The sequence below is a fragment of the Neoarius graeffei genome, chromosome 9 (genome assembly GCF_027579695.1).
Source record: "Neoarius graeffei isolate fNeoGra1 chromosome 9, fNeoGra1.pri, whole genome shotgun sequence".
NCBI lineage: Eukaryota > Metazoa > Chordata > Actinopteri > Siluriformes > Ariidae > Neoarius > Neoarius graeffei.
In genome coordinates this window covers 28,471,849-28,543,937 of record NC_083577.1, presented here as the reverse complement: position 1 = coordinate 28,543,937, position 72,089 = coordinate 28,471,849, and positions in this window count along the sequence as shown.

Here is a 72,089-nt window from a genome sequence, read left to right as displayed (position 1 = left end):
GTAAACAGAGGGCCATCTAGGCCTTCAGAGAAGGCCCAAACGCATCATCATTCTCAAAGGCCAATGCGAGCTTAACACTCAGTGCGTTTACATGCACATAGAGAAAATCGAATTTCTGCCGTTGCTCGACTGAAATCGAAGTTCTAAATGCCATGGAAACAACTTAGCTCGGCTGAAATTGAACCGAACTTGATTTCTCGTAATCGAGCTACATGACCTAGATTATGCGATTTTTGCTGAGCTACTTAGTGCATGTATACCCTATTGAGCTACGTAGTTGAGCTACTTACTTCAGCACTGCCCCTTCCGGAAGTGACGAGTGACGAGACCACAAGCGGGAAACACAACAGCCTCGGTCGGCATGACAACAGTAGTAGCGAGCAGCAGAAGAGGTCAGGAGGAACAAATGAAGAAGAGAAAATGGCGAGCAGAAACGTGCACTTCTGGAGCAATGAGGAGACAGAGTTCATGCTCATTCAGCTTAAGGAGTTGAATATATTAAAATTCATGGACGGGAGAAAAACGCGCAATGGAGAACACAGAACTGATAACTTTGTTTACACTCTTGAATAGCTCTTCTTCATGACGACAACCGGAAGTGTACCAACACGATGGGGCATGTAGCGCCACCTGTGGCTCGGGTGCACAATGTACCTCACACAATAGCTTGATTTCCTTGTGTGCATGTAGGATTGGATTTCTCTGGCACCCTGCTGGGACCTTCAGCTCGATTACCGACAGCAGCTCGATTTGGATGTGCATGTAAACGTACTGAGTGAAGTCACCTTCCAACCGGTGTAGTGTTCATCAGTAGTGTTAGCGAATGCTAATAAAGTAGTCAAGCCACTGCTACTGAGAGCTCCTAGCACAGGCTAACGACTGAGAAACTAAGATTTCTGTCTCCAGACTCTTCTTCCATGCTGCACGCTCACTACAATATTTTTCACTCATACTTAAGTATTCATTTCCCTGTGTAATTTACTTAGTTACTTTTAAAATCAACATCGACAACTACACACGACAGAGCGACCTGGCAGCCTGCCGCTAATCCCTTACAAAATCCTTTGCCTTGTTGCTTTTTTGGTGTCTGGCTAAGTTTTGGCTGAGCTCAAGTCCCAGCTCTAATAGTAACCGTTCACCACTGCTTGTAAATATGCGTGAAGAATATCTAATGAAGTTTTGGTAGCCTTTTGGATGTTCAACGCGTCTTTCTCTTTCCCAGCGAACAAAGAAATGCTTCTGTGCATGCTCAGCAGAAAACTTTCTCATTGAATATTCACGTCAGCTCCAATGTGTGACGTCATGCTGTCTTGACAACCATGCAATATCGTAAACCATACCCAACGCTCATTGGGTAGAGTGATGTAATACATGTAAGATAAGCGATATGATAACCATATTGCATGCTGACAAACCAAATGAATGAAACTCGCCAGAAGGGAATTGAATTCATGTTTTTATTCCATTGAAAAAGTGTCCTGTATGTATAATCATACTGTAGATACTATGATGAAAGTTTTGGGTGCATTTGATGGAGTTGAAAAGCTCCAACACGATGCAATATTCAAAACCGCTAAACTGTCAGTTCTATAGCAACACTGTCTGATTTGATTAGGCAAAGTTGAATGTATTCTGGCAGAATGAATATTCAGTAGTTTTGCAATGCTATTGCTTTAAAATTGGACGTCTAAATACGGTGCTGTCTTGAAAATAATAATAATAATAATAATAAAAAAGCTCGGGCGGCATGGTGGTGTAGTGGTTAGCGCTGTCGCCTCACAGCAAGAAGGTCCGGGTTCGAGCCCCGTGGCCGGCGAGGGCCTTTCTGTGTGGAGTTTGCATGTTCTCCTCGTGTGGGTTTCCTCCGGGTGCTCCGGTTTCCCCCACAGTCCAAAGACATGCAGGTTAGGTTAACTGGTGACTCTAAATTGACCGTAGGTGTGAATGTGAGTGTGAATGGTTGTCTGTGTCTATGTGTCAGCCCTGTGATGACCTGGCGACTTGTCCAGGGTGTACCCCGCCTTTCGCCCGTAGTCAGCTGGGATAGGCTCCAGCTCGCCTGCGACCCTGTAGAAGGATAAAGCGGCTAGAGATAATGATATGAGATGAAAAAAAGCTCGAATTTTAATTGCTTATCTGCCTGGTAGTTAGTTTTGGATAATGAGTTGCAAGTTCTGAATAATGTGCTTTGCCTAGGGACACGAATGCAAAGTTCACAGCCAAGAATGAAAATTTCAGGCGTCAAATTAATCAGTGTTGCATTTTGTTTCACAGCAAGGGAACAAGTGTTTTGATAAGCTGGTCAGAACACAATGAAAGTCTGCCATACTGTTGTGACTGTAAAAGTAGTTGCTAGGAGAAATTTGGGCTGAATTGTTCGAAATACTTTTCCAGCTTTATACTGACAGCTATGTGACATGAGCCCAAGAGAAAACTTTAGTTTTCAATTGCTTTTTAAGAGCCTGGTCTTTTTTTTTTTTTTTTTTAACCTTAAATGTCTAATTCAGCTGTCATAGCTACACTATGCCTTTAATCTATCAATCTTATTAAGAAGCAGGAACATGTTTTGTCAAGCCAGCACCTCTCTCATCTCCTGTAAAATAACACACAGTGGCACAGATCAAGTGGAGCAGCTCATACCCTGCAGTATCGACAGCCAAGATCAAGACCTTAAAATCTCTGCAGCGTTTTATCCTGCATGCTGACAACTCAGCCCGTCGCATGCAAACATCCTTGCCCCAGCAGGCCTTTCTTTTCATGCCTGTCTCTATTTCTTTTCTTTTTACGAGGGACCCCCTATCAGATTCTGCCCGTGCCCTGAGATCAAACATAGCCGCTCGGGAAACGATGTGACGTCTGCAAATTATTATGTGATAAGATCATGATCAGAAATGCAAATGAAACCTGAAGCAAGAGCCTGGGGTTCAATGAGCAGTCCACCTTGAAATATCATGTACCATGTATTTTGAGACCTAGGTCTCGAAATACAGCATGGGGAAGAGCTTGCACACGTCGGCAAGACGAACACGACAACGCTAAATCTAGTTTGCTTTGGACAGCTTGAAAGGAAAATTCAAAGGAAAATCCAGTACAGCAGCGAAACGCTGTTTTGCTTTTCATGATCCTTTGTCTTGTCGTTGAAAAGTGTATTAAAGCTCGTTAATTGTTTTGCAGTCTTCGAAATTCTTCCCCTTATATTAAATCTATCTCTCTTCCTTCCACGAATGCTCCTTGTTACCAAGGATACGGTATTTCTTCACACCTCGAGCTCCCCTCCTCACTTTTTTGTCTCAATATCTCTCCAAGATCAGCCCTGTGAAAACACACACCGAGGCTAATCTTCACAAAAACCATTCAAAACAGTCAGCTGTTGTTGTGGCTGTTGTTGGAAGGAACTTCATGGCTACAGCTGCCACTGAAGCCGCGATGTAGCCCCTGTGATGGACGGGCTGCTTTATTTCTTATCGACAGGAAGCCTTTTCAGGCCACAAGGTTGAGAGTCACACTGTTAAAGCCGTGCCAGGTCTCTCGCATGCACCCGACTCACTGCACCAAGCCGCTAATCTACAGGCTGCGTGCTAACCAGCCCCAGCTTTCTCTTAGCCGTCCCTCGCTGCGCTTTTGTCCTAAGTTGTTGTGCTGGCGTCCAAAATCTAAAGATGTAAACAAAAGCCTGCCTTTTCACAAGTGGTCCGACGGCCACTCATTATGCATGTGTGTTAAATTTGTGTTTTAAATGTCGGGTCACGTTTCATTGTGGTTGCCTGATGTGTAGCTTCGGTTGCAGATCTGCCTCATGCTGGAAGACTTTGAGAATGAAGGAAACTTGGCACTGTCTTTTTTAAAAAATATCCATTTTATGGTCGATGTCATGAGTGGCACCATCTGAAGACAGAGCAGGGAATGAAATATGACTGCATGCAACACCAGTACACAGAATTACTCTGAACAAATGACCATGACCACTTTTTGGATTCTGGTGCTGGTTTTTTTTTTTTTGTGCCCTCCTTCTTCATACTGAAGTTGCTGTCTTGGTGCGCAAGCTGAAGGCTGAGCAGATGGAGCTATTGCTTGTGAATCAGTATTCCCAGGCGTATTCTCCACAAGAGTAAAAAGGGAATATATCAGTGTGAGGTCAGGACAGGAACCAAGAGGAAGTGAAGTGTGGGAGTGAAAGGAAGAAAAAAAAACGAGATTTTTTTTTTTTTTTATATATACAATGGATTTTAGTGACTTGCTATGAAAAACACAAGAAAATAGACCAACCACAAATGCTTTTCTACGGTATGTTAAACTCTTACTTAGCTGTTGAACTCATCTCATCTCATCATCTCTAGCCGCTTTATCCTGTTCTACAGGGTCGCAGGCAAGCTGGAGCCTATCCCAGCTGACTACGGGCGAAAGGCGGGGTACACCCTGGACAAGTCGCCAGGTCATCACAGGGCTGACACATAGACACAGACAACCATTCACACTCACATTCACACCTACGGTCAATTTAGAGTCACCAGTTAACCTAACCTGCATGTCTTTGGACTGTGGGGGAAACCGGAGCACCCGGAGGAAACCCACGCGGACAACATGCAAACTCCGCACAGAAAGGCCCTCGCCAGCCACGGGGCTCGAACCCGGACCTTCTTGCTGTGAGGCGACAGCACTAACCACTACACCACCGTGCTGCCGCCGTTGAACTTTGGACTCTAATATGACTTGCTTGATTGCATGCTTGATTGCATAAAGTCGAGAATAAGTTGGAAGTTCTTGAGTCATACTTGCAGGCCACTTTAAAAGGAACACCTGTAGTCCTGATCGTTCATGCGATTTTTCAATCAGCCAATCATGTAGCAGCAAATCAGAACAGGAGATGACGTACAAGGTACGATTAATGGAGTTGGTCTTCAAATACATAAAAGGTTTTACTGTTACAGAATTCAAGGATTTATTTACAGAGTCGAAAAAAAAATGGGGACATCATTTTTCGAAGTCCAGAAACGAACTATACTATGAACGCCATTCGATACACAGGAGCAATAGTGTGGAATTAGCAAGGAATCAGCGGCCAGTAACTAAAGCGGATTCGAGTTATCTAAATTGAACATTAGCAGAATAAACTTTGATCCTATTGTAGCCGTAACTCAACACAAAGACAACAGTTATGCATACTATTAATTGATTTAAAGGGCATATCACAGGTAAATTCAGGAGCGAGATCAATGCAATTCTCCTATTTTATATTAAATTTTGGTCAAATATCTGTAACATTCTGCATTCTCTGCAATTTTTTTACCTTGCGCAATACCAGAAAAATTCAGTTGAAATCAAGCCATTTGAGGCGAATTGGTCCGCCTCTGAAAAAACTTGGCGTTTGGATTTCCCGGCAAACACTGATTTTTGTGACGTCGCGTGCGGGACGCCTCCCTCTGAATCCTACGTCAGCGCTGGTTTGTTTCTGAGAAAACGACCTGGTGGTTTTCTGCAAATTTCTTCAACGTTATCGTGTAATTATTAAAATGGTTAACAGATGTATCGTAGGAGGGTGTAGCAACACCAATCATGATGGGATTAGTACTGATCGTTTCCCAAAAGACCGTACAATGAGAGAGAAATGGGAGCGCTTGGTCTACACAGGCTGTGCACTGAAACCGTGCAAAGTTCTCACAGCCTGCTGGCGCTTCCGCAGGTGACGTCACGAATCTGGCTCCAGACTCGCTTGGGATTTTTCCAGATGCGTTTTGTTGTTTTATTTTTTTCTGCTGTAGACAGACGGCCTTGTGCAAAATTACCCTTCTGGATGAGTGTGTAAAGGGACGTTCTTTCATAGAAAAAAAAAAGAAATTGGTCCAGGATATGCCCTTTAATGTGAAGATAATTAACATAATTTAAGGTTTTTTTAAAAAAAGTATAAATTAAGTTATTCGTTCATTCATTCAGCAGCAGTACAATCCATGCACTCATCCAGACACACGCCAACAGCTTCACTTAATATTCACTTGGTGGTGTTTTTTTGAGCCTGTTCTCACCATAGCCGTAGCTTTCTGTTCTTGTGCATTCTGAGATGCTTTTCTGCTTACCATGGTGGTAAAGAGTGATTACTTAAGTCACTATTGCTTTCCTGTCAGCCTTGAACCAGTCTGGCATTTATCCTTTGACCACTCTTATCAACAAGGCATTTCAGCCCACAGAAAACAAAAAAGAAGACTTTTTTTTGTTTTTCACACCAGTTTGTGGAAAATCTATAGACTACAGTCAACAATACCAGGTCATCTGGCACTAAGAACAAATTACTGATCACATTTTTTCCTCATTTTGATGTTTGATGTGAACATGAACGGAAGATCTTGATGTGTATCTGCATGGGATTGGACCATATGAGCTCGCCTTCGTGCCCCATGTGAATCAGTGAGCCTTCGACACCCATGATCCTGTCAGTGGTTCACCGGTTGTCCTTCCTTGGACCACTTTTGTTCGGTACTAACCACTGCATACCTGGAACACCCTACAAGATGTGCTATTTTGGAGACGCTCAGACCCAGTCATCTCGCCATCACAATTTGGCCCTTGTCAAAGTCTACTCAGATCTTTACACTTGCTCATTTTTTCTGCTTCCAACACGTCAGCTTCAAGAACTGACTGTTCTCTTGCTGCATAATATATTCCACCGCTTGACAGATGCCACTGTAATGAGATAATCAATGTTATTCACTTCACCCATCAGTGGTCATAATGTGAGGGCTGATCGGTGTGTATATACACTCACTGGCCACTTTATAAGGTACACCCACACACCTGCTGTCTGTTTGATGCGGTTCTCTAACCAGCTGATCCCTTGACAGCAGGACAATGCATCAAATCATGCAGATACAAATCAAGAGCTTCAGTTAAATTAATGTTCACAGTGTTTAAACATCAGAATGGGAAAAATTGTGATCTCAAAGTGTGACTTTCTTTCACTGTGGCACTGTGGGTGTTGGTTTGAGCCAGATGGACTGGTTGGAGTATTTCAGAAACTGTTGATCTCCTGGGGTTTTCACACACAACAGTCTCTAGAGTTTACACAGAATGGTGTGAAAAACAAAAAACATTGAGTTGAGTGAGGGACAGTTCTGTGGGTGGAAACAAATACGTTGTTGATAAGAGACGTCAGAGGGAAATGCAGGCCTCGACATTAGCACTTGCCCGATGGCCCGGCGGTGTTTTTTATGTCTTTCGGGCCAGTTCGGGCCACTAAATTTGGCCAAACAGTGGCCCGGGCGGGCCAGTATGTTTTCAATACAAATTAACAAATTTTATTACTCATATTTTACCCAGAATTGTGAAGAAATTGTTCGTAAAATGCACCTTTTCGATACGAGGTTCACCATCTTTGTTTTCGTCACCCTCCGCTCTGCGGCAGGAGTGTGTCGTCTTCGTGCATCTTTGGAGATGTTCGGCGCTGTTTGGAAGCGTCATTTTGACACCATGGCAGCAGGATGTGCACGCATTTTAGATGAGTGTGTGGAAGAGGAAAGCTATTGCACTAAACTATAAACCTTAAATTGACTTTATTGCTATTTCAGTGCAGTGCACATTTTCAGAAGCAAAATATTTTATATATTTGAGTCCATTGCTGGTAATTTGGACTGAGTTACTGTCTTTTGTCAGTATTGTTTTCAGGTACAAAATCAAAATATAAGTTGTGATAATCTTGAGAAGGATCTTTTTAATTTTAGGGGGTGGTCATTATTTATGGGGGGGGGTATGAATTTATGGGGGGGTCATGAAAAAGTGACACTACTTGATGGGGGGGGGGGGGTCATGAAAATGTGACCCTACTTTGTATGGAGATGAGGAGATTATTGCCTCCTACAATGATGTAGCTTGGGGATATTCTGCAAAAATTTTCAGCCTCGCTGCGCTCGGCATCAACATATACCCCTGAAGTTTACTTTTCTAGCCAAAAATCAATGATCATAGTGTATTATGAACTGTATGAAATGTGGTGGCCTGAATGTGGGTACCGCGTGCATTCGGGCCACCACGTTTTCCATTTCAGCCAGTAACTTTTCAATTCCACTGGCCCAATGGGCCACCAGTGGTAAATGCTTAATGTCTAGGCCTGAAATGGCCAGACTGGTTCGAGCTTTTTTGCCAGGAAGGATATAATAACTCATATAATCACTCTTTGCAACCATGGTGAGCAGAAAAGCATCTCGGCATGCAACAGCAGAACAGAAGACCACACTGCGTTCCACTCCTGCAGCCAAGAACAGGGATTTTAGAATCAACAACAAGTTCCTGGCGGCACGGTGGTGTAGTGGTTAGCGCTGTCGCCTCACAGCAAGAAGGTCCTGGGTTCGAGCCCCGGGGCTGCTCATGTTGAGTTTGCATGTTCTCCCCGTGTCCGCGTGGGTTTCCTCCGGGTGCTCCGGTTTCCCCCACAGTCCAAAGACATGCAGGTTAGGTTAACTGGTGACTCTAAATTGACCGTAGGTGTGAATGTGAGTGTGAATGGTTGTCTGTGTCAGCCCTGTGATGACCTGGCGACTTGTCCAGGGTGTACCCCGCCTTTCGCCCATAGTCAGCTGGGATAGGCTCCAGCTTGCCTGCGACCCTGTAGAAGGATAAAGCGGCTAGAGATAATGAGATGAGATGAGATGAGATGAGAACAAGTTCCTATTAAAGTGGCCGGTGAGTGTGTGTGTGTATATTAAAATAGCACCTTTAAAAAAAAAAAATCCAAACCTGTACAACACTTCATGTCTTTGAATTTAAATGCAGTTTGATTGAATAGTTTGAAATTCTGAATCAAGAATGCAACATGAAAGCACTACTGCCTTTCAGAAAGCACAATACACTTACGTTTTACTTTATTTTCAGGGGTTTTTTTTGGGCCTCAGCCAACTCCATCTGCGATCTCTTCTTCTAAAAGGAAAGATTTTCCTGCTCGCACTTTCCAGCTCCTGCACACTGTGCACTTACTTCATAAATGCATTATCACCTTCATACATCTTTACAATCTTGCAATGCACATTGTGAGAGTTCACTGCACTGGGTTATTAAGTGCAATCCTATATCCATGTCTCTAAGGCAATGCTAATAGGATTAACTGAGACGCTGTTCTCTTAATGCGGGGGAGGTCGGCTTATGTTCGCATTCTTGCATGATGGGGTTGCAGTGTGGCATTATAGGAGAAGATTAGCATAGTTCATAGAAGGCCTACTTCAGGTAGAATGGGTCATATTTGCACAGATCAATCACTCAGCTTTATTTGTTTGCAGTGAGACGACAGGATTTAGCCTGGTTGCTTGCTGAAAAATAAGCCCAAATGGCAGAGGAAAAGGCTACTGATAAATTATAAACAGATTAGCTTGATGGGTGTTGCAACATTAGTGGTGCCAGATGTTGCCTTCTGAAAGTTTGAGACAAATTGTACACACCAGCTTGAGTACGCTCTGCAGGGCATATTAATTTTAGCATATGTGGCCCCGTGTTGTCCATGTGAAGGGTTTGTAAGGCACATGCATCACATGTGATTTTGTTCGGGGTTCACGCATGAATGTAATTATACTCCGAGGTTGTGGGGGAAGGCCTCTCCCAGTGCAGCCCATTGTTGTCTGGTTGTAATTAAGAAGCAATTTATGCAGAGATAACATTAATTAGGTGATTAGCTGATAATTTGTGTGTTGTTTCCAATTAAAAAAAAAAAATCTCAGTTCCTCCCTTGAGGCTGAGGGGCTTTATGATCAAGCCAGAGTTTGGGTGTCTCACTTGCATCCTTATCACAACATCCAGCTGAATGTGACCTTGATAGGAAAGGAAAAGTTCAATTACCTGACTTTGAAGGTTCAGGGGCTGGGAGCTGGTGCTGCATGTTTATCACTATAATTCCATTCATCGTTCCAATTATTAAAATTGTTCAAATACGTGTTCTACCCTTTTTGTCATTTCATTGTATTCCAACTTGCTATGTCAGTTGGTGAATGATGACTCAACCTTTAATTGATCAAGATTATCATAGTCCAGCCATTATCTGTAGCCACTTATCCTGTGCAGGGTCGTGGGCAAGCTGGAGCCTATCCCAGATGACGATGGGTAAGAGGTGGGGTACACACTGGACAAGACAAAATACTTTACAGATAAAGACTAAATATCAAGCTAATGTGGGGAAGCCATGATCTAATGGTTAGCGAAGCAGCTTTGGGACCAAAAGGTTGCTGGTTCAACTCCCTGGTCCAGCAGGAGTGGCTGAAGTGCCCTTGAGCAAAGTACCTAAGCCTAGGCTGCTCTGGGTATATTGTACATAACTCTGGATAAGACTGTCAGCTACATCCCTGTAACATAAAATAAGCTGTTTATGAAAAACAACCTGAAACACTATGAAATAGTGTTGTAGTACTTGGTCTCAAGAACACCTTTTGAAGGTCTTGTCTCAGAATCCAATGCATTTTATTATCGAATGCATCTTGTCTTGGCTTCAGACATGGAGGACTCTGGATTTTATTTCAAGACCACAAGTGTAGAGATATCGTTAAATTACCTATGCATTGTCTGATTTATTTGTTAACCTCATTACTAAGGGTAGCCCTGTGATGACCTGGCGACTTGTCCAGGGTGTACCCCGCCTTTCGCCCGTAGTCAGCTGGGATAGGCTCCAGCTTGCCTGCGACCCTGTAGAACAGGATAAAGCGGCTAGAGATAATGAATGAATGAGATTACTAAGGGTGACACGGTGGTGTAGTGGTTAGCACTGTTGCCTCACAGCAAGAATATTCTGGGTTTGAGCCCAATGGCCAATGGTGGGCCTTTCTGTGTGGAGTTTGTATGTTCTCCCCGTGTCTGTGTGGGTTTCCTCCAGGTGCTCCAGTTTCCCCCAAAGACATGCAGGTTAGGCGAATTGGTGGCTCTAAATTGACCATAGGTGTGAATGTGAGTATGAATGGTTGTGTGTCTCTATGCATCAGCCCTCTGATGACCTGGTGACTTGTCCAGGGTGTACCCCGCCTTTCACCCGTAGTCAGCTGGGATAGGCTCCAACTTGCCCGCGACCCTGCACAGGATAAGTGGTTACGGATAATGGATGGATGGATGGATGGATCATTAATGAGACTGGATGTAAAATGTCCTGCTTCAAATGCAACCAATAACATGATGTTGCTAATTTGAAATTTTAGTTATCGTTAATGGCTGTCACCCCTCTACTCCATTTCACACATACTGGTCTGGTCCTGGTCTTGACTTGGCCTTGCCTCGCCTTGCCTTGCCTTTGGTCTTGGTCTTGAGCTAGTTTCAACCTTTCAAAACAAATACTCTGGTCTTGGTCATGACTTGGTCTCGGTTTAGGTCTTCACTTCAACACTACTATGAACCATGAACATTTTTAAAAAACTTTATTAAACAAATTAATTCCCAAAACAAGTGTGCTTTTACACTCTTTTACTCTGCTTCTACTCCGAGTTTAGGTGTAACATAAGAAATCATCTTCCACTAGCTAAGCTTTGAGTAATCCTCAGGATTAACAGCAAGCCTGTCTAAACTGAGCAAAGTGCTTGGGCTATACTGCTTAAGAGATCAGCGAGATACACCAGAACTAAACCTTTCAGGGTTTGTAGTCAATGTGGAACTTAATAGGCATTCAGTGTACTGATTGAGACAAGACAAGTAAAATCTCATTATCTCTAGCCGCTTTATCCTGTTCTACAGGGTCGCAGGCAAGCTGGAGCCTATCCCAGCTGACTATGGGCGAAAGGCAGGGTACACCCTGGACAAGTTGCCAGGTCATCACAGGGCTGACACATAGACACAGACAACCATTCACACTCACATTCGCACCTACGGTCAATTTAGAGTCACCAGTTAGCCTAACCTGCATGTCTTTGGACTGTGGGGGAAACCGGAGCACCCGGAGGAAACCCACGCGGACACGGGGAGAACGTGCAAACTCCGCACAGAAAGGCCCTCGCCGGCCACGGGGCTCAAACCCGGACCTTCTTGCTGTGAGGTGACAGCCCTAACCACTACACCACCGTGCCGCCCGACAAGTAAAATAAGATTGTTAAAACTGTTTTTGCTATACCTATGTCAAGGATTTCTCCTTAGGAATACACTTGGCATATATGAACAGATTTTGATTGATAGGCAATATGTGCAGTCATGATAGCTGTACTGCCAACAATGCACGCAAAAGACAACATATCCAGCTAGACAGATACCAACTGTGATTACAATTGCTAATCAGTGCCTGAATCTGACATAAGGTAAGACTGAGATGTGGATCGTCAGAAGAGATGACTGTTTTCAGATGCTTGTTTTACTGTATCATGTAGCATCTCTTTGAAAAGAAAAAGAATCAGAAGATAGTTGGTATCATTTTGACAAGAAGCTGGGGAAGCCAGAAATACTGAAAACTCAAAAGCTAATCAAGCAGTTGTAGTGAGTTTAATTAAACCCTCAGGACAGTAACACAGCAGCTATCACAAACTATCAAAGGCTTCTTCACCAAAGAAATTCCAATTTAACTCCTGCGCCTAGCCACTAGGTAATCACAGAATCAGCTCCTCTCTTGATATTAACTTTGTTCGTTGACTGGCGTCAACAAATGCCAGTCAACGAACAAATTATGATATCATAACTTGTTGTTATGATAATGATAACAACAAGCTAAAAAAAGATTGCATCTTAAAATTCTGTCTTAATATTGGACAGTTTTAATCCCAGGTGTACACCGAGTGAGGGCAACGAAACTCTGGGCTCTCCTGAGAGAATCAGGAAGGCTGGCAAATATGCTCATTTTTAGTTTTATCACTCGCATGATGTTCTGGTTAAAGATGTAGCTGGCTGAAGCTGGCTGGAACTAATCTACAGAGTGGCAGTTTCCATGCAAAATTTAAACTATATTAAGAATTCAAGACAAAATGGCACCAAGATTATTCAAGAGGACATAGCAGGATACAAAGCCTATGATTCTAATTATCTCCCTCTCACAAACACAGCAGTTGTCCTTCACATCAGCCTAAACCTGGCAAGGCTTTGCATGGGCATGGATTGAAAGGATTCCCTTTCAAATCTCTCCCAACATATACTCACTGTCCACTTTAATATTAAGAGGAACACCTGTACATCTGCTCATTTACGCAGTAGTTGTCCAATCAGCCAATCATGTGGCAGCAGCACAAAGCAAAAATCACATAGGTACAGATTAAGCGGACTGTGAGTTGGCCTAGTGGTTAGCGCCACTAGGTCTCTCGACCGGGAGATTGCGAGTTCTACTTGCGGTCGGGTTATACCAATGACCATCATAAAAATGGTACCTTCTACTGTCTGGCAAGGCACGCTGCAATACAGATGTGAGCAGGGAAGTCGAACTCTTGTGGTTACCAGAGGACTTGCCCCCCCACTGTAACCCTAGCTGTATAGGCAAGAGGCTGAGGGCTATCAAAATGGAGATTGGTGCTGCACCCATACACCTTAAAGAGTTGGTTAGTACTGGGACAGGAGACTGCCTGGGAAGACCAGATTCTGACTTGTTTGACAGGTCAAGAGGTTCAGTTAATGTTGACTTAAAAATAAAGTGTGATGTTTGTGATTTTAACCGTGGTTTGAGTATTTCAGAAACTGCTGATCTCCTGGTGTTTTCATACACAACAGTCTCTAGAGTTTACACAGAATGATGAAAAAAAAACCCTCACAATAAAATATCCTATGTGCGGAGGGTTTGCAGGCTGAACCACTTTACTGATGAGAGAGATCAGAGGAGAATCACCAGACACCAGACTGGTCTGAACTGACAGGAAGTCTATAGTCACTCAAATAATCACTCTTTACAACCATGGTGAGCAGAAAAGCATCTCAGAACACACACCACATCAAATCTTGAGGTGGATTGGATACAACAGCAGAAGAACACATCAGGTTCCAGACTTGTCAGCCAAGAACAGGAACCTGAGACTATCACGAGGACAGTCTCATTATAATCGGGCATTGAACCGAACACTGGAAAAAAAAACAACTAGGTGATTGCTTTTTTCTAATCTTAAACTGTCTGGTTTGCGTAAGTCTGCGCCCATGATAGTCTCAGATGGCTGTCAGGGCTGGAACCTGATGTGGTGTTCTGTTATTGTCGCTTATCCACCTCAAGGTAAAGATGTTGTGTGCTTTTCTGCTCACCACGGTTGTAAAGAGTGATTATGTCACCTCAGTCTTGCTCATTAGGGATACATTTATTATTTCATACGTACATTTAAAATCTTTATTTTTCTGTAAAGCTGCTTTGAGACAATGTCTATTCTTAAAAGTGCTATACTAATAAATTGACTTGACTTGCAGTACTGTGCAAAAGGCTTAGGCACCCTGTTTTTTTTTCTTTCTTTTTTTTGTTATAGATTTCCATTTTATGACTTCTACATTATCGAGTCGGTACAAAAACATTTTAGGGTCCAAACGTTCATTCATTTTCCAGCACAAAATGTTACAGGAAAAAAAAAAGTTTCTATCTGAGCAGCATATTACATAAGAGAACACTTTTCAGATGAAAAAAGAAATCATAATGAAGGCTGCTGGGTTTTGGTGCAAAATGAAGACGCGAGTGGGCGGCACGGTGGTGTAGTGGTTAGCGCTGTCGCCTCACAGCAAGAAGGTCCGGGTTCGAGCCCCGTGGCCGGCGAGGGCCTTTCTGTGTGGAGTTTGCATGTTCTCCCCGTGTCCGCGTGGGTTTCCTCCAGGTGCTCCGGTTTCCCCCACAGTCCAAAGACATGCAGGTTAGGTTAACTGGTGACTCTAAATTGACCGTAGGTGTGAATGTGAGTGTGAATGGTTGTTTGTCTGTGTCTATGTGTCAGCCCTGTGATGACCTGGCGACTTGTCCAGGGTGTACCCCGCCTTTCGCCCGTAGTCAGCTGGGATAGGCTCCAGCTTGCCTGCGACCCTGTAGAACAGAATAAAGCGGCTAGAGATAATGAGATGAGATGAGATGAGATGAAGACGCGAGTGTGAGAGTCAAAGAGTCCAGAAGAACTGTGGCTGGTTCTGTAAGATGCTCAGTAAAACCTACAGCTCATTTCCGCGTAAAACTGCACTCACTGCACCGGAGACCACTATTTTTTTTTTTTTTTAAAGCAAAGGGTCGTCTCATACCAAATACTGACTTTGTTTCATTGATTATGGCTTACTGTTTATGGTATTTTTTAATATTGAAACATTTCATTTCGTTATTTTTAAGCCATTTTTGGTCTCCATCATTTCTTTACATGTGACACATGATCGGCTGCATAAACATGCAGGTTTCCAGGTGTTCCTATTCAAGTGGATGGTGAATGTATATCGTCTTTTTTAACCAGAGACCTCTCAGTAGCAAAATCATCATGGATCGAAGCCTGTAAGCTCTGAGGGTCAAATTAAGTGAGCTAAGCAGTGGCTCCATGCCTGTAAGATTGATGATCCTCCCGCTGCCCTCCGTGTTACAGATTAAGAAGAAAATGGCAAGGACTCAGCCTGATGAGGGCATCTAAGGACACAGCACAAGAATAAAGGAGCCCATGGGACGAAGGATTGTCTGGCTGTGTACTTTTTTCAGACAATAAATAATTTGGAGTAAATAGCACAGCATTGTAAAGGTGTACAGGAATTTGGTCATGTAGGCATTTTTCACCACCTGGGTCCTTTGCAAGCTTTGGTTATACCTAGCTTTAGCAGCTGCACCATTAACAGATTGTCCCTCCGTTAAAGGCAAGTGGGCAGAAATGAATGTGCCAGCAGTCTTTTTTTTTTCTTTTTTGCAAGTAATGATTTATAATGAAGCGGAACAACTGAACAGGTGATTAGAAGCACAAATATCATCACTAGATGAAAATGTGAATTTAATTGCATTTAATCTAAACCTTATAGGAGCCTTAAAATTAATCGTGTATTTAAGTTACCTTTAAGACCAGCCCTTAAATTTAGTAGTAAATTCAAATCCCTTTACTGAACTTTTTAAACTCATTAAATACACTAGTGGTGTAGTGGTTAGCATGGTCGCCTCACAGCAAGAAGGTTCTGGGTTCGAACCCAGTGGCTGGCGAGGGCCTTTCTGTGTGGAGTTTGCGTGGGTTTCCTCCGGGTGCTCCGGTTTCCCCCAAAGACATGCAGTTAGGATAACGTGGGGTGGCCTTGGGCTGAGGTGCCCTTGAGCAAGGTACCTAACCCCTGACTGCTCCCCGGGCGCTCTAGTGTGGCTGCCCACTGCTCTGTGTGCGCGTGTGTTCACTGTTGTGCACGTGATGAATAAAGATTTCTTCTTCAGTAACGTTAAGACCCTTTATTGATATTCTTAAAAGTAGCAGTGATTTGAAGTATATCTCATCTCATCTCATTATCTCTAGCCGCTTTATCCTTCTACAGGGTCGCAGGCAAGCTGGAGCCTATCCCAGCTGACTACGGGTGAAAGGCGGGGTACACCCTGGACAAGTCGCCAGGTCATCACAGGGCTGACACATAGACACAGACAACCATTCACACTCACATTCACACCTACGGTCAATTTAGAGTCACCAGTTAACCTAACCTGCATGTCTTTGGACTGTGGGGGAAACCGGAGCACCCGGAGGAAACCCACACGGACACGGGGAGAACATGCAAACTCCACACAGAAAGGCCCTCGCCGGCCACGGGGCTCGAACCCAGGACCTTCTTGCTGTGAGGCGACAGCGCTAACCACTACACCACCGTGCCGCCGATTTGAAGTATATTTAAATGTTAAATTTAGTCACTCGAAGTGACATCTTAAATGTTCTTTTTAACAGCATTTTGTTATTCTTAAGAAGTCATGGAAGTCACTTAAAGTTACAGTATAATAGCGCGATGGCTACAATTATCGACGCATTAACGATCTTTTGGCCGTTGCAAAAGTAGAAAAGACTTTCAATATGTAAATTGTGCATGAATAATTACTCAAACTTCCACTGGAAAAAAAAAAAGAGTTGATTCCTGATTACTTAGCGTATCAGATGACGTTCCACAATTATCGACACCATTGTCTACAGTTATCGACACCGTTCCACAATTATCGACATCCAGATGATTATTTATTTTTAAAAAAATATCGGTATGTGGTATTAAGTTAATAAAATATAGTTTTTATTTAAAATTAGTTTTACACAGACTTATATTTAGTACAACATATATTTTATATAAATATATTGATGTTGGTGTTTATGTAAATGAGGAATTAATTCTAATGTTTGTAAACAAATAAACTGATAATGTTTAACCTGGCGGCATGGTGGTGTAGTGGTTAGCGCTGTCGCCTCACAGCAAGAAGGTCCAGGTTCGAGCCCCGTGGCCGGCGAGGGCCTTTCTGTGCGGAGTTTGCATGTTCTCCCCGTGTCCGCGTGGGTTTCCTCCGGGTGCTCCGGTTTCCCCCACAGTCCAAAGACATGCAGGTTAGGTTAACTGGTGACTCTAAATTGACCGTAGGTGTGAATGTGAGTGTGAATGGTTGTCTGTGTCTATGTGTCAGCCCTGTGATGACCTGGCGACTTGTCCAGGGTGTACCCCGCCTCTCGCCCGTAGTCAGCTGGGATAGGCTCCAGCTTGCCTGCGACCCTGTAGAACAGGATAAAGCGGCTAGAGATAATGAGATGAGATGAGATGTTTAACTTGAGTCAGAAAATCTTTTTGTTCCACTTTCTAAGTATTTTCCTAAATTGCATTTTGTTAATCATTTGTTGTTGTTTGTATTAATTTCTAGTTTTGTCGTTTACCAATAAATGCCAACAGGTGATTGACACTGTAACCGCGTGAAACTCCAGGTCAAAGGTCGCATGTCATTCCTCGAACCAAAATATAAAACGTCTACTGATATTGTAATATGTGGTAGATATTTACAACAAGCTGCAAATATATATATTATATATTTTTTCTGAATGGAATAGAAAAATCTGAATATTTCAAGCATGTAATTTTTTATATGCCGGGAGTTTAATTCTGGTCTAATTCTATTTATTGCAAGCGGATTCCAAATACAACCCTGATTCCAAAAAAGTTGGGACAAAGTACAAATTGTAAATAAAAATGGAATGCAATGATGTGGAAGTTTCAAAATTCCATATTTTATTCAGAATAGAACATAGATGACATATCAAATGTTTAAACTGAGAAAATGTATCATTTAAAGAGAAAAATTAGGTGATTTTAAATTTCATGACAACACATCTCAAAAAAGTTGGGACAAGGCCATGTTTACCACTGTGAGACATCCCCTTTTCTCTTTACAACAGTCTGTAAACGTCTGGGGAGACAAGTTGCTCAAGTTTAGGGATAGGAATGTTAACCCATTCTTGTCTAATGTAGGATTCTAGTTGCTCAACTGTCTTAGGTCTTTTTTGTCGTATCTTCCATTTTATGATGCGCCAAATGTTTTCTATGGGTGAAAGATCTGGACTGCAGGCTGGCCAGTTCAGTACCCGGACCCTTCTTCTACACAGCCATGATGCTGTAATTGATGCAGTATGTGGTTTGGCATTGTCATGTTGGAAAATGCAAGGTCTTCCCTGAAAGAGACGTCGCCTGGATGGGAGCATATGTTGCTCTAGAACCTGGATATACCTTTCAGCATTGATGGTGTCTTTCCAGATGTGTAAGCTGCCCATGCCACACGCACTAATGCAACCCCATACCATCAGAGATGCAGGCTTCTGAACTGAGCGCTGATAACAACTTGGGTCGTCCTTCTCCTCTTTAGTCCGAATGACACGGCGTCCCTGATTTCCATAAAGAACTTCAAATTTTGATTCGTCTGACCGCAGAACAGTTTTCCACTTTGCCACAGTCCATTTTAAATGAGCCTTGGCCCAGAGAAGACGTCTGCGCTTCTGGATCATGTTTAGATGCGGCTTCTTCTTTGAACTATAGAGTTTTAGCTGGCAACGGCGGATGGCACGGTGAATTGTGTTCACAGATAATGTTCTCTGGAAATATTCCTGAGCCCATTTTGTGATTTCCAATACAGAAGCATGCCTGCATGTGATGCAGTGCCGTCTAAGGGCCCGAAGATCACGGGCACCCAGTATGGTTTTCCGGCCTTGACCCTTACGCACAGAGATTCTTCCAGATTCTCTGAATCTTTTGATGATATTATGCACTGTAGATGATGATATGTTCAAACTCTTTGCAATTTTACACTGTCGAACTCCTTTCTGATATTGCTCCACTATTTGTCGGCGCAGAATTAGGGGGATTGGTGATCCTCTTCCCATCTTTACTTCTGAGAGCCGCTGCCACTCCAAGATACTCTTTTTATACCCAGTCATGTTAATGACCTATTGCCAATTGACCTAATGAGTTGCAATTTGGTCGTACAGCTGTTCCTTTTTTGTACCTTTAACTTTTCCAGCCTCTTATTGCCCCTGTCCCAACTTTTTTGAGATGTGTTGCTGTCATGAAATTTCAAATGAGCCAATATTTGGCATGAAATTTCAAAATGTCTCACTTTCGACATTTGATATGTTGTCTATGTTCTATTGTGAATACAATATCAGTTTTTGAGATTTGTAAATTATTGCATTCCGTTTTTATTTACAATTTGTACTTTGTCCCAACTTTTTTGGAATTGGGGTTGTACTCTATAAACATTCCATTCTGTTATCAATCAGAAAAAAATTATTATAAATCACAGCACTTTTATTTTTTTAAAGTACTTCATCTACTTCAACAGGCGGCACGGTGGTGTAGTGGTTAGCGCTGTCGCCTCACAGCAAGAAGGTCCTGGGTTCGAGCCCCGAGGCCGGCGAGGGCCTTTCTGTGTGGAGTTTGCATGTTCTCCCCGTGTCCGCGTGGGTTTCCTCCGGGTGCTCCGGTTTCCCCCACAGTCCAAAGACATGCAGGTTAGGTTAACTGGTGACTTTAAATTGACCGTAGGTGTGAATGTGAGTGTGAATGGTTGTCTGTGTCTATGTGTCAGCCCTGTGATGACCTGGCGACTTGTCCAGGGTGTACCCCGCCTTTCGCCCGTAGTCAGCTGGGATAGGCTCCAGCTTGCCTGCGACCCTGTAGAAGGATAAAGCGGCTAGAGATAATGAGATGAGATGAGATCTACTTCAACAATGTTACACAAAGATCGATCCATAACAGTTGTAAATGTCCCTTAATTCCACAGGGTGTTGATAATGGTGGACGCCGGTGAAAGTGATCACTATTATCGACACCTTACGTGACTTCTCAAACGTGCATTTAGATACAAAATGGTGACTGTCAAATGAAAGAGTAAAAAACAAAGTAGGTTTCGACGAGGAGATCATGAAATATCGGTGAATTTGATCAGTAAAAACATGTCCATGATTTTCCACCATGCTTACCTGCGACGATAACGTTCGGGTTTTCCTCAAATTGCTGATCATGCTAAAAAAATTCCATCTCTGGTCACGAGCTGCGTCATCAGACGACAAGATCAAAGGGCGTGTGTGTGTGTGTGTGTGTGTGTGTGTGTGTGTGTCCTTCCGGTTGATTAATTAACCAATAATAACAACTGTTGTAACTGAAACTCACCTTTGTAAGATTGTTTTTTATTGGTGAGTCTGAAAAATAATTATGGACCGTCGATAATTGTAGCCACTGCTCTAGAATAATTTTTAAAGTTATAAGTAAATACAATGAAATTTAGCATTTCATAAACTTTTATGCTCATTAAAGAATATCTTAAAGCTGTTTATTCGCCTAGTGCATCCATTAATTGATTGAAACCCTTGGGATTGTATTTATCAGTGTAGGTACAGAGTTTCCGAAAGCAAGAAGTATCAGTTTTCTTGCTTGTTGAATGATCCAGGAGGAGAAGAAAAGACAGGAAGGGTTGTGAGTTACTGTCCCATGATGTGATAATTCTGGATTAATATTTACTCGAATCTTATAAAATAGTGAAAATAAAATATACCAAGTCAAGGTTCCTCCAGTACCAGGATCTGGTCTTCCCAGGCAGTCTCCTGTCCCAGGACTAACCAACTCTTGAAGCACATCTACTTGCCAGATGACAGTAGCTACCATTAAAGGTCTTTGATACAACCTGACCATGAATAGAACTCACAATCTTCTGGTCGAGAAACGAACACACTAACCACTAGGCCAATTTGTGGCACACTGAGTACACTGTAGAGAAATTCACATTCACATCACACATCTCATTATCTCTAGCCGCTTTATCCTTCTACAGGGTCGCAGGCAAGCTGGAGCCTATCCCAGCTGACTATGGGTGAAAGGCGGGGTACACCCTGGACAAGTCGCCAGGTCATCACAGGGCTGACACATAGACACAGACAACCATTCACACTCACATTCACACCTACGCTCAATTTAGAGTCACCAGTTAACCTAACCTGCATGTCTTTGGACTGTGGGGGAAACCGGAGCACCCGGAGGAAACCCACGCGGACACGGGGAGAACATGCAAACTCCACACAGAAAGGCCCTCGCCGGCCCCGGGGCTCGAACCCAGGACCTTCTTGCTGTGAGGCGACAGCGCTAACCACTTCACCACCGTGCCGCCGTAGAGAAATTCATTCTCAATCAATGGTTTTTCATTTTACAATTTAACCAAGAAACATGGATAAGTAAATTGTTTAAAGTTTATTATTCAATGTTTAATGAATAAAAAAACAATAGAAATGATTTTATTTCTTTGCAACAACCCATCACACTAATTTGGCACACACAGCACATCACATATTTACATCTCACAATTAACACGAGCGCTGTCTGTGAGTCTGATCTACATGTTTATTCCCTCCAAGTGCATCTGCCTTTAATAAAACACTGATTTAATCAAAATCCTGTTAGGATGTTGGGCAGTTAATAAGTCCCACAAAGAATTAGTTTTCCTGATTTAATTGTTATTCTGTATCACTTTGTTTGTTAAACTGTAATGCGACATAAGAAACTCCAGACTGAAAAACTTTTGACTGGCAGTGTAATTACAATGGCGCTAAAAATATATTAATCTCAAAGGCTTGTAGGGAAATTTTAATATATGATTATGTCTGATTATACTTTAATACAATCACAACACAGTATACATGCCATAAATACCATCCATACATTATCTGTAGCTGCTTATCCTGTCCTACAGGGTTGCAGGCAAGCTGGAGCCTATCCCAGCTGACTACGGGCGAAAGGCGGGGTACACCCTGGACAAGTCGCCAGGTCATCACAGGGCTGACACATAGACACAGACAACCATTCACACTCACGGTCAATTTAGAGCCACTAATTAGCCTAACCTGCATGTCTTTGGACTGTGGGGGAAACCGGAGCACCCGGAGGAAACCCACTCAGACAACATACAAACTCCACACAGAAAGGCCCGTCAGCCGCTGGGCTCGAACCCAGGACCTTCTTGCTGTGAGGTGACAGTGCTAACCGCTACACCACTATGCCGTTCTGTCATAAATACAGTACATTACCGTGAAATATAATTTTCATTCATATTTAGTTAAATTTCATAAAATAGGCTACACTTCAGGCGGCACGGTGGTGTAGTGGTTAGTGCTGTCACCTCACAGCAAGAAGGTCCGGGTTCGAGCCCCATGGCTGATGAGGGCCTTTCTGTGTGGAATTTGCACGTTCTCCCCATGTCCGCATGGGTTTCCTCCGGGTGCTCCGGTTTCCTCCACAGTCCAAAGACATGCAGGTTAGGTTAACTGGTGACTCTAAATTGACCGTAGGTGTGAATGTGAGTGTGAATGGTTGTCTGTGTCTATGTGTCAGCCCTGCGATGACCTGGCGACTTGTCCAGGGTGTACCCCGCCTTTCGCCCGTAGTCAGCTGGGATAGGCTCCAGCTTGCCTGCGACCCTGTAGAAGGATAAAGCGGCTAGAGATAATGAGATGAGATGAGGCTACACTTCAGTATTATAAGGGTCTGTTTAGCAAGTGTGGTGTTTATGGCCACTTTAAACATCACCGCTGAGGGACTTTTCTTTTTCCAGTGGGACTGTTTTTTATTAATTTGGTATTTGAAATAAGAAGAAACAAAATGCTTCAAGCTCAAAATACACCAGGTTTTTGGGTTCAGGTTCCATCTGCTATCCAATGATCATTCAGAATGAAGACCAAATGTTTCCATATGATGAGCTGGAGGAGAAAAACACTCAGAGGTTTTATATCCAGTATATGCTCAGTGAATTATATAAACTTGATATTGGTCTTCTGGTCTTACTGTTCTAATGATGTGTAAACATTCTGACACTTTAAAAAGTTTTTTTCTGTAGCAGACCTCTAACTTTGTATCTTATAATAAATAATGCGAAATAACAGATAATAAATAACTCAAATGAACCTTCGAGTGGAGCTCAGGGGGTACACTTCACAAAATAAACCTTATTTAAAAGCAAATCTATTAGTAATGTGACCTTAAGAGGTGTATTCTGCTGGGTTTGATGATTTATTCATTATTTAATTTAAATTGGATACACTCGAACACTCAGGTGTCGTCAACTGACCAACCAGGAAAGGATTTCAGCCAGTGTTGGTATAATTCATTCATAGGCCCAGGAAAACATTAAGGTTCCCAACCCTTCCAAATACCACCACCAGCACACATACAGTACCAGTGAAAAGTTCTGATGCACCTTCAAATTCAATGCTTTTTCTTTATTTTTATTAATTAAAAGTCACTTCATGGTTTAAAGTAATAATGGATGTTGTTTCTCTTTACTTAGTTGAGTGGTTCTTGATATAATATGGATTACTACAGTTGGGCTATAATAGGGTTATTTATTGTATTTTTATTATTTACTATTTACTGTTTGATCTAAAACTCATTAAGAAGGCAAGACATTAATCCACTAATTAACTTTTGGCAAGACACACCTGTTAATTGAAAAGCATTCCAGGTGACGACCTCATGAAGCTGGTTAAGATAATGCCAAAAGTGTATAAAGCATCATCAAGGTAAACACTGGCTACTTTAAAGAATCTAAACTATGAAACAGATTTTGTTTTTCATAACACTTTTTGTTTACCACATAATTCCATATTTGTTATTTTATAGTTTTGAATGTCTTCAATGGGCAGCATGGTGGTGTAGTGGTTAGCGCTGTCGCCTCACAGCACGAAGGTCTGGGTTCGAGCCCCGTGGCTGATGAGGGCCTTTCTGTGTGGAGTTTGCATGTTCTCCCCGTGTCCACGTGGGTTTCCTCCGGGTGCTCCGGTTTCCTCCACAGTCCAAAGACATGCAGGTTAGTTTAACTGGTGACTCTAAATTGACCGTAGGTGTGAATGTGAATGGTCGTCTGTGTCTATGTGTCAGCCCTGTGATGACCTGGCGACTTGTCCAGGGTGTACCCCGCCTTTCGCCCATAGTCAGCTGGGATAGGCTCCAGCTTGCCTGCGACCCTGTAGAACAGGATAAAGCGGCTAGAGGTAATGAGATGAGATGTCTTCAGTATTGTTCTACAGTGGAGAAAATAGTCACCCATGAATGAGTAGGTGTGTACAAACTTTTGACTGGTACTGTAAGTATTCTTTAGTAAAGACAATTCATTCTTTAAGGAAAGAAAACATGTGTCTACCATAAAATTGGAGTCACTTGGATTTTTTTCTCTTGCAGAAAGAAACCATACAGCCTACAGCTGCTTGACACCCCTCTCATCAGCCGCCAACCAGGGATGAATACACAGTTTCGGTGGCTAAGATGGTACTGCCATCCCTGGTGCCACCAGCAGCAAAAAGCCACTGGGGGTGTCTTATAAATTGGGTCATCACGTTGACAAGTTATGTGCTACGTGCTTTGAACCAGATCCACCTTGATGATGTTTCAGCTGCTGCATGAAGCTGCTTGGAGGCAGATGTTATGGCACATGTGCCAAGTCCAAGTTTGGATAAGAAGGCTGTCATGGACCTCCCCAGGAATTCACGACAGCCAATCTCTACTGGCCATACTGAGCATGCCCACACATTGTCCTCACAACTAATACCCAACTGCTAATACCATCTTCTTTTACGTTTGAATGCCTCCTCCATATTGTCCTCCCAGGGGAGTCAGTTTTATGAGATGTACACATCTTACCGATTCGGACCACACGATCACATCTGGTCGCTCATTAGTTACAGCAATAATGTGTTGGAAAGATTAGGTTCTCACCCAAATCGACAGCGACTTGCCAGTCCTGAGCACCCACAAGTAACCTTGATTGTCTAGTTGGTTTCCCACAACTGGCTCGATGCTCACCTTCTCGGCAGAACGTCATTTTAAGAGATGTTTTCTGCATAGGATTCTCATTGATGTATATGCATTGCTTTTTCACTGTGTCCACTAACACTACCAACACCTGGTTGTGGTGCCAAATGTAGAAACATAAAAGTTATTTACATGCCGACAGCACATGACTAAGTGTGTCTTGTTTCACACCACAACAAAGGCATACTTCAGACTGAGAATAACCCCACAACATAAGGTTAACTGGTGATGGTAGGAGATCATACACCGATCACAGAAGGAATGATATTGCAGGTTGGTCCATCGACCAAAGTTCTGGCCAGGAAACAGATCTAGACTCGACTTCATCCCATCTGATCTGGGCACCCTGTTTTCCATGCCCTGCAGCAGTTGTGAGACATAATTCTTCCTCAAGAGAACGGAGCTTACTCAACACCATCTTGGTGCCCTAATGTTTTCTCACAAAAGAACCACCTATGGTGTACATTTTCAACTCCAACCCTTGCTATCTGTACAGCGCCGACAACATCTTTTGTTTGCAGACTTGCTTCGGCCACTTCCACAGCATCCTTAGCTGCCCATTTCCTAGCAGTCCGCACCTCTGGCTGGACATCCTATATAACTGGATCAGGGGAATCCCGCAGCATCAAATGTAGTCAAGCTTTGCTAATTTTGAATTCTTCGATGAGTGAAGGAAAAGGTAAGTTTAATTGACCTTTCTTCAAGTACAGCCCTGCAGAAAAACACAGAGGGACTCCTAGCCAGATGCGCAGGTGCTTGCTAATCTGACGCTGAATGATTTCCACTCAAGAAAGAGATGCTTCATACACTTGTAAAGGCCATATATTCCATGGGAGAAGACCAAACTGGAAGCACCAGGCTTTCAGCTTACCTGGTAAAAGGGTATTGTCTATCACTTTTAGACCTATCCTTGTCTGTTTCTCTAATTCCACTCAATGATGGCGATCTGCCAATGGGATAGAATACCACCAGCCTAGGCTCTTTACTGGTTCCTCTCTAATGGTGGGAAGCTTGTCGTAGCCAATGTAAAAATGGATATCCTTTACCTTACCACGCGCCAAAGAAAGACTCTGGCTTTTCTTTGCCTTCAGTTTCAACCTGGCCCATGTGAACAGCTGTGCAAATTTTTGTAGCAGCTCTTGAACCATGGTTTCATCTTGGACAATCCCTGTGATGTCATCCATGAATGCCTGGTTAGGAGGAAGAATTGAACCATTTTCAAGCACTTCTCCATGTGCAACTGACTCGGCCCCTTTTAAAATAAGCTCCATTGCCATCGCGAACAACAGTGGAGAAATAGCGCAACCCATCATCATCACTCTTGCAAATATAATCTATATAATAAGTGGCAAAGTTTGTTTGTTTGTTTGTCTTGAGCTAACGTTGCCATTTCTCGACAGATTTTCATCAAATTTGTCAAGTAGGTCCAGGGATGACCCAGAATTTTGCAGATATAAACAGTAGAATACCACCAGCCTAGGCTCTTTACTGGTTCCTCTCTAATGGTGGGAAGCTTGTCATAGCCAATGTAAAAACAGATATCCTTTACCTTACCACGCGCCAAAGAAAGACTCTGGCTTTTCTTTGCCTTCAGTTTCAACCTGGCCCATGTGAACAGCTGTGCAAATTTTTGTACCAGCTCTTGAACCATGGTTTCATCTTGGACAATCACTGTGATGTCATCCATGAATGCCTGGTTAAGAGGAAGAATTGAACCATTTTCAAGCACTTCTCCATGTGCAACTGACTTGGCCCCTTTTAAAATAAGCTCCATTGCCATCGCGAACAACAGTGAAGAAATAGCGCAACCCATCATCATCACTCTTGTAAATATAATCTATATAATAAGTGGCAAAGTTTGTTTGTCTTGAGCTAACGTTGCCATTTCTCGACAGATTTTCATCAAATTTGTCAAGTAGGTCCAGGGATGACCCAGAATTTTGCAGATATAAACAGTAGAATACCACCAGCCTAGGCTCTTTACTGGTTCCTCTCTAATGGTGGGAAGCTTGTCATAGCCAATGTAAAAACAGATATCCTTTACCTTACCACGCGCCAAAGAAAGACTCTGGCTTTTCTTTGCCTTCAGTTTCAACCTGGCCCATGTGAACAGCTGTGCAAATTTTTGTACCAGCTCTTGAACCATGGTTTCATCTTGGACAATCACTGTGATGTCATCCATGAATGCCTGGTTAAGAGGAAGAATTGAACCATTTTCAAGCACTTCTCCATGTGCAACTGACTTGGCCCCTTTTAAAATAAGCTCCATTGCCATCGCGAACAACAGTGAAGAAATAGCGCAACCCATCATCATCACTCTTGTAAATATAATCTATATAATAAGTGGCAAAGTTTGTTTGTCTTGAGCTAACGTTGCCATTTCTCGACAGATTTTCATCAAATTTGGCAAGTAGGTCCAGGGATGACCCAGAATTATGCAGATATAAACAAAATTCATGTACGGGCCCCAGGGAAGTCCCTGGGGGACACAACATCCACCCACCCCCTCCCTTGATGCCTTTCACATTACGTTTATCAACACAAACTCTAGACAGATCTTCACTAAACTTGGCATGTAGGTACAGGAGATAGCCACAATTTGGCAGAACTTAGAAATTCCATACTTGTGCCCCAGGGGGTCCCCATGAGCCCCTGGGTGGTGGAAGTTTGGATTTTTGTTTGTCTTGGGTTAACATTACCATTTCTCGATGGATCTTCACCAAATTTGACATGGAAGTCTGGGGGCAACCCAGAATTTTGCAAAACCCGGGCAATGCTGGGTAACCTGCTAGTGACTATATAATTGAAATCCACCTGTCTTGGGTCATTGACATTGCCATGAAGCACACGGTCAGATGTCCTGGTGTCCTTTTGTCAGTGTTGTCATAAGTATGGGCAGGATCTGTAGAGCTCTAGGGGTCAGCATTGTCACCATAACAAGCCATAATGGTTGCTGTAACATGACGCTTAATGTTACCAAAAAATTAGATTTTTGTGCTGATTTCCAGATAACTGATGTTGACACTCAGCAGTACAGGGAGCTAGATACTGTACAATCCTCTAACAGTTTCTGCCCTTTTTAATATTTTCTATGATTCTGTTTGTTTTTTAATGACAATATTTGTATTTGGACATCTTTTTTTGCATTTTAGTACACCTTGCTGAAGTAATTGGTTTAGGTCTACATGGTGACGTGATTTTGTTATCCAATAGCAGCTAAAACAAGGGCATGATCAGACAATCAAAAGAATCAGATAATTTTTAAAGTTATTGCTCCTGGAAGATATGTACAAGGCATGCCCCTCTCTGGACATTCATATTTACAACCTCAAATCAGAAAAGGTTGGGAAGTTATGTTGAAATTGAAATTAATACTGAAAACAATGATTTGTAAATAATCTTTGACCTGTATTGCACTCAAAACAATATAACAGCACATTATTTGATGTTTTACCTCATGAATATTATTGTTTTTTCAAAATAAACACATTTTAATTTTGATTCTTGCAACGCATTTCAAAAATTGTTGGGACAGTAAAGCATTTACCACTTTATAATGCTGCCATTCCTTCTCACAACACTTAAAAGATGTTTAGGGACTGAAGACACCAAGTGATGAAACGTTTCAGGTGTTATTTTTGTCCCATCCTTCCTGTAAACAGGTCTTAAGGTGTGCAACACTACAGGGTCGTCACTGTCATATTTTTCATTTCAAACTTCTCCACACATTCTCTATTGGGGACAGAGGGGACCGGCGCCCTCTTCTTCCACAGCCATGCCTTTGTAATGTGTGCAGAATGTGGTTTTGCATTGTCTTGTTGAAATCTCCCTGGAAAAGATGTTGTCTTGAAGGCAACATATGTTGCTCCAAAATCTCAATGTACTTTTCTGCATTAAGGCTGCATTACCGAAGTGTAAGTTAACTTTGCCAAGGGAACTGACACAACCCTATACCATGACACACCCTGAATTTTAGACTTGTTGCTCTTAACAGTCTGGATGGTCCTTTTCATCTTTCGTCCAGAGCACATGGTGACTATTTCTTACAAAAAAGACCTGGAATACTGATTCGTCTGACCACAATACACATTTACACTGTGTGATGGTCCATCCCAGATACCTCCGAGTCCAGAGAAGTCGACGGCGCTTCTGGACACAGTTAACATAAGGAGTCCTTTTTGCACAGTCAAGTTTACCTGGCATTTGTGGCTATAATTCTGTATTGTAGAGCTTGACAAAGGTTTGCTAAAGCAATCCTGAGCCCATGTGGTTATATCAGCTATAGATGAATGACGGTTCTTGATGCAGTGCTGTCTGAGGGATCAGAGTTGATGAGTGTTCAACTTAGGCTTGTGCCCTTGCCCTTTATGCACTGAAATTCCTCCAGATTCCTTGAATAGTTTAAATGATATTATGCACTATAGAGGGTGAAATATTCAAATCCCTTCTAATTTTTCTTTAAGGAACATTGTTTTTAAACATTTCAATTATTTTCTCATGCATCTGTTGACAAACTGGAGGTTCTTGGCCCATCTTTGCTCTTCAAAGACTAGGACTTTCATGGAAACTGATTTTGTACCAAATCATGATTACAGTCACATGTTGACATCACCTGATTCAAATCACATCATTATTTAATCGTTTTACCTCATTACTAGCCCTAAATTGCCCCCATCCAAACTTTTTCTGGAATGTGGTGCAGCGCTGAAACACAGGAATGAATGTATATTCACAAATGCAATGAAGTTGACCAGACAAAACATGAAATATTTTGAGTTCATAGTTTCTCCAATGAAATAGAAGTCAAAGTCAATTTTGAAATTACTGCTTTCTTTTTTATTTGCATTTTCCATACCATCCCAACTTTTTCTAATTTGGGGTTGTACATTACTTATTTTTTTTCAATTTTAATCACATAAACTTTCACATTTATTTCACAAATTGCCTTCATAAATTTTTTTATTTTAGTCCTGTAGCAACGGGTCTCCTTCTGGTCTGGTCCTGGTTGCAATTGCCCCCCTTGCACTGGCTTTGAATATCAGTGGACTAAAATGAGGATTTGAAAAATTGTCGTCATCGGCTGTCCATTGCTAGCGATGATGACTGCTTCATTAGGATGCGCAGAAACGCAGATGGGCCGTGAGGCCCGCACCATAGCGACAGAATCGCCTGCAGCGGTGGCACGAATGGCCTGGCCAAGCTGCCACAGGATATCTGGCCTCATGAGCTCTCGCATGCTATTCTCCTCTCCTAATGAAGCACCTTGCATGGTAAGGTAAGACAAACAATGTCGTGCCTCCATCATGTTGTCTCTCTGGACCTCCAGACCTGATGTCAAGTGGTGCACAAAAGTGCCACAGACCTGACAGATATGGAAGTTGCCCTGCAGTGAAAACTGACTTGCTGAGTGATGCCATCCGTTGCCATTTGCATGGCTCTTCCACATGCCATCTGGTGGTGTGCCATTGACCCTGTTGGGTTCATCTGCCACATTACACCGAAAAGTGCCCTGCTGCCAGCGCCTTATTGGTGATGTACTATTTAACCCATAGCTGGAACCCAGGCAGGTGCTACTACTGTGGGGCAGAGTGGACCTGGGAGCAATGGTGATTAAGGGGTAACTCCACTTTCCTCAATACTCAAGTCCTCCCGGACCTCAGACTCACCATCGGTTGCAGTTTAAAGTCATACCCAAGACTCTTCCTCTGCATGATGCCTCTATATGATGCCTCTGTATCTTGGCATTGGAATATAATTCATATTTGAAAAATACCGTATATGGGGCAATAAATGTATGAACAACTGGGCATATTTCAGCGACTCTAGTTTTCTAAACATGACCCAGGTCAGCTTCTGTCGGAAATCCTGTGCCGCAGTTTATTCAATCTCATATATTTATATATAAAAACATTATTTTGCTAAAACAGGGAATATTTCACAGATTTTTTAAATTTTATTTACCTTCACTCATCTGATTAGTGAACTGATCACATTGCTTGTTCGAAAAAAACAAAAACTAATGATGGAAACAGAAAACTGTGGCTCTGGTCGAAAGCAAAACAAAACGTAACCACTTCAGTTGTCTTATTTATAGCTGTAAACAAATCACTGATTAATTTTGTATTAATTTGGTTAAGTTTGTTGCTTATCTGGACCTTTTTAAACAAGACATTTTATGCACTTGGGCTTTGATAAATTTTAGTTGAATACTCCTGATCTATCTGTTTGATTAGGATAAAAACCAAACCTATCTACTTTTATATCCAGGTTTTGTTGCACTGTAAATGTTCAGTACTTTATAATTTTTCCAGCTGGAACATCAAAATTGTGACCTCAAAATGCTTCTTCATCCAGATAGAATAATATGCTTATTACATAATATGCTTATTACATCTTTTTCAATACATATCTTGTACTGCATATTTTTGCAGACTGCATTTACCTACTGAAGTCATGCATTTAAGCACACTTGATGGAAAGTTTATGATATTCACATTTTAAAAATGTTTGCTTCTATGTAGTATATAAAAACACAATTTATTTTTTTAAACACTTAAAACATTTATGCTACCATCCTCACAGATTAGATTAGATTAGATTAGATTAGATTAGATTAGATTAGATTAGTAAACACATAAGATGCATTCTTAACACATGAGATAATTTGTGCAGTTGCTTGCCCCTTGGGTTAGTCCTAGGCCTGAGAAATGCACCGTATCATTTCACTACTACCCTAGTACTTGTATGGTATACTGCATGTAACTGAGCATGAATCCTTAATTTGTAAACATGAAAACGCTGCCAGAAATGGACGCTGTGGACAAATGGTGGCCTCTTGAGGAAGAAAATATTTATCTGATCTCTGATGAGCAAATATTTCAGCTTTGCAGTCACTCTTTTGTATTTGGGTGGCTGAATAAATGGACTGTAGAGATGTTGTGTTGGCACTGTGGAGGAAATCAATATCAGTAACTGAACACATGGTCCATGAGAATGGATCAGATTTTTGCACATTTAATACAATTCTGTCTTTCCTATGCCTTTTAAAAGCTCCGACCTCTGCCTTGCACCTTTTGGATCCTCGGTAATATATGGCTGTGGATGATGACATGGCATGAAATTCTTGCTTGCGGTTCTTTCTGTTGATTTTTCATCATGCTTTGGATTGTTTTTGTTTTAGATCAGTTGTACAATGTATAATGTCAAATGTACATTTCTCTTTTTGCATTCAAATGCAGATGCAAATTTCATACTTTTGCACCCAAACCTTTTCTGAGAGCAAACAGACATGTTTAAAATAAGATTAGACATATTTGCTGAAGTGCACTTTTATAATACAGTGTATTCTTCTTTAGATTTCCTCTTTACACTTTTCTATCCCCCACTGGCTGAAAGGCCTGAAAGTATGGAATCAATTTTGTGCCAAAATGTTCATACAATACTTTTGAAATATCAAACAAAAACGACAAATCAAAATACAAAAAAACAAAAAAAGTCAATTTTTTTTAGACTGGCAAACAAATTATTCGTGTAATCGTGCAAAATATCAGTCTATTACTCTTCAGAAACCTTTTATTTTTGTTCCGTGTCTTTCTCAGTTTTGTTTGGCGTAATTTATTTTGGTTGCGATTCCAGCTTTCTCGTTTGCGCTCCCTGACTTTTTGCTTGCAGTTTTGGCACAAACTTCACGTGTGGGTGGGCTGTCCAGGAATGCATTCCCATTGGCTAACTTGTGTTTGACTGACAGCTGCGCTCAGCCATTCCCTACTCGGATTCTGGCGGACTGTTTGACGAGTGACCGATCCATTGACGGTAAACAAGGATCGAGTGGACTTCAGTGGCGACTATGATATTGAATTTACACTTTGTTGAATTAATTCAATATCATAGTTGCCACTAAAGTCCTTGTTTACTGTCAGTGGATCCGTCACTCGTCAAACAGTCCGCCAGAATCCGAGTAGGGAATGGCTGAGCGCAGCTGTCAGTCAAACACAAGTTAGCCAATGGGAATGCATTCCTGGACAGCCCACCCACATGTGAAGTTTGTGCCAAAACTGCAAGCAAAAAGTCAGGGAGCGCAAACGAGAAAGCTGGAATCGCAACCAAAATAAATTACGCCAAACAAAACTGAGAAAGATGCGGAACAAAAATAAAAGGTTTCTGAAGAGTAATAGACTGATATTTTGCACGATTACACGAATAATTTGTTTGCCAGTCTAAAAAAATTGACTTTTTTTGTTTTTTTGTATTTTGATTTGTCGTTTTTGTTTGATATTTCAAAAGTATTGTATGAACATTTTGGCACAAAATTGATTCCATATGAAAGAGGATTATGTCGTGGCGATTTCCATCCATCCATTCTTCCGTCCCGGGAAGGGTGCTCACCTTGTGAAATCAACTCCTCTCACAATTTTTGGAGAAATTTCATGAAACTTGGCAGCATTCTTTGTTATATACCAGTAATATGCATATTCTAATTTCGTTAAATTGGGTCACATTTTACCAGAGTTACAGCTCTTGATTAACAAAATTATACTTTGACAATTTCATGAGAGTATGCTTTCCTTCTGAAATCAACTCCTCTCACAATTTTTGCAGGAATTTCACCAAACTTGGCAAGAGGCATTGTTATATATCAATAGTATGCATATTATAACTTCGTTAAATTCGGTCACATTTCACCAGAGTTACAGCCCTTGATTAACAGCGTTGTACTTTCACAATTTCACGAAGGTGTGCTTGCCTTCTGAAATCAACTCCTCTCATAATTTTTGGATGAATTTCTCGAAGCTTGGCAAAAGGCCTTGTTATATGATAATAATACACATATTGCGATTTAATTTCGTTTGTGAAAATTTGACCAGAGTTTTGACCCTTAATTATATAACTTGTACTTTGACAGTTTCATGAGAGTCTACGTTCTTCTGAAATCAACTCCGCTCACAATTTGTGGAGGAATTTCACCAAACTTGGCAAAACACTTTTTTATATGACGGCTATACCCATATTAAAATTTCGCTTAATTTGGGCAAATTTTCCCAGAGTTATGCCCTCGATTATTAACAAACTTGTACTTTGGAAATTTCATCAAGGTGTGCTTGCTTTCTGAAATCAACTTCCCTCACCATTTTTATTATCCCCCGCTGGCCAAAAGGTCCGAAGGGGGATTATGTCGTGGCGATGTCCATCTGTCCCAGGAAGGGTACTCACCTTCTGAAATCAACTCCTCTCACAATTTTTGGAGGAATTTCACAAAACTTGACAGAATTCTTTGTTATATGTCAGTAATACACATATTACAATTTCGTTCAATTCAGTCGCATATTACCAGAGTTATGGTATAGTTGCCAGCAGGGGATATTGTGCTCTCAGAGCACTCTTGTTTCTTGTTGCATTTTGTCAGCAAAATAATTAAAATAAAGATTTCTTGTATGACACTTTAGGCACTGATTTTTTTTTGGCATAGAAAACAGGAAATCCATGCAGATGATACCTGCAGTGTCTGTAAATAATGGCTAATTACCTCTGTCAAGGAGCTTATGTTTTCAGTGCAGTTTGTTTGTCTTTCTGTTCATCTATCTGACTCTAAGCAAGATTACACAAAACCTAATCATTCAATTTCCATAAAAATTGGTGGAAGGGTGTAACAAGGGCCAAGGAAGAACCCATTAAATTTTGGAGTTACAGTACAGGGTGGATCCATGTATTTATTTTCCCCAAAATATAACCAGTGTAGAAATACAACGACACCATATCACAATCCACATTCACAGGTGCCAGTAATCTTCTGGGATACACATGTAGGCACATAATTCTAATAAATTTGGAAATATATCCAGACATAAAAAGTGGTTGCTGTTGAAATTGCAGATTTGCATATCATAGAAGACTTGACTATTGTCCTACAGTACCTACCAAAAGTGGTCCAGGGAAGGACAACCGGTGAACCAGTGACAAGGTCATGGGCTGCCAAGGCTCATTAATTCGCATGGGGCATGAAGGCTAGTCCATATGGTCTAATCCCCCAAAAGAGCTACTGTAGCACAAACTGCTGAAAAACTTAATGCTGGCTAAAACAGAAAGCTGTTAGCATCAACTTTTTCAGTAGTCTGTGCTACAGTAGCTCTTCTGTGGGATTGGACCATATGAGCTCGCCTTCATGCCCCATGTGAATCAGTGAGCCTTCGACACCCATGACCCTGTCACCGGTTCACTGGTTGTCCTTCCTTGGACCACTTTTGGTAGGTACTGCATACCAGGAACACCCTACAAGATGTGCCATTTTGGAGATGCTCAGACCCAGTCATCTCGCCATCACAATTTGGCCCTTGTCAAAGTTGCTCCTTGTGCTTTCCCATTTTACCTGCTTCAAACACATCAATTTCAAGAACTGACAGTTCACTTGCTGCCTAATATATCCCACCCCTTGACAGGTGCCATTGGAATGAGATAATCAAAGTTATTCATGTCACCTGTCAGTGGTCATAATGTGATGGCTGATTGGTGTATATGGTTAAGGCATTTTTGAGCAATTATGTTAACTTACCAAGTGAGCTATGAAATAAACACCACCTCTATTATCAACAGTATACCTGGAAAGGTAATGTTATCTGGCTAGTTAACTTAACCCAATATGGTTGGTTTCAGTAGCTTGCTTGGTTCAGTAGCGAGCTAGTTGGCTCAAGCGAATTGACACATATTTATAGCAGCATATTTATCTACTGAGTAAAGATACTCCTTACACATTACCCTGAGTCTGTTGCAACACTTTTTAATACAGGGCTTTTTTATACTCATCATTCATCTCATTATCTGTAGCCGCTTTATCCTGTTCTACAGGGTCGCAGGCAAGCTGGAGCCTATCCCAGCTGACTACGGGCGAAAGGCGGGGTACACCCTGGACAAGTTGCCAGGTCATCACAGGCCTGACACATAGACACAGACAACCATTCACACCTACGGTCAATTTAGAGTCACCAGTTAACCTAACCTGCATGTCTTTGGACTGTGGGGGAAACCGGAGCACCCGGAGGAAACCCACGCGGACACGGGGAGAACATGCAAACTCCACACAGAAAGGCCCTCGCCGGCCACGGGGCTCGAACCGGGACCTTCTTGCTGTGAGGCAACAGCGCTAACCACTACACCACCGTGCCGCCCGCCCTTTTTTTATACTCAAAAAAAAAAAATCACCAAGACATGGCTAGCTAGTCTAGCTCATTCAGCTAGCTAATGGTTTATCAGTACAAGTTTCCACAGGTTGGATGTTGTGCTGCAAAATGCTGAAATCTCCACAGGTTTTAGCTCACATAATTTACAGATTGTTATTACATATTTTTCTTTGAAGCATTTCAAAATGAATGAATTATATCGAATAAACTGGGCCAGGGTTGCTTATCTGTCTCCACTGTCTCAGACATTGCTGCTGATGACTGAACATTTGGCACCTGAATTGTAGGCTATTAGCGGAAAACTGGCAAAACAGAATAAAATAAAATAAAAAATAAAACTTGCACATACTGTCTTTTGATTTGTTTACAGTCTTCTGGACTTAAATGCACTATTTAAAATAAACACATGACTTTTGCATTAAATGCATTACATTTTTACTTTGTGGTGGTGATCAAAAGTAAAAGTAGGCAAAAAAACTCCCCCTCAGGTTAAAGTACTATGATTTAATCATACTCAGAAAATAACTGTTACAATAAAGTACTATCAGAAGAGTATGTGTAGTTTGTTACTTTCCATTTAACAGTGAAATTTTCATATTTAACAACACTGCTTGATGACGTACAGTCCTGTGCAAAAGTCTTAGGCGCATGTAAAGAAATGCTGGAGACCAAAAATGGCTTAAAAATAATGAAATGAAATGTTTCAACATAAAAAAAAGTACTATAAACAGTAATCAGTAAGCCACAATCAGTGAAACAAAGTCAGTGTTTGGTGTGAGACGACCCTTTGCTTTAAAAAAATAATAGTCTCAGGTGCAGTGAGTGCAGTTTTATGCGGAAATGATCTGTAGGTTTTACTGAGCATCTTACAGAACCAGCCGCAGTTCTTCCGGACTCTTTGACTCTCACACTCGCGTCTTCATTTTGCACCAAAACCCAGCAGCCTTCATTATGTTTTCTTTTTTTAATCTGAAAAGTGCTCTCTTATGTAATATGCTGCTCAGATACAAACTTTTTTTTTCTGTAACATTTAATTTTGTGCTGGAAAATGAACGTTTGGACTCTAAAATGTTTTTGTACTGACTCGATAATGTAGAAGTCACAAAATGGAAATCTATAACAAAGTTTGTATGAAAAAAAAGTGTTGCCAGGCAAAACAAACCTCACCCGGCAGCACTTATTTTATACCTATATGCTGATAATGGTAACATTTCTCAATCATCAGCTGTCAGGTTCTAGTCCTATGATAATCCATGACCTTGAGTTTGACATTTCAAAGCCATTCAAGGTCAAAGGATCATGGTGGCAACTGAAAACCCATATGTTGATAATCTGGCTATCGTGAACCATTTTAAAGTTATAGCCCTTTGAAAACCCATAACCTTCAGTTTGACCTTTCAAGGTCACGCAAGGTCAAAGGTCATGGCGCCAAATGAAAGCCCGTATGGCACTTCCTGTAAGTTGATAATGGTAAATATCTGTCGACCATCAACCGTTTTCAAGTTACAGCCCTCTGAAAATCCATGACTTTGAGTTTGACCTTTCAAGGTCACTCAAGGTCAAAGATCATGGTGCCAAATGAAAGGCCATATGGGAGTTTCTATATGCTCATAATAGTAAACGTGTCTATTGGCAACCGTTTTCGAGTTATAATGGAAAATATGTTATTTTGACTGAAAGGTTGACCTTTCCGGTGACCTTGACCGTGACCCGATTACTGCCAAAATTTAATCAGGTAATTTACGGACCATTGCCCGCCTAGCCTGAGAATTTGAAGTCAATCGGTCTAGACGCTAGATTGTTAAAAGACACACACACACAAACAAACCGCGCTGATTACTCCGTCGCGGGTGAGGTTACAACACACTGTAAAACCCGATAAGGTCACTGAGCTCAAACATTTTATTGAAACCGATTATGTAAAAATTTTTGAGGTAAGTAACTTAAATTTTTTAAGGTAAGATTTCTTAAAGGTCCCATGGCATGGTGGTTTGTTGGTGCTTTAAACGGGCTCGTGGAGGTTTCCGGATGTTATATCCGCAGCCTTTCTCGAAATGAACCCTCGGCATGTAGATATAGCCTCCTGGGAGAAAGCCCCATTTCAGCGCTTTTCCCAGTGCGTCGTTTTGCTAATGAGAAGCAGGAGGCGGGGAAGAGTAGAGGGTGGGGGCGGGCCATGGGGGGAGGGGGAGGGGCTTGACCAAGCTGCGCACACACATACTCGCTGCTATCAGTGCCTGTAGCCACGCTGCTAAGACAAAACCCCGTTCTCCCTCGGACTCCTTTCATAAACTCAACGTGACACAGAGAACAGAGAGTGAGAGTGTTCGGAGTGGTAGTTTACGAACGTATAATACCCTAGGCTTGAACACGCACTCCATAACCAAAGAGGATAGAAGCAGCAACTACAGCAACATAGCACTTATCTAACAGAAGACATGCATTGCGGAGCAACAGTCAAACATAAGCTCATAAGTTACAGTCAATTTCCAGACTAAACTCAGTTTAACAGAGCATGCTGCATGCTCTTTAGTTTTGTAGCGCAGATTACCTGGCTAACTGCAGGAAGCGGTTAGCTGCACAGCTAATGTAGCCATTGCTAGGCTAACGCACCGATTTTAAAACACGGCAAAACGACTTAACAGTTATACACTTACTTGTTCGGTGTTTGTGGCTGATGCGGCAGGGATGCTTGGTACGGACCCAGGCTTCAGTGACAGTTGATGTGCAAAACCTGCCCTGTACTGTCCCAAGTTGTGGAAACATTCCTCAGGAAAATGCTTCCGACAAACATACACCGTCTTAGGTAGACTCGACGGCGTATTATTGGAGTAAATAAAATTAAGCCACTGCGTCTTCAGGGGCTCTCCCGTCGGCAGTAAAAACAGACTCCTTTCTGTGTTGTCACATCCATGTACAGCGCAATTTCCATGTTTCGCTCGCTTAGGTGATGCCATGTTGTGTCCTCTATGGTCTCCTCACTACAACTGGGCGGGCAATCCATACAGTGGGTGGGAATCCAGAGGGGGGGCGTGGGGATCATCTCCCTTGCTGACGTCGTAAAGGGAAGAGCTTATCAACGCGCCATTTTGACGCGCCATTCTCAAATGTTGGGCATAGTTTGGTTTACACATTATGAAATTTCTAGCCACTGGGGTGACTTAAGAAGGTCAGAGGAACTCATTTTAACGTTAAAAAACCTCAGAAAGTGAAAATTTCATGCCATGGGACCTTTAAAAATTACAATTAAGTGTAACTATAGTGTAATTTTTAAGAAATCTTACCTTAAAAAATTTAAGTTACTTACCTCAAAAATTTTTACGTAATCGGTTCCAATAACATTTTTGAGCTCAGTGACCTTATCGGGTTTTAAGTTTCAAGTTTATTGTAGCCATATCAACAGTATAAAAATACAGTTGCTAGGAATATACTTTGGTGTGCTCACAGGGGGTCGAAGACTTTTGCACAGTACTGTATATGAATTGAATAGTATTCGAGCACCAAATTGTGAATTGTGGATTACAGGATGATCAGTACTGCACACTTTCTGGTTAGTTGAAAGCATGCTTCATAGCACATTCTCACTTTACACTACAGCCTTTAACCATCTGAATATGTTGTCGTGCTTAATGCCAGTTAAATTTCTTGCTGTGAAAGCAGCTCGACTGACTCTGAAACCAGTTTTGCTTTTGTAGATGTAATGTTTAAAAGGTTGTTTAGCCTTAGGGAGCTTTTAATCAGGTTTTTTTTTTTTTTGTGATAGGGCTTGTGCTAGTTCTTCAGGCTTTTATGAGGAATTTAGGTCACAGATACAGCAATAACCCCCTTGTGAGCAACAAAGGTTCAAATGTATGTGTACCAGTGGCTAATGTTAAAAAAGTAATGGTGCGGCTGACTGATAATCATTCTTATATCTAACATAGCCACAAGCAATATCGACTTTATAAGACCATCGAGCATCATAACCCTGCTTTAAATAGCTGAAGTAAAGCAACACAATCACTGTGGCCAGAAATACAAGCTAAATATAAATCTACGTTCAAGTCTAATGCAAATTTTTAATGCAACAGCAATCTGTAAGAGTAAGAAATGAAAAATATTTCCCTTCGCTAATACTGTAGTCATTTAGCTATCTGTTTGGCTAACACCTCGTTTTCAGAATCAGTTCAGAATCCATCCCATTTTCCAGCTTTTCTTGTTAAAATGTTAAAGGCCAGGCACAGAGTTTTACTCAGTTCAGAAGTTGGACGTAACAAAGCACAATTACTTTTATTGCTGAACTTATGTATTTGTTCACTACCGTTCAAAAGTTTGGGGTCACTTTGAAATGTCCTTATTTTTGAAAGTGAGCACCCGGAGGAAACTCACACAGACACGGGGAGAACATGCAAACTCCACACAGAAAGGCCCTCATCGGCCACTGGGCTCGAACCCAGGACCTTCTTGCTGTGAGGCAACAGCGCTAACCACTACACCATCGTACCACCCTCATAAATGACCATAAACAGATAAACAGATTTGTCCATAAGTAGATTTGGCATTTTGTCTGTTCTGCAGATGACAATGTCTTCCCATTTAAAGTTCAACCGCAATCACATCACATGGTGCCTACGACCAGGAAGTAAATCACATTCTAACAGTCTTCAGGTGAACCAGAGAACATAAACCGGTTTTGTTGGACTACAAATTATTTATAGACTTTTGTTGGTCTATAATATCAGAAATATTCTCTCATGAAGATGGGTTAAAGATACTGGATGTTTCAAACATATATCATCAAGCGATGTACAACAAGTGCAAAAGTCAGGTACAAAAAGTGCTGAACTTCTAGATAAGAAAGTTCTAGTGCCAAATGTACAAGTGACCGAATAACACTTAGTGTAATATTCTGTTGAAGTAACAACAGTCAGTCAAGGAAGACAAACCAAGCATACAAATAAGCCGACAAAGCACAACTAAATAGAGGGGAAAAAAACCCCCTGACAACTAACACTAAGGCATCATGACCAGGCTAGACAGCACACAGCCTGAGTTGGTCAAGACAACTAAGGCAGCTACGTGATTACACAGTGGGCAGGGAAGAAGGGGAGAGGTGCAGCTTGAAGAGGTGAGTCTTTAGTCTGCGCTTGAAGGTGGTCAGGGAGTCAGCAGTTCTGACCTCAATGAAGGTCATTCCACCAACGAGGAACCAGGACAGACAGCAGGCTTGAGCGGGCTGGGCAAGAGCAGAGAGGAGGAGGGGCAGGGTCACCAGTAGCAGCGGAGCATAGGGATCTGGTTGGCATGTAGGGGCGGCTCAGACTCTAGCGGTATGCTATCACCAATGGCGAAGATCTTTCTGTAGGTATATACAACCCCGATTCCAAAAAAGTTGGGACAAAGTACAAATTGTAAATAAAAACGGAATGCAATAATTTACAAATCTCAAAAACTGATATTGTATTCATAATAGAACATAGACAACATATCAAATGTTGAAAGTGAGACATTTTGAAATTTCATGCCAAATATTGGCTCATTTGAAATTTCATGACAGCAACACATCTCAAAAAAGTTGGGACAGGGGCAATAAAAGGCTGGAAAAGTTAAAGGTACAAAAAAGGAACAGCTGGAGGACCAAATTGCAACTCATTAGGTCAACTGGCAACAGGTCATTAACATGACTGGGTATAAAAAGAGCATCTTGGAGTGGCAGCGGCTCTCAGAAGTAAAGATGGGAAGAGGATCACCAATCCCCCTAATTCTGCGCCGACAAATAGTGGAGCAACATCAGAAAGGAGTTCGACAGTGTAAAATTGCAAAGAGTTTGAACATATCATCTACAGTGCATAATATCATCAAAAGATTCAGAGAATCTGGAAGAATCTCTGTGCGTAAGGGTCAAGGCCGGAAAACCATACTGGGTGCCCGTGATCTTCAGGCCCTTAGACGGCACTGCATCACATACAGGCATGCTTCTGTATTGGAAATCACAAAATGGGCTCAAGAATATTTCCAGAGAACATTATCTGTGAACACAATTCACCGTGCCATCCACCGTTGCCAGCTAAAACTCTATAGTTCAAAGAAGAAGCCGTATCTAAACATGATCCAGAAGTGCAGACGTCTTCTCTGGGCCAAGGCTCATTTAAAATGGACTGTGGCAAAGTGGAAAACTGTTCTGTGGTCAGACGAATCAAAATTTGAAGTTCTTTATGGAAATCAGGGACGCAGTATCATTCGGACTAAAGAGGAGAAGGATGACCCAGCGCTCAGTTCAGAAGCCTGCATCTCTGATGGTATGGGGTTGCATTAGTGCGTGTGGCATGGGCAGCTTACACATCTGGAAAGACACCATCAATGCTGAAAGGTATATCCAGGTTCTAAAGCAGCATATGCTCCCATCCAGACGACGTCTCTTTCAGGGAAGACCTTGCATTTTCCAACATGACAATGCCAAACCACATACTGCATCAATTACAGCATCATGGCTGCGTAGAAGAAGGGTCCGGGTACTGAACTGGCCAGCCTGCAGTCCAGATCTTTCACCCATAGAAAACATTTGGCGCATCATAAAACGGAAGATACGACAAAAAAGACCTAAGACAGTTGAGCAACTAGAATCCTACATTAGACAAGAATGGGTTAACATTCCTATCCCTAAACTTGAGCAACTTGTCTCCTCAGTCCCCAGACGTTTACAGACTGTTGTAAAGAGAAAAGGGGATGTCTCACAGTGGGAAACATGGCCTTGTCCCAACTTTTTTGAGATGTGTTGTTGTCATGAAATTTAAAATCACCTAATTTTTCTCTTTAAATGATACATTTTCTCAGTGTAAACATTTGATATGTCATCTATGTTCTATTCTGAATAAAATATGGAATTTTGAAACTTCCACATCATTGCATTCTGTTTTTATTTACAATTTGTACTTTGTCCCAACTTTTTTGGAATCAGGGTTGTAGTTTATAATAAATGTATGATGTTGCCTCATGATTCTCTTTGCTACTCTGTATTATGTACATGGATTTAAAAATGCTATTTTTTTATACTTGCCTACTGGAGGGTGGCATGGTGGTGTAGTGGTTAGCACTGTTGCCTCACAGCAAGAAGGTTCTGGGTTCAAGCCCAGTGGCTGGCAGGGGCCTTTCTGTGTGGAGTTTGCATGTTCTCCCAGTGTCTGCATGGGTTTCCTCCGGGTGCTCCGGTTTCCCCCACAGTCCAAAGACATGCAGGTTAGGTTAATTGATGGCTCTAAATTGACTGTAGATGTGAATGTGAGTGTGAATGGTTGTTTGTCTCTATGTGTCAGCCCTGCGATGATCTGGCGACTTGTCCAGGGTGTACCTCACCCATAGTCAGCTGGGATAGGCTCCAGCTTGCCTGCAACCCTGTATGATGGCCTTCTGGATGATTAATTCATGCTCAATAACTGCATCACCAAACCATTTAATTAACTATCATAGCAAATAATGTATTTAATAGTCAATTTTCACACAACAGATCACTAACTACAAACAAATACACATGCTTTTGAATACGGTCTAGTTCTTAGTGAATAAAATGTTTATCAGTGTCTAATTTAGGTTTTATTGAGCAAAGATCAAGACCCGAATTAACTCCTAATAAGTGTTCCTTCAAATAAAGTGTTACCTCTTCTCACTACACTGCCACACACAATCCCATATGTTTTTTCCATCATCAAATATTATAATCAGAAGACATCATATAAAGTCATAAAGTGACATTTTAGCATTAGACAGCTAAATTTCTCATTCTCATCTCATTATCTCTAGCCGCTTTATCCTGTTCTACAGGGTCGCAGGCAAGCTGGAGCCTATCCCAGCTGACTATGGGCGAAAGGCGGGGTACACCCTGGACAAGTCGCCAGGTCATCACAGGGCTGACACATAGACACAGACAACCATTCGCACTCACATTCACACCTACGGTCAATTTAGAGTCACCAGTTAACCTAACCTGCATGTCTTTGGACTGTGGGGGAAACCGGAGCACCCGGAGGAAACCCACGCGGACACGGGGAGAACATGCAAACTCCACACAGAAAGGCCCTCGCCGGCCACGGGGCTCGAACCCGGACCTTCTTGCTGTGAGGTGACAGTGCTAATCACTACACCACCATGCCATGCCAGCTAAATTTCTAATAAATGTAAATTTGACAGGAATTAGATCTCATTCTCATCATCTTCACCACCATCGCCCATCCATCTATCCATCCATTTTCCATAACCACACATCCTGTGCAGGGTCGCGGGCAAGCTGGAGCCTATCCCAGCTGACTACGGGCGAAAGGCGGGGTACACCCTGGACAAGTCGCCAGGTCATCACAGGGCTGACACATAGACACAGACAACCATTCACACTCACATTCACACCTACGCTCAATTTAGAGTCACCAGTTAACCTAACCTGCATGTCTTTGGACTGTGGGGGAAACCGGAGCACCCAGTTGTGCTGTGTCATTTGGGAACCCTTCACACTACTCTAATTTGAGACACAGAATTTCCATTCAATCAGTCCATAAAGGACCAAAGGGAGACAGAGGCACTAAAACATAGACAGTTTGTGTGGGATTTCTAGCCTTGTTCATTTTGTGCAAACATGATTTAAAACAGTGCAGTGAGATTTGTTTTCATTTCTGCTGTTTGCATCTGAAAATGAGGAGCACAAACGGTTTATGAAGAACACACACAGACACACACAGTTTAGTTCGAACAAGGTCTCCAGCTCTAAACCAAGACACTCTTTTCACATGACCAGTCTTTGTTCAGGAGAAGTCCTGCATGCTCCTGCATGTCTTATTCACTAATTTTACAGCACAAGCTGATATTTTGGTTACATATAGTAGTGCTTGAAAGTTTGTGAACCCTTTATAATTTTTTATATTTCTGCATAAATATGACCTAAAACATCATCAGATTTTCACACAAGTCCTAAAAGTAGATAAAGAGAACCCAGTTAAACAAATGAGACAAAAATATTACACTTGGTCATTTATTTATCAAGGAAAATGATCCAATATTACATATCTGTGAATGGCAAAAGTATGTGAACCTCTAGGATTAGCAGTTAATTTGAAAGTGAAATTAGAGTCAGGTGTTTTCAGTCAATGGGATGACAATCAGGTGTGAGTGGGCACCCTGTTTTATTTAAAGAACAGGGATCTATCAAAGTCTGATCTTCACAACACATGTTTGTGGAAGTGTATCATGGCATGAACAAAGGAGATTTCTGAGGACCTCAGAAAAAGCGTTGTTGATGCTCATCAGGCTGGAAAAGGTTACAAAACCATCTCTAAAGAGTTTGGACTCCACCAATCCACAGTCAGACAGATTGTGTACAAATGGAGGAAATTCAAGACCATTGTTACCCTCCCCAGGAGTGGCAGACCAACAAAGATCATTCCAAGAGCAAGGCGTGTAATAGTCAGCAAAGTCACAAAGGACCCCAGGGTAACTTCTGAGCAACTGAAGGCTTCTCTCACACTGGCTAATGTTAATGTTCATGAGTCCACCATCAGGAGAACACTGAACAACAATGGTGTGCATGGCAGGGTTGCAAGGAGAAAGCCACTGCTCTCCAAAAAGAACATTGCTGCTTGTCTGCACTTTGCTAACGATCATGTGGACAAGCCAGAAGGCTGTTGGAAAAATGGTTTGTGGAAAGATGAGACCAAAATAGAATTTTTTTGTTTAAATGAGAAGCATTCTGTTTGGAGAAAGGAAAACACTGCATCTCAACATAAAAACCTTATCCCATCTGTGAAACATGGTGGTGGTAGTATCATGGTTTGGGCCTGTTTTGCTGCATCTGGGCCAGGACGGCTTGCCATCATTGATGGAACAATGAATTCTGAATTATACCAGCGAATTCTAAAGGAAAATGTCAGGACATCTGTCCATGAACTGGATCTCAAGAGAAGGTGGGTCATGCAGCAAGACAACGACCCTAAGCACACAAGTCGTTCTACCAAAGAATGGTTAAAGCAGAATAAAGTTAATGTATTGGAATGGCCAAGTCAAAGTCCTGATCTTAATCCAATGGAAATGTTGTGGAAGGACCTGAAGCAAGCAGTTAATGTGAGGAAACCCACCAACATCCCAGAGTTGAAGCTGTTCTGTACGGAGGAATGGGCTAAAATTCCTCCAAGCCGGTGTGCAGGACTGATCAACAGTTACCAGAAACGTTTAGTTGCAGTTATTGCTGCACAAGGGGGTCACACCAGATACTGAAAGCAAAGGTTCACATACTTTTGCCACTCACAAATATGTAATATTGGGTCATTTTCCTCAATAAATAAAATGACCAAGTATAATATTTTTGTCTCATTTGTTTAACTGGGTTCTCTTTATCTACTTTTAGGACTTGTGTGAAAATCTGATGATGCTTTAGGTCATATTTATGCAGAAATATCGAAAATTCTAAAGGGTTCACAAACTTTCAAGCACCACTGTAAAATGCACTGCAGTGTTATGGACAGTTGTAAAGGGCTTAACATGCTCGTTTTGTACTGACTGGTCCACTGTGGAGAAGGTGGATAGCACTGGTTGTTATAAAGTCATGTAGACCAGTGTTGTAGTTGAGCCACTAAACCTCAAGTCCGAGTCCAGTTCTGAGTCCCCAGTGTTCAAGCTCAAGTCATTTGAGTACGAGTCGAGTCCACTATTGATCTGAGTCGAGTCCGAGAACAAGACTCCAACCGCACCATTTGACGGTGGCTGTTGCTGCCTTTATGTGAAAGCTTCTCTGCTACTGTGATGGACTAACGTTCCTGCTCAACTGCCCCATTTTAGTCAACAGGCTACAGATAAAAAGCTTGTTCATCACTCAGCAAGCCCCGCCCACTATCAACAGAGCAAATAACATGAGAGAGGGTTAACACTAGCTAGTTCATCGCTCAGCAAGCCCCGCTATCAACAGAGCAATGAACATACAGTAGCGTGTCACTTCCTTCTCTGGGTGGAGTCTTGCCAAATGACGATTGAAGTTCGAGGGTGTCCCTGTCGTCTCTTCGATAGTTCTTCTACATATGGAACACATAGCAGTGCATTTTTTCCCACTGCACAAGAAGTCTGAATAAGCAAAGCGGACGATCCTAGGGGCGTCTCTCCAGGCATTTTAGCACCATTAACGTTAGTTTGTTCCTGAACATGACGTATGAACAGGCGAATGTGCATTCTCTTGGACAAAATTAGCATAAAAATTAATGTAGATATAAATATCTTATGCCAAATTATTATGACATGCTACAAAAATAAAGAAAAATTCAGAGTCCTCGTCTCCAATTTACGAGTCCGAATGCAGTTAATGCACGAGTCCGAGTCATCAGTGCTCAAGTCCAAGTCGAGTCACGAGTCCTTAAAATTAAGGCATGAGTCGGACTCGAGTACTACAAGCCTGATATAGACAAAGCAATAATCTCGCTTGAGCTCTTTGCATGGCCAGATTTTTTCTTCATGCATCCATGTTTTAATCGACAAAACATCCAGTCCATTAATAATGTATTTTAGCATTTTTGGCATGGAAGCAAACTGGATCAGGGAAAAATTCAGTGAAACTTACACATGATTAAGTCTGTCATTCCATCACCCTCCACTACCATTCAAAAGTTTGGGGTCACCCAGACAATTTTGTGTTTTCCATGAAAAGTCACACTTTTATTTCCCACCATAAGTTGTAAAATGAATAGAAAATATCGTCAAGACATTTTTCTGGCCATTTTGAGCATTTAATCGACCCCACAAATGTGATGCTCCAGAAACTCAATCTGCTCAAAGGAAGGTCAGTTTTATAGCTTCTCTAAAGAGCTCAACTGTTTTCAGCTGTGCTAACATGATTGTACAAGGGTTTTCTAATCATCCATTAGCCTTCTGAGGCAATGAGCAAACACATTGTACCATTAGAACACTGGAGTGAGAGTTGCTGGAAATGGGCCTCTATACACCTATGGAGATATTGCACCAAAAACCAGACATTTGCAGCTAGAATAGTCATTTACCACATTAGCAATGTATAGAGTGTATTTCTGATTAGTTTAAAGTGATCTTCGTTGAAAAGAACAGTGCTTTTCTTTCAAAAATAAGGACATTTCAAAGTGACCCCAAACTTTTGAACGGTAGTGTATATCCAGAGATTGCGTTACTTCATCCATGACTTGATGTAAGGCTCTAAGAATGTCGCACCTCTGCATGGTCCTATTATGGATTTAGTAGCAGGGTAATTAAGCATTAACCATTTTCCTGTTCAAACACACCTAATTCAAGTAATCTGCTAATTACCCAGGCCAGTTCTGAGTCAAAATATGTGTGCGCTAACATGTGCATGGCACAGCAAGGGTGTTTCAGGATTATGGTTGGGAACCACAGCAGTATTTTCTTTCAAATCCAATATGCTGAAACCCGGAGGCAAAACCTCACTGTCCAATTACTTACATACTTGCACTGTAGAACCTGAACCAGTGGGGAGAAATCACCATTTACATTCTATGCATTAAAACAAGTACAGGGCATACATATAAACAGGGATGGAAAATACTTGAGTAACTGTACTTGGTAGAGTATATTTATTTTGCTTGAGTATTATCAACATTTAATATTTATACCTGATTACATTTACAAGAACATTTTTTTCTCTTGCTACGTATCAATCAAATAGCTTTAACATCCAATCATATCAGCATCTAGTTCATTAATGTAGAAAAAAAACTAGCAAGACTTGTACCAATCTGACACACAACACAAAGTAGTTAGCTCTATACCCATGTGTGTGTCTGAATACAGATAAGCCACCGAACTACAGTGTGGAACCTGATGATGAGTTCCCCAGGGCCTAGCTCACTAAAATATTTCAGTATGCTGGAGTAAGCAAAGACTCATACAAACCGAGGCATCTCCTTTACCTTCCTTGAAGGCATGAACCCAATTTAATTGGGGTAGTGTGTCTAGATGGAAGCCCTTTTTCACAAAACCTTCCACAAAATTCCCAAGCCTACATAAATCACCCCAAACCATGTGGCAAAAAGTGTTATGGTCTGACGAGACCAAGGCAAAACTTTCTGGGCATAATTCTAAAAGAAATTTTTGGCACAATTACAAGGCAATTTATCACCCAAAGAACACCATAATGACAGTGAAGCATGGTGGTGGCAGCATTGTACTGCAGGGCTGCTTCTCTTCAACTGGGACTGGGGCTTTAGTTGAAGGAGCAGGATCGTGAAAAATGCTCGCAATCCCAATCTATTTTACGCAAAACCTGCAAGCCTGTGGTCAGACAGAATTCACCTTGGCTATGTTGTCAGATTTGCAGCCAGACTTTGCGCAAGAGGAACTTTCTGCTGCTATCTGGAGCCAGTAGAGATGAGAGTCGAAGTCAGGTACACTTACTTGTTTGGTAGGCCCGCCCCCTTCTTCCAATGTAGAAATGGTCAGGCAAATACAGTCACATTTTCAAATTCTCTCTTTACATCTATCCAGAGAGCTTAAATAAAGTGATTAACCAGGAAATTTTGAAATTACGGGGTTATAAAATGCCATTATTATGTACGATTAATAGATGTTCTTAGATGAAAACAATTAAGTGGACTTTAGCTTAAAATACATGTTAAAGATGCAACATCAGTCTGTTGGGCCATTTCCCCAGGTGTGGCCATACTGGATTAGCCAGATACATGGATGTATTAGGAGACGAAAACGAGGGTGGTGCTGCATGATGTAGGATTCCACACGTCTTCTTCCTTCCATCCCGGATCTAAGATGTTTGGCCGAGTGGCTTTATCAAGTAAAGCGAGAAAACTTTACTCCTGAAAAAAGCAGAAAATTATGCAGTGAGCATTTATCAGAAGATTGTTTCATGAAGGACTTGTATGAAAAAAAAATCACTGGGAAGAAGTGAGACACGAGGCAGAAATAATAACTGAATAACCAGATGTGCTCTTGACTTTATTTCACCACAAAACATTGGCAGCACGACAGCATACCGCCGTGTCACGTATCAAACAGATGGGAGATAAGCAGGTAAATATATTTTTTAAAAATAACCAGGCAATAAACTAGCCACTACTTTATTTTGATGCCTTTCCTAATACTACACTGCCATAATTTTTGTGGAGAAATGCAAACAAATTGATGGAGAAGTCACGCAAGACCATAATATTATACTATAGTCTTGTTGTCACACCTGCGCGTGCAACAGAAGGACTTTCAAGCGCGTGCTGAACTGACTTATGCGCGCTCCATGAATGACACACACCTGCACGGGATTAAGGCGCAATCAGCGCGCCTAAACAAGGACTCAGAATGCAGACTGACTTTGCGAAGTATTGCGTTGTTGTGACACATTACCGCACCTTGTTTCCTGACTGATTTCCTGGTTTCTGATTCCTGTTCCTCGTTTTTGACCCTGCTTCTGTTTACGATATTTTGTTTGTGCCTCGCTTGACCTTTTGCTTGATTTACAGTTCACGATATACGCCTGCTGATTTGGACTGTTTGCACTTGTCTTTATAATAAAGATCTTCTGCACTTGGGCGGCACGGTGGTGTAGTGGTTAGCGCTGTTGCGTCACAGCAAGAAGGTCCGGGTTCGAGCCCCGTGGCCGGCAAGGGCCTTTCTGTGCGGAGTTTGCATGTTCTCCCCATGTCCGCGTGGGTTTCCTTCGGGTGCTCCGGTTTCCCCCACAGTCCAAAGACATGCAGGTTAGGTTAACTGGTGACTCTAAATTGACCGTAGGTGTGAATGTGAGTGTGAATGGTTGTCTGTGTCTATGTGTCAGCCCTGTGATGACCTGGTGACTTGTCCAGGGTGTACCCCGCCTTTCGCCCGTAGAGTGGTTCGCCGGAAGAGTGGCGGTGGTGTAGTGGTTAGCACTATTGCCTCACAGCAAGAAGGTCCTGGGTTCGAGCCCAGTGGCTGGCGAGGGCCTTTCTGTGTGGAGTTTGCATGTTCTCTGTGTGGGTTTCCTCCAGGTGCTCTGTGTCAGCCCTGCGATAACCTGGTGACTTGTCCAGGGTGTACCCCACCTCTCGCCCGTAGTCAGCTGGGATAGGCTCCTGTGACCCTGTAGAACAGGATAAGCGGCTACAGATAATGGATGGATGGATGAATAAAATGAGAGACCCTGTGATTGATGAATTGGATCACTCTGCAAACTGACTCGACTTTTGTTATTTGATTGAATAAAAGTTTATTTTTCTGCAACTGCTTGACATTTGACCCTTTTTGGTGAGCGAGTTTCCACAACACTAGCTGGATACATGTTGTTAATACTGAAATAAAACAGCTATTAAGGTTGATATATGGCTAAGTAGGTAGCAAGATGAAACTAACCCTTTATGTTTGAAATGTTTCAAACATTTAATAAACGTACATGTATAGAAATGGATACAAGTTTGTATTAGGGCAGAAAAATTCCAATCAGTAAGTATATTAGATAAATTGAGGTTTTTCACCTGACGTCACAGGGTCACGTGACGCCCCGGTGTCCACCATTTTGAAGGTCAAGCTAGCTAATGTCAACAACAGTAGCTAGTATGTTACTGTAGCAATGTTTACGTTCAGTCATTTGGATGACTGTTAAAACCTTTCAGTCTCAAGTTTTTCCTTTACTGTATTTACTAGTTTACTGTAATTATGATCCGGCAGCTATTTACACCGGATCCAGTATAAATAGCTGCCGGAGCCGACGTCCCAGCCTGCCCGAGCGCGCTAGCTCCCAGCCTGCCCGAGCGCGCTAGCTCCGGCAAGCTCGGACGTCGGCTCCGGCAGCTATTTACACTGGATCCGGTGTAAATAGCTGCCGGATCATAATTACAGTAAACTAGTAAATACAGTAAAGGAAAAACTTGAGACTGAAAGGTTTTAACAGTCATCCAAATGACTGAACGTAAACATTGCTACAGTAACATACTAGCTACTGTTGTTGACATTAGCTAGTGCTAACAGCTAGCTGCTAGTACACTGCTACAACACAGACACCGACCCTAATAATACAGTTCTTGGTCATTGCCTGGTAACAGCAAATTTATAACGGGCCATGTCTCAACAGACTAAGAAGTTATTTCAATGACATTTAATAACATTTTGTTTATCCTGAGGACCGAAAGTAAATGAAAATGTGAACAAACCTTAGCTGTAATAAGATGGCGACCACCGGCTCCAGGGACGACCCGCTGATGTAGGCATGTTACCCAGCCTGACACAAAATATTTGTAGGCATCCAAACTCTTATACGCTTTCAGATCAATACCTGTGTATGGCGATGGGTTTTTAACGACATAGGTATACAGATCATGTGGGCCGAAGTCAGGTAAAGACGAGGGCTTCGTGTACTTCCGTACGTCAGTGAACAATCCTGGTGGAAGCAGGTAAACGTCGTTCTCTAAGCCTGCTGACCTCAATTTTTGCAAATACCTCTCCCTCTGCTCGCCCTGTAAATGCCCTACGTCGCTGGATAGTGAAGGTGTTTTCTGCATCTCGCTCCTTTTTCTTTTATGTTTTTCGTTTGTCGCCTTCCTCGCATTCAAACTGATTCGAGCCGTGACGTCCAAAATGGCAGCATCACATGACTTGGTCACGTGGGTGAAAAACCTCAATAGACAGGGCATGATGCAGGCACTGCAGTTGGTCTCTTCTGGCCAAGGCTGTCAATCATTTCATTCCCAAGTGTAGCCACGCCTTCTTAAGATATAGTAGAAAAACATTTTAAAAACTAATTTGTGTGTGAAAACTGGGTTATTGTAAGCTTTTTCTTTTTACTTTACTCTAAAGTGTTTCTATTTGTTTTTCACTTGAAGTTTCTTGCTTGCTGTATCACATTAAATACATCCGTTATCCGTAACTGCTTGGGTCGCGGGCAAGCTGGAGCCTATCCCAGCTGAGTATGGGCGAGAGACACCCTGGACAAGTCGCCAGGTCATCACAGGGCTGACACATAGAGACAAACAGCCATTCACACTCACATTCACACCTACGGTCAATTTAGACCCACCAGTTAACCTAACCTGCATGTCTTTGGACTGTGGGGGAAACCGGAGGAAACCCATGCAGACACTGGGAGAACATGCAAACTCCATACAGAAAGGCCCTTGTCAGCCACTGGGCTCGAACCCAGAACCTTCTTGCTGTGACGTGACAGGGCTAACCACTACACCATTGTGCTGCCTGTGTAGAACATGAAAAAAAAACCCTGACTATATTAATATCAAGGGATATATATATTTTTTGCCATTAGCTTATGGATAATTATTATTATTTTTACTTTTCAATGATTCATTAGATTTATTCATATAATTCCAACCAGGCCATTTCACCTCACCTGTACTCACTAAGTGGTTTGCACATCATCTGTCAGAAACTAGATATATTACTTTGAGGGAAAAGAAAATGTTTAATTTTACCTTGAGAGAAAATTTAAACTTGAGTGGGTGTCATGAGGCAGACGTATGTCTCTGCAGATTTATTATAAGCAATACTGAGACGAGAAACAAGTACATACAGTCTGAAGTATAGGTTTAGTTAAATAATCATGTGGCAGTGGGTTTGAAACCTGTGAAAATCCCAAGCGATCAGCGGTTTCTGAAATACTCAAACCAGGCCATCTTGCACCAACATCCATGCCATGGTTAAAGTCACAGAGATCATAATTTTTCCCATTCTGATATTTGATGTAAACATTAACTGAAACTCTTGACCTGCATCTACATGATTTTATGCATAGTGCTGCTGTCCATCCATCCATCCATCCATCCATCCATCCATCCATGATGTGTATCTCCATCACTGAAGCTGATATTTAAAGATACATGTGAATCAACTACTATATGATATGATACGATTCACCAGTATTGTGATGCAGTGTGATACGATTCAATGTGATGCAAAAGAATATGACGATGGCAACTTTTACTCCTCCATGATAATCTATGACTCACCTGGAGACGCTTCCAACTCACGTAAGACTTGGCCAAGAAACTTAAGAAACAGTTATAGAGGAGGAAATAAATCTAAATATACAATTACTGGTCAAAATTATTGGTCACATTTCTAAATAATTAAGGCATAAGACCTCCCCTTATCAAAAAGAAGTATACTTCAAGTTCATTTTATTAAGTATACTTAAGTAAAGTTAAAGTATATTTTATTAAGTATACTTTTGTGTACCAAGTATACTGATATCAATGTACTTACAGTATACTTGTTAGTAAACTAATCTAATACTTCTTGGGACTAAATTGGTCACTTTTAGTTTATAAAAAGTATACTTTAAGTCTAAGAGAAGTAAACTTTGAGTATACAACTAGTATTTTTTTATTTTGTGCTGCAAATAAACCACAAGTAAACTTATATACTAATAGTTTACTCGTTCTATACTTGTAGTCCACTTTTTAGTTTACAAAAGCATACTTCATAGTGTACTGGAAATATACTATGAGTTTACTTGTTTTATACTTCTAGTCCACTTTTTAGTTTACTAAAGTGTACTTTGTAGTATACTGGAAATATATTATTGGTTTACTCGTTACACACTTCTAGTCCACTTTTTAGTTTACTAAAGTATACTTTATAGCATATTGGAAATATACTATTAGTTACTGGTTATATACATCTAGTCCACTTTTTAGTTTTGAAGTATACTGCAATTACCCTTCTAGGTATACTATTAGTTTTCGCGCCCTAACCCTTACCTCATGCACACTACCAAGAGACAACTTAAGTGTTTTGTACCTTAAGTTACAATGAAGTTATAAAGGTAAGAATTCACAAAATAACAACAGATACTCAGGATTAAGAACATATTCATTTTCTTTACAAATCAAAATTTAAAGCAACATTGTATTCAATGCCAAAGTATAAAAACATGGCAATGACGACTGAAATTGACATCCAAGCTCTAAAGAAAAAGAAATAAATAAAAAAATGTAATTATCCCACTCAGGAGAGAAAAAAAAAAAACAACTTATATGGAACCACAGACAACTAAGATTCAACAATGCTGAAGCACAACTACAGGGCAAGTACACTTAAACATAAGGCACAAATATTTTAACACTTTATCACACTTTTGTCAAGTATATCTTGATCAAAAGTTTAAGCATAAGCTTAATATACTTAGACTTTTCTAGATAATTTTCAGTATAAACCAAGTATACTTATGTATAACTTTATTAAGTATATCTCTGATAAGTAAATAAAAAGTAAACTGAAAGCATACACTCTTATTTTTAGTTTAAAAGAAGTATACTAGAAGCACACTTGAATAAACTTCTTTTTTGTAAGGGTCTACTAATAATATTAATTGGTTGGATTTTAGGGCGGCACGGTGGTGTAGTTGTTAGCACTGTCGCCTCACAGCAAGAAGGTTTTGGGTTTGAGCCCAGTGGCCAACGAGGGCCTTTCTGTGCGGAGTTTGCATGTTCTCCCCGTGTCCACGTGGGTTTCCTCCGGGTGCTCCGGTTTCCCCCACAGTCCAAAGACATGCAGGTGGCTCTAAATTGACCGTAGGTGTGAATGTGAGTGTGAATGGTTGTTTGTCTCTATGTGTCAACCCTGCGATGATCTGGTGACTTGTCCAGGATGTACCCTGCCTCTCACCCATAGTCAGCTGGGATGGGCTCCAGCTTGCCTGCGACCCTGTACAGGATAAGCGGCTACAGATAATAAACGGATGGACATTGAATCTGAAGGTATGTCCAAACTCTTGACTGGTACATTTATAATTTAGACTAACTTCATGCTCCAAAATGATTGCAGTGTATAGTTTAAAGTTTTGATCTTACACTTCTCACAACATTCATATTTTATTTCTTTAGAGTAACCAAAAGAATAAATTCATATATTGTGAAGGTGAGAAATGATGAATAGACTCAACCTTGCACTCTGAAAATATGATGTATTTTCATTCCTCCAAGCTATCATTAGTCATTTTCCTTATACATGCATAGCCACTTAGGATTTCATTTCTTTGCCCTTTTATAGCCTTGAAAGCCTGTCTTGACAGTTTCAGAAGCAAAGTGCTTGCTGCGACTTTCTAGACAGAAACGGCATAATCTTCTTGTGAATAGAGCGTGTGGGCTTCAGAAAGCATGGATAATAGATGGTTTTCTTTGCTGCAGGATTTAGATACAATGCGCTGGGTCAGGGTGAAGGGCGACGTGACTTTTCTGCATCAAGGCACACTGCTGTAGGTCTGTGCAATATTTCTGTCTTTATAGGTAGCTATTCACACATGAAAAGTCGATACTGCCTTTTCTCTTCTGAATGCTGAAATATAAGTTCAGTGTGGTAACAGTAACTCCATATCCTGAAGTTGATTATTTTCTAATAACAGCATGCAATGCCGACGTTTTTATATTGCCACCAAATGTAATTTGCCTGAGAACAATTTCTTTATTTCTTTTTGAGGTCTTTATATCTAGAACTTGATTTATTATTATTTTTTTAACATAAGCTTTAACGTTTGATTTCATCTTCGGACATATCTTTTTATGCTTATTTACACTCACTGGCCACTTTATTTAGGAACACTCATCCACCTGCTGTTTGTTTGATGCGGTTCTCTAATCAGCCGATCCCTCGACAGCAGCACAATGCATCAAATCATACAGATACAAATCAAGAGCTTCAGTTAATGTTCATAGTGTTCAAACATGAGAATGGGAAAAATTGTGAGCTCAAAGTGTGACTTTCTTTCACTTTGGCATGGATGTTGGTTTGAGCCAGATGGACTGGTTTGAGTATTTCAGAAACTGCTGATCTGGGGTTTTCACACACAACAGTCTCTAGAGTTTACACAGAATGGTGCGAAAAACAACAACAACAAAAAAACATTCAGTTGAGTGAGCAACAGTTCTGTGGGTGGAAACAAACGCCTAAAGGCCCGGTCCCACTGGCCGATGGATACAAAACGTATGCAAAAAGGACACAGTGGACGAGCAAAATTTCGGGGTTGGCTCTATCCGTTTTCATCCGCTCCAGAAATGGACAAAATTGGCGAAAATTTGCGAAAACAGAACGGAAAAGAACGGACGTGGGTAGTATATAGCGGGGATGTTAAACGCATGTTCATAGGAAGCCTAGCGGATGAAAGCGGATGGAAGTGGATGACAGCTCCGAAGGGGTTTCCGGTGATAACTGAGAAGCGGACGCATAGCAGAAAGAGCGGATGCATAGCGGATGAAGGGGATGCATCGCGTACGCCTAACGGAAACAAAGGGGATGTTGCGCGGATGAATATCGGATGCAGACCGTTCACTGCGCATGCGGGGGGTATGAATTGCGTCTGCTCCGCGGATATAAAGGGATGCAGCACGCACGCCGTCAGCATAAAGCGGAAAGACGTGCTGGCGGCTACATCGATACATCTCTACTACTAGATGATTTTCTCCCCCTTTTTATACAAAATATCGATTGTCCGCTAGGTGTCCTTCTACATACTCTAGACATACTCCAGACATCCTAAATATACGAGATACAGCCCAGATATAAACGCTTTGTCCGTTTTGAATACTTTATATACGAGATGCATACGCTTACATCCTTTCTATTTCCGTGCTACTAACGATGAATAGACGTTTCATGTACCTTATCTTTCCTCCCTCTTTCCGTTTTCAGCTGCAGCGGATGTGAGTTGCGAGGATGCCCAGAGGATGCAGAGAGGATACAGCAGACGTTTAACGGATGATGACGGACATAGAACGTTTGTTGCTCGTATATGTCGCGGATTTACATCGTACACGGCGGAAAGTTCATCCGTTCTAAAAGTTTTGTGCAGCTCAAAACTTTTTGCGCGGATGAAATCACAGTGGACGGATGCTCGATGGATAGAGCGTATGAAGCACGTATGCAATGAGTACACAACGGATGCATAGCGTTTTCCAACGGATGGCAAAGATTTTTTTACGTTTTACATCCTCTTTGCATCCGTAAGTGCAGTGGGACCGGGCCTTAATCACTCTTTACAACTGTGGTGAGGAGAAAAGCATCTCAGCATGCAACAGCAGACAGAAGACCACATTGGGTTCCACTCCTGCAGCCAAGAACATATGTGGTGTTCGTATTTTTGTTACTCAGCCAGTGTTCGTGGGTCTGGTGGACCCACTGCATTTTGGTGCTTTAAATTCAACACAATCAAACAATTTTACATTAAATACTTAACAGATGTTTACTTCACCCCAGTTACAAACAACATAAACAGCATATATGATTAATATTTGCCCTTTGCCTTTGTTAGATTACATTTATTTTTAAAAAGTGCTACTGTTTTTTCTAATAAAATGTCACATTTCACATCACACACATTATCTCTAGCCGCTTTATAAATGTAATTTTACAAAAAGAAAATGGGCGGCACGGTGGTGTAGTGGTTAGCGCTGTCGCCTCACAGCAAGAAGGTCCTGGGTTCGAGCCCCGTGGCCGGCGAGGGCCTTTCTGTGCGGAGTTTGCATGTTCTCCCCGTGTCCGCGTGGGTTTCCTCCGGGTGCTCCGGTTTCCCCCACAGTCCAAAGACATGCAGGTTAGGTTAACTGGTGACTCTAAATTGAGCGTAGGTGTGAATGTGAGTGTGAATGGTTGTCTGTGTCTATGTGTCAGCCCTGTGATGACCTGGCGACTTGTCCAGGGTGTACCCCGCCTTTCGCCCGTAGTCAGCTGGGATAGGCTCCAGCTTGCCTGCAACCCAGTAGAACAGGATAAAGCGGCTAGAGATAATGAGATGAGATGAGACAAAAAGAAAATCAATTACAGTCAAGATATGAGCGGAAAAAAAGATGTTTATCTTCAAATTTACAAATGAAGCACGGTTTTTCTTAACAACTGATTTTTATTTCTTTGAATTTCATTTGAAATTGAACCCAATCAGTTCAGTTTACACAACACAAGCTGAACACATACAGTAACCATGTCAGTCTCTACAACACATCATCCCTACGCTCGTCTTCGTTTTAGGACGGGCTGATGCGCCATCTCATCCTCTTCTTCAAAGTCACTGTCCGACTCTGGATTTTCAGAAATGTGATCCTCACGTTCTGAAACGTCTTCCTCTACATCATCATCAAAAGCTTCTCTCTCTTCCAAAATCATTTGCAAGTCCATCTGTGCAGAGAATCTTTTGGCCATCTTGATCAGTTGTGATAAGGAGCCACATTGGAAAAGCTATATTTATTGTGTCCCGCCCCCAATTTACGGGAACTTCTGTCTTGGTTCCTGCAAGACGGAGGGTAAAATGTGTAGGAATGTGAGAGCAGACAGGTGTCGGTGCTTGAATGGCAGTGGCAGAAATGCAAAACTCACAAACACACACTAACAGCAGGCCCAGACAGGAGGAGGACAGAGTGAAGGTCCACACTTTTATTAGCCCCGGGTCCAGCGGACCCGAACATCCTGTATGGAATATAAATGTGTAGGGGCGGTACAGCGTGTGGTCATCGATAATGTGTTCTGATATATGTTCTTCACAGAAAATGAGCCAAGGCCAATGAGTCTGAGTTTGAAAAAATAATTAATCATATCATTGTTCCTTTGATCAAAAATGAAAACGGCTCCCACAGACCCGAACGCCATACAAGGGTTAAAGTGGCCGGTGAGTATATATACGCACTGGAAGTATCTCATCTCATCTCATTATCTCTAGCCGCTTTATCCTGTTCTACAGGGTCGCAGGCAAGCTGGAGCCTATCCCAGCTGACTACGGGCGAAAGGCGGGGTACACCCTGGACAAGTCGCCAGGTCATCACAGGGCTGACACATAGACACAGACAACCATTCACACTCACATTCACACCTACGGTCAATTTAGAGTCACCAGTTAACCTAACCTGCATGTCTTTGGACTGTGGGGGAAACCGGAGCACCCGGAGGAAACCCACGCGAACACGGGGAGAACATGCAAACTCCGCACAGAAAGGCCCTCGCCGGCCACGGGGCTCGAACCCGGACCTTCTTGCTGTGAGGCAACAGCGCTAACCACTACACCACCGTGCCGCCCACTGGAAGTATATGAAATAAATAAAACGCATTCATCCCTGCTCGCTGTAATCATTTAATTTTTTTCCCAACTACAAATTGTCATACTGGAATATGGCCGTGCCCTAGTGTGAAATATCATTTTCACTGGATTACAGATACATTGTTCACGTCTGAAAAATATCAGCGTTTTCCCAAATATCCATCAGTAGCTTGTCATTTTGAAGTGGTGAAGCGTTTGTTTCGAAAGTTGGCTTCAGGGTGGTTTTTCTCTCAACATCAAAAACAACAGAAATAGTGCGCGGCTCAGCATCGGCTCCATTTGAAGTGTGAAGATCAAGAGGTTTTCGGCAGTGAAACATATTTGCCGGCTTATGAGCACAGAGGCCCCAGAGGTAGCCTCCAGCATGAATGTTTTATACCTGCCACTTTACACCTACTTATTCTTAGAAAGTGACTGATCTTGATTTGAGCTCTGACCATGTCAGTGCTGAATGCATGCACCAGACAATTTAGTCCTCATTTATTGTACTTGTGATTGTTTATGGAAGGTACTGTTGAACACCTGCATTCGAACCTCAAGGAATGGAGCAGAAAATGAAGGCTGTTGATGCATAATTCATCAAGCTCGTGACTACATCATGCAAGACTGAGTAAGATGCCCTCTGTATGTTCCCAAGGCTATGGAGATCATCTCTGTAAACAAGATACGGTAAAAATAGACATGTTGTACAGAGAGAATTGTTCCTCATGCAGTATTATTTTCTCTTCTATACTCCTTCACCTTGGAAATTCAGTCAATAGATAAGAATTTTAAAATCCAGTGAAACTTGAACTTGCCAAATACTTCCTGACATAAAAGTACTACCACTGAAATGAACACATTTCCATCATTCTAGTGCACATACAGTATGGTCTCTTATACAACCCCGATTCCAAAAAAGTTGGGACAAAGTACAAATTGTAAATAAAAACGGAAGGCAATGATGTGGAAGTTTCAAAATTCCATATTTTATTCAGAATAGAACATAGATGGTATATCAAATGTTTAAACTGAGAAAATGTATCATTTAAAGAGAAAAATTAGGTGATTTTAAATTTCATGACAACAACACATCTCAAAAAAGTTGGGACAAGGCCATGTTTCCCACTGTGAGACATCCCCTTTTCTCTTTACAACAGTCTGTAAACGTCTGGGGACTGAGGAGACAAGTTGCTCAAGTTTAGGGATAGGAATGTTAACCCATTCTTGTCTAATGTAGGATTCTAGTTGCTCAACTGTCTTAGGTCTTTTTTTGTCGTATCTTCCGTTTTATGATGCGCCAAATGTTTTCTATGGGTGAAAGATCTGGACTGCAGGCTGGCCAGTTCAGTACCCGGACCCTTCTTCTACGCAGCCATGATGCTGTAATTGATGCAGTATGTGGTTTGGCATTGTCATGTTGGAAAATGCAAGGTCTTCCCTGAAAGAGACGTCGTCTGGATGGGAGCATATGTTGCTCTAGAACCTGGATATACCTTTCAGCATTGATGGTGTCTTTCCAGATGTGTAAGCTGTCCATGCCACACGCACTAATGCAACCCCATACCATCAGAGATGCAGGCTTCTGAACTGAGCGCCGATAACAACTCGGGTCGTCCTTCTCCTCTTTAGTCCGAATGACACAGCGTCCCTGATTTCCATAAAGAACTTCAAATTTTGATTCGTCTGACCACAGAACAGTTTTCCACTTTGCCACAGTCCATTTTAAATGAGTCTTGGCCCAGAGAAGACGTCTGCGCTTCTGGATCATGTTTAGATACGGCTTCTTCTTTGAACTATAGAGTTTTAGCTGGCAATGGTGGATGGCACGGTGAATTGTGTTCACAGATAATGTTCTCTGGAAATATTCCTGAGCCCATTTTGTGATTTCCAATACAGAAGCATGCCTGTATGTGATGCAGTGCCGTCTAAGGGCCCGAAGATCACGGGCACCCAGTATGGTTTTCCGGCCTTGACCCTTACGCACAGAGATTCTTCCAGATTCTCTGAATCTTTTGATGATATTATGCACTGTAGATGATGATATGTTCAAACTCTTTGCAATTTTACACTGTCGAACTCCTTTCTGATATTGCTCCACTATTTGTCGGTGCAGAATTAGGGGGATTGGTGATCCTCTTCCCATCTTTACTTCTGAGAGCCGCTGCCACTCCAAGATGCTCTTTTTATACCCAGTCATGTTAATGACCTATTGCCAATTGACCTAATGAGTTGCGATTTGGTCCTCCAGCTGTTCCTTTTTTGTACCTTTAACTTTTCCAGCCTCTTATTGCCCCTGTCCCAACTTTTTTGAGATGTGTTGCTGTCATGAAATTTCAAATGAGCCAATATTTGGCATGAAATTTCAAAATGTCTCACTTTCCACATTTGATATGTTGTCTATGTCCTATTGTGAATACAATATCAGTTTTTGAGATTTGTAAATTATTGCATTCCGTCTTTATTTACAATTTGTACTTTGTCCCAACTTTTTTGGAATCAGGGTTGTACACGCCTTCACAAACAACTGATGACATATCCGTTTAAAATTTGAAATTCAACAATGAAAGTGTTAACAGTTTTTGTGGCATAAGCAATAAATCAACGTGATCAAGGCTTTTGTCGCGTAAGTCAGGTAAAGCAAGGTTTTTATGACTATTGTGTTTCACTGTTGCTCTAAATTGTTTTCATGATATTTCGAGTAGTACAGGGTGTTTCAAAAAATTTCACATCATTTCACAATCTAATAACTTTGCCAATTCTCTCTCGATTGACCTCAAATTTTAACAGCGTGTGTGGAAACAGGTCAAAGTTGTATATTTCATGGTTTTTATTTTTATCTTTTTAGGTATAGAAACGCCATTCACTGGAAAAGAAAAGGTGTTGAGTGTGTTAGAGTACGCTCGAACACAGTCGAACAAGACTGTGCAGCGTGCATTTATGAGAGAATTTTCTAAAAATGCACCAACGGCAATGCAGATTTGGACACGGCACAAAAAGTTCAAAGAGGAAGGCTGTCTGTGCACGGCAAAAGGATCTGCATGACGTGTGCTGTGTCTCAGGCAGTGTGCATATTGAAAATTTGTGAAACGGTTCATGGAACCCATTCAAATTTTGAGGAATAAATCTAACATTGCTGTGCATTAAGCCTGTTCAGTTTCATTTGCCTAGACTATGTAGTTTCTGGGAAATTTACATCTCAAATAATATCAATTTTTTTGAAACACCCTGTATAGTCTACAGTGGTGCTTGAAAGTTTGTGAACCCTTTAGAATTTTCTATATTTCTGCATAAATATGACCTAAAACATCATCAGATTTTCACACAAGTCCTAAAAGTAGATAAAGAGAACCCAGTTAAACAAATGAGACAAAAATATTATACTTGGTCATTTATTTATTGAGGAAAATGATCCAATATTACATATCTCTGAGTGGCAAAAGTATGTGAACCTCTAGGATTAGCAGTTAATTTGAAGGTGAAATTAGAGTCAGGTGTTTTCAATCAATGGGATGACAATCAGGTGTGAGTGGGCACCTTGTTTTATTTAAAGAACAGGGATCTATCAAAGTCTGATCTTCACAACACATGTTTGTGGAAGTGTATCATGGCAAGAACAAAGGAGATTTCTGAGGACCTCAGAAAAAGCGTTGTTGATGCTCATCAGGCTGGAAAAGGTTATAAAACCATCTCTAAAGAGTTTGGACTCCACCAATCCACAGTCAGACAGATTGTGTACAAATGGAGGAAATTCAAGACCATTGTTACCCTCCCCAGGAGTGGTCGACCAACAAAGATCACTTCAAGAGCAAGGCATGGAATAGTCAGCGAGGTCACAATGGACCCCAGGGTAACTTCTAAGCAACTGAAGGCCTCTCTGACATTGGCTAATGTTGATGTTCATGAGTCCACCATCAGGAGAACACTGAACAACAATGGTGTGCATGGCAGGGTTGCAAGGAGAAAGCCACTGCTCTCCAAAAAGAACATTGCTGCTCGTCTGCAGTTTGCTAAAGATCATGTGGACAAGCCAGAAGCCTATTGGAGAGATGTTTTGTGGATGGATGAGACCAAAATAGAACTTTTTGGCTTAAATGATAAGCGCTATGTTTGGAGAAAGGAAAACACTGCATTTCAGCATAAGAACCTTATCCCATCTGTGAAACATGGTGGTGGTAGCATCATGGTTTGGGCCTGTTTTGCTGCATCTGGGCCAGGACGGCTTGCCATCATTGATGGAACAATGAATTCTGAATTATACCAGTGAATTCTAGCCGCTTTATCCTGTTCTACAGGGTCGCAGGCAAGCTGGAGCCTATCCCAGCTGACTATGGGTGAAAGGCGGGGTACACCCTGGACAAGTCGCCAGGTCATCACAGAGCTGACACATAGACACAGACAACCATTCACACTCACATTCACACCTACGCTCAATTTAGAGCCACCAGTTAACCTAACCTGCATGTCTTTGGACTGTGGGGGAAACCGGAGCACCCGGAGGAAACCCACGCGGACACGGGGAGAGAGAACATGCAAACTCCACACAGAAAGGCCCTCGCCGGCCACGGGGCTCGAACCCGGACCTTCTTGCTGTGAGGCGACATCACTAACCACTACACCACCGTGCTGCCCGTCTCCAAACATATTATTTTTAAAACAGTAGTTACAGGGCAGCACAATTACATATTTAATTCACTAATGATGTTATAGTAGTTGTAATCATCTCTTATTTCATGATCAGCCTCAAAGAGAACAAAATGTCCCCCCCCATGTTTTATTTTCATCCAATTTATAACGTGCCTTTAGTGGATTCAGTATTTTCATGCTGTCTGTTCATATCACGATAACCATCTCTTCTCTTACAGTGTAGAAATTCAATACGAACAAGAAAGCAGCACGCTTATCTAAAATGCTGGAGGACGAATCTCCTTGATGTATGTTTTATGATGACCCTTCTACAGGAAAATAAGCACATGGCAATTTAAAAGCTTTTTGAAATGATGGACCATTGCACAGATCTACCCTGTCAATCATCATTTGGTCAAAACAATCAAGCATGAATCAGAAATTGGTACAAGGGACTTTGCTGGGTCAGATTTATATGTTTCTAGCATCAAGAATAATTGGTACTTTATTGGTCTTATTCCATGAGACCTTTAACACAATTGTACGGTTATACAGTATGTAAAACAGTGAGGAGAAGACAGCACAGAAATAGGATCTGTTCGCGTTTAGTACTCTCTCATATCTGGTGACCTTAGACACATCATCCTTTTATTATGATTCAGTTCGCAGCTTTTCACACTTTAGACTATATTTTCTTGTGTAGGCTTAAGCATTGGCTCTATTTTTATGAAGACGCACTTGTCAGGGTTAGATTTTGTCTGAAAGGCTGCTGTCAAATACATCAAGGATCTGTCTGAGGTTTTTTGTTATTTTCATTGTACATGCTTTAGTATATGTGTGTCATTCTGCGAAAACCTTTTAGTAGTTGTGGTGAATGAATTACCAAAAACATCCCAAAAATGTAAAAAATCATTGACTCCTGAACGTTCAAAACAGAAACATGTTTTCCCACAATGACCCAGAAATGCTTTTATTTACTACGAGTGTTACTTCCTAACCTCGCCTTCGCTGTCTACTTGTAAAGTGTGCAAAAAGCTGTCTAAGATCTTGCTTGTGATTTTTTCACACACAAAACATCATGGTTTTATTTGAAACGGTCAAGGGATTGGCTGATTAGATACAGGGGTGCTTGAAAGTTTGTGAACCCTTTAGAATTTCCTAGATTTCTGCATAAATATGACCTAAAACATCATCAGATTTTCACACTAGTCCTAAAACTAGATAAAGAGAACCCAGTTAAACAAATGAGACAAAAATATAATACTTGGTCATTGGAAAATGAGCCAACATTACATATCTATGAGTGGCAAAAGTATGTGAACCTTTGCTTTCAGTATCTGGTGTGACCCCCTTGTGCAGCAATAACTGCAGCTAAACGTTTGCGGTAACTGTTAATCAGTCCTGCACACCGGCTTGGAGGAATTTTAGCCCATTCCTCCGTACAGAACAGCTTCAACTCTGGGATGTTGGTGGGTTTCCTCACATGAACTGCTCGCTTCAGGTCCTTCTGCAACATTTCCATTGGATTAAGGTCAGGACTTTGACTTGGCCATTCCAAAACATTCACTTTATTCTTCTTTAACCATTCTTTGGTAGAATGACTTGTGTGCTTAGGGTCGTTGTCTTGCTGCATGACCCACCTTCTCTTGAGATTCAGTTCATGGACAGATGTCCTGACATTTTCCTTTAGAATTTGCTGGTATAATTCAGAATTATTATACTTGATCATTTATTTATTGAGGAAAATGATCCAATATTACAGATCTATGAGTGGCAAAAGTATGTGAACCTTTGCTTTCAGTATCTGGTGTGACCCCCTTGTGCAGCAATAACTGCAGCTAAACGTTTGCGGTAACTGTTGATCAGTCCTGCACACCGGCTTGGAGGAATTTTAGCCCGTTCCTCCGTACAGAACAGCTTCAACTCTGGGATGTTGGTGGGTTTCCTCACATGAGCTGCTCGCTTCAGGTCCTTCCGCAACATTTCGATTGGATTAAGGTCAGGACTTTGACTTGGCCATTCCAAAACATTCACTTTATTCTTCTTTAACCATTCTTTGGTAGAACGAATTGCGTGCTTAGCAGGCCTGGAATTTCATCATTTTAGGGGCAAGGCCACTTGGCCTTTTGTGCTGTCAATTTAAGACCACGAAGGCCAAAAGCCAGGGCACCAAGGCCATAAAATAAAACAATGATTTTAAGTTCACGTCTGTAATGAATTTAATTTAAGGACTAATGACTCTTCTGAGGAAGATTGGAGTCTCAGTCGAAACTGCTGTATCAAGCAGGTACTGTAAAGAAACATCTCCTACACTATTATGTCTGAAGATAAGAAAATATTGAACACATCTAAACTTATCAAATCCATCACTCGCTTCAAAAATTGTAAAACTTATTAAACCTATATCCTCCCATAATTTTTGTTCAATTGACACCAAATGTGCAAGAGCATCTTCAGACTGTACTACTACACAGATTTCTGATTAATCAAAATTGAGCCTGGAGTACATCAAAATGTTTGACTGTAAATGGAACATATACTAGCATGCAGGCTACTGATTAACCCATAAGAGCCCAGACCAATTTCTCAATCAAGGAAAATTATTGAGGAAATAAAATGAACTAAATAGACGACAAATAAAACATTTCTGACCTTTTATTTTTTAAAATAGCACTTTCATGTCTCAAGATCTGAAATATTAAATTGCAAATTTGCAGAACACTGCGACACTATTACACTGTTAACCCCAAAGTTCATTCTATGCAAACAGTTTGAGTAAATTCCACTTTTAAAGATTAGTTTTATTGCATTACTTAAACAGTATGAGTATATGAAGAGTATATGAGACAGTCATTGGGTTACTCATTTTTTAATTTAAACAAACTTAAACTATCATGTTTTACCTCAGGCCACAGTGCTGCCCTGTTGTGATTGGCTCAAAACTCAAGACAAGTCTGTGCTTGTCCGTTGACGGCTACAGAGGAAGTTGCGCCATTTTCTAATTTACACAGAGCAATTTAAGGTCTTTGCACTTTTGACAGTAAGCTAATTAGCATTTGTTAGCGGCTACAGTCGGTACTCGGCACGTTAAAAGTGGGTCAACGTTGTAATGACATAACATTACTGTACAAGCAATGCTTATTTAATGGTAACAAACTTAAGCCCTATATGTTGAAATTCCTCTCTTATTCGTTCGTTAATTTATCACACGGTCTTACCTCAGTCAACTTCTTCCCTCCTTCTGTGAAAATTCAATGTCTCAGATGCGGACACAAGCGGGCGGGGGATGCGTTTGATTAAGTCTCCTGGTTGGCTGGTGATAGATTGGTGTCATTATAGCACGTCGGAGCAGTTCATGCCAGGCTCGAGTCCGATCCACCACTGATGAGTTGCCCAATAAGAATCCAGAATGTCATCAAAAGACGTATTTTTTTCTCAACAGACGCAGGTGACGTTAAAGCCAATTGGCAGTCATGAGGCAGACTACAAAACCGCAAAACCACAGGGCATCAAGGCCACCGTGGCCTTACGGCAGATATTTTTTTTCCAAGGGCACAAGGCCAAATTGAGAGGGCCCTCATGAAATTCCTGCCCTTGTGCTTAGGGTTGTTGTCTTGCTGCATGACCCACCTTCTCTTGAAATTCAGTTCATGGACAGATGTCCTGACATTTTCCTTTAGAATTTGCTGGTATAATTCAGAATTCATTGTTCCATCAATGATGGCAAGCCGTCCTGGTCCAGATGCAGCAAAACAGGCCCAAACCATGGTACTACCACCACCATGTTTCACAGATGGGATAAGGTTCTTATGCTGGAATGCAGTGTTTTCCTTTCTCCAAACATAACACTTCCCATTTAAACCAAAAAGTTTGATTTTGGTCTCATCTGTCCACAAAACATTTTCCCAATAGCCTTCTGGCTTGTCCACATGATCTTTAGCAAACTGCAGACGAGCAGCAATGTTCTTTTTGGAGAGCAGTCGCTTTCTCCTTGCAACCCTGCCATGCACACCATAGTTGTTCAGTGTTCTCCTGATGGTGGACTCATGAACATTAACATTAGCCAATGTGAGAGAGGCCTTCAGTTGCTTAGAAGTTACCCTGGGGTCCTTTGTGACCTCGCCGACTATTACACGCCTTGCTCTTGGAGTGATCTTTGTTGGTCGACCACTCCTGGGGAGGGTAACAATGGTCTTGAATTTCCTCCATTTGTACACAATCTGTCTGACTGTGGATTGGTGGAATCCAAACTCTTTAGAGATGATTTTGTAACCTTTTCCAGCCTGATGAGCATCAACAACGCTTTTTCTGAGGTCCTCAGAAATCTCCTTTGTTTGTGCCATGATAAACTTCCACAAACATGTGTTGTGAAGATCAGACTTTGATAGATCCCTGTTCTTTAAATAAAACAGGGTGCCCACTCACACCTGATTGTCATCCCATTGATTGAAAACACCTGACTCTAATTTCACCTTCAAATTAACTGCTAATCCTAGAGGTTCACATACTTTTGCCACTCACAGATATGTAATATTGGATCATTTTCCTCAGTAAATAAATGACCCAGTATAATATTTTTGTCTCATTTGTTTAACTGGGTTCTCTTTATCTACTTTTAGGACTTGTGTGAAAATCTGATGATGTTTTAGGTCATATTTATGCAGAAATATCGAAAATTCTAAATGGTTCACAAACTTTCAAACACCACTGTAACTGTATAAAACAGCAGGTGTGTGGGAGTTCCCAATAAAATGACCGGTGAGTGTATTTGGCTATCTGAATACTGCAAACTTCAAGAATCATTTTCAATATATTGAAGGGATACACAGTTGTTTTTGTGTACAACATTTAGGAGGGCACTGTAATGGATGTGATGATATGATCTTTCTGTCTCTTTGTTTCTACATGGATTAAACATGAAACCCAACACCAAGCCACTATCAAGCCCAAACATGGCCAGCTCATCTTCATGCTCTCTGGCACATTGACATTTCCACTAATTGGATAAATGGACACTTCGCAGGACCTTTTGCAGTTCAATAATGTTGTCTTGTTTAAAGGTCACCATGTGACCTTAAGCTGTGGTCTAGCTTGAAGCTGCTTGTGAACCTCTGGCTGAGTTAAACACTGTATTGGTTCATATGTGGTAGACTTATGACAGAACATTCACCAGCCATGAGATCTATGCGTCATATATTCCCTTATCAAAAAGAAGTATACTTCAAGTTCATTTTATTACGTATACTTAAGTAAACTTCAAGTATATTTCCTTAAATATACTTTTGTGTACCAAGTATACTGATATCAATGTACTTACAGTATACTTGTTAGTAAACTAATCTAATACTTCTTGGGACTAAAATGGCCACTTTTAGTTTATAAAAAGTATACTTTAAGTCTAAGAGAAGTAAACTTTGAGTATACAACTAGTATTTTTTATTTTGTGCTGCAAGTAAACCACAAGTAAACTTATATACTAATAGTTTACTAGTTCTATACTTGTAGTCCACTTTTTAGTTTACAAAAGCATACTTCATAGTGTACTGGAAATATACTATGAGTTTACTTGTTTTATACTTCTAGTCCACTTTTTAGTTTACTAAAGTGTACTTTGTAGTAGACTGGAAATATATTACTGGTTTACTCGTTACACACTTCTAGTCCACTTTTTAGTTTATAAAAGTATACTTTACAGCATATTGGAAATATACTATTAGTTACTGGTTATATACATCTAGTCCACTTTTTAGTTTTGAAGTATACTGCAATTACCCTTCTAGGTATACTATTAGTTTTCGCGCCCTAACCCTTACCTCATGCACACTACCAGGAGACAACTTAAGTGTTTTGTACCTTAAGTTACAATGAAGTTATAAAGGTAAGAATTCACAAAATAACAGCAGATACTCAGGATTAAGAACATATTCATTTTCTTTACAAATCAAAATTTAAAGCAACATTGTATTCAATGCCAAAGTATAAAAACATGGCAATGACGACTGAAATTGACATCCAAGCTCTAAAGAAAAAAAAAAAATTATCCCATTCAGGAGAAATAAAAAAAAACCTTATATGGACCCACAGACATACATAAGAGTCAACAGTGCTGTCTAACCCAGTAAAGAGCAGCGACAGAACTCGTGCAAAGGCAGAAGAAATATTGCAACTATCTGAACAATGAAATGTGTGAACTACAAGTTCTTTGGCCTTGTACATGTAGGTTTAAAAGATGGGATTTAAAATGTGCTGCCATATATCACAAAGAAGTCAATATGTGTGAAAAAGAAGTATTTTCTAGGCTACTATCAGAAGGATAAGCACAACTACAGGTCAAGTACACTTAAACATCTCATTATCTGTAGCCGCTTTATCCTGTTCTACAGGGTCGCAGGCAAGCTGGAGCCTATCCCAGCTGACTACGGGCGAAAGGCGGGGTACACCCTGGACAAGTCGCCAGGTCATCACAGGGCTGACACATAGACACAGACAACCATTCACACTCACATTCACACCTACGGTCAATTTAGAGTCACCAGTTAACCTAACCTGCATGTCTTTGGACTGTGGGGGAAACCGGAGCACCCGGAGGAAACCCACGCGGACACGGGGAGAACATGCAAACTCCACACAGAAAGGCCCTTGCCGGCCACGGGGCTCGAACCCGGACCTTCTTGCTGTGAGGCGACAGGGCTAACCACTACAACACTGTGCCGCCCCACACTTAAACATAAGGCACAAATATTTTAATACTTTATTACACTTTTGTTCAGTATATCTTGATCAAAAGTTTAAGTACAAGCTTAATATACTTCAACTTTTATACATACTTTTCAGGATAAGTCAAGTATACTTATGTATAACTTTATTAAGTATATCTCTGATAAGTAAATAAAAAGTAAACTGAAGTTTGGAAACACCTTCAAATTCGATGCTTTTATTTATTATTTTTTCCTACATTGTAAATGAATACTGAAGTCATCCAGACTATGCAGCAACACGTAAGGAATCATTTAGTAAACTTTACAATGTTAATCAAACCAAAATATGTTTTAGATTTTAGATTCTTTAAAGTAGGCATCTTTTGCTTTGATTACAGTTTTGCACACTCTTGACATTCTCTCAATCAGCTTCATGAGGTC